The following is a 72,089-nucleotide window of genomic DNA, read 5'->3' as shown; positions in this document are numbered from 1 at the left end:
ACATGAATCATGGTTCATGACGAGAGATGTCAATTGAAATAAAGGAGAGGATTATCAAACTCTTAAAAGACGGTAAATCATCACGCAATGTTGCAAAAGATGTTGGTTGTTCACAGTCAGCTGTGTCTAAACTCTGGACCAAATACAAACAACGTGGGAAGGTTGTTAAAGGCAAACATACTGGTAGACCAAGGAAGACATCAAAGCGTCAAGACAGAAAACTTAAAGCAATATGTCTCAAAAATCGAAAATGCACAACAAAACAAATGAGGAACAAATGGGAGGAAACTGGAGTCAACGTCTGTGACCGAACTGTAAGAAACCGCCTAAAGGAAATGGGATTTATATACAGAAAAGCTAAATGAAAGGCATCATTAACACCTAAACAGAAAAAAACAAGGTTACAATGGGCTAAGGAAAAGCAATCGTGGACTGTGGATGACTGGATGAAAGTCATATTCAGTGATGAATCTCAAATCTGCATTGGGCAAGGTGATGATGCTGGAACTTTTGTTTGGTGCCTTTCCAATGAGATTTATAAAGATGACTGCCTGAAGAGAACATGTAAATTTCCACAGTCATTGATGATATGGGGCTGCATGTCAGGTAAAGGCACTGGGGAGATGGCTGTCATTACATCATCAATAAATGCACAAGTTTATATTTATGTTTGGGGATGATGAAATCATTTTTCAAGATGATAATGCATCTTGCCATAGAGCAAAAACTGCAAAAACATTCCTTACAAAAAGACACATAGGGTCAATGTCATGGCATAGGGTCAATGTCATGGCATAGGGTAAATGTCAATGAGCAGATCTGATTTGATGCAGGTGTTAATTTGGGGGATGAAAATTTACAGGGTGATTCCATAATTTTTCCTCAGATTTGAGTGATTCCATATTTTTTTTCCTCTGCTTGGTCTAAAAAAGTAACCATTACTGACTGCCACAATCTTTTTTCTTGATTTCTTACAGTGTTTCGTAAAGCCAGAAAGTTGCCATTTGAAATGACTTTTGTTTTGCGTCATGTCTGTGATCTGCTTTTTTTTCTACAAAATTAAACAACTGAATGAACATCCTCCGAGGCCGGTGATTCCATAATTTTTGCCAGGGGTTATATCAGTTTTGAGTTTGTATCGTCAACAGCAGATACTACTATTATTGTGAAGACCCCCTTTTCTACTTTTTTTTTACTAATAGCCCAATTTCATGGCCTTACGAGTGTGCATATCATGAATGCTTGGTCTTGTGAGAATCTACTGAATCTACTGGTACCTTGTTTCCCATGTAACAATAAGAAATATACTCAAAACCTGGATTAATCTTTTTAGTTACATAGCACTAGTATTATTCTGAACACTACTGTACATACCTTTGTAAAATATCAGCTGTTAAAGTTCAGAGTTCTCACCTGCATTTTGTGATCTGTGCCTCTGAACATCAGCTTCTCCACAGCAGCGTTTTATTTTTAACTCGTGTATGCATAATTTTTGCTCAGTTCATTTATATATTCTCATTTTTTAAGGATGTTTTAAGGATATTTGACCGTTTATTTCATCTCATGAGCTCATAAATTCAGTATATGACGCGCACATGGTGTGAACAGGACGGTGCCATCAGAACCGCGTGGATAGAGAAAGTGGAAAGAAAAGTAAAGGCAGCTCCACGGTTTGGTTTTGTTGTGTGTGTTTTTTTTTCTTTTTACATGTTCTCTCGGGTTAAATCCTCTCTCTCTGCTCTGCGCTCGCTGTCTCAAGTGCACTGATGGTTCCCTCGTTCGCAGTCCGCAGCCAGCTGACTCTGCGCGCGCACACACCCCCACCCACCCCAACAGCTCCGTCTGTAAACTGCGCATTTTAAACGGCTTTGAATAAGACGGCCACTGTTTTAATCAGCCGTCTTTCCCAAAATTTGAAATTACCTCAGACAAAAATACAGCAATTAATCCACAATTATTACTAGTTAAATAAACGTAATAATGGCACACATCAGAATTAAAACAACCGCACATATACATTTGATTGTTAATATACGCTAAACTTTGAAACAGTCTGTCATCCGAATTGAGGCAATGTGAGTGTGGGTAGCCACAGCGCAGCAGCCATGCTGCGCAGCCGAGTTTGGGGTGGGGGTGGTGCGCCCATGTGTGGAGGTGGGTTCATATCAGTCTCTGTCCTTATACGCGTTGAGTCCGAAGTGGCCTTGTCGACAACCACAGACTGTGGGGGAGGGCAGATGAGGGAGCTATGTGCGTCACCAGGGCGGTTTAAATCTTTCTGGAGGAAAACAGGCAGGGCATTTTGACCTTAGGTAGCTGATAAGGCTGCCGTATTTGTGTTTAGGCAGAGAAACACAGAACTCCAATGAAAGGCTCATTAAAAGTCTGCTAACGAGTCTTTCATTGGATTCAGGTGTGTTGGAGCAGGGAGACAACTAAGAGTGTCAGGAATGTGGCTCTCGAGGACCGAACTTGGCCCCCCCGTTCTAGGCAATCCAAACAGTTCAACTGTCAACCCCACTGAGGTCATTAGTCTGGGTCTCATTAACATAAGATCGGTATCCTCAAAGTCATTGTTGATTAATGATCTAATTATTGATCATCATTTAGATATGACTGGGTTATGTGAAACCTGGTTTAAACCTACAACTGTCCTCCCCTTAAATGAGGCCTGCCCACCAGCATATATATTTAGTCACGTCCCTCGTAATGTGAAGCAAGGCGGGGGTGTTGCTCTTATTTATAAATCTAGGTTTAACTTATTAGCTGTTGGGGACCACAAATATAACTCGTTTGAGCATCTGATTCTCCGCTCTGCTCAGGATATTACACATTGCCAAGGTCAGAAGAATAAAAATCAACCGTATTACTTTGTCACTGTATATAGGCACCCTCGCCCATATTCTGAATTCTTAGGTGAATTTGGTGCATTCATCTCTAACTTGTCAACTAGTGCAGATAACATTCTGATTATTGGTGACTTTAACGTTCATATAAATAAGTTCTGATCCCCTCTGCAAATATTTATGGAAATTGTGGATGCATTAGAATTTCGGCAATGCATTCGGGACTCGACGCACATTAGTGGAAATACCCTGGATTTGGTTCTCGCACGTGGTACTGCTGTCACGAATATTGACATCATGCCTCTTACATCAGTGGTCTCTGATCACTCACTTATTAAGTTTACAGTTTTGCTGCCGTGTTTAGTGGAACAACAACCTTATATATCACTATAGCGATAAATCAACTCCTCAACTAAGACTGAATTTGAATCTAAACTGCCTGATGTCTTAGCCTCACATATGGCAAATACCCAATCAGTAGACAATCTTGTGGATAGTTTAAACTCAGTGCTCAAAACTATACTCGACATGATTGTGCCACCTGTGTTAAAACCGCGCTCCCCCAAAACACAGTCACCTTGGTTCAATGATTACCTGCGTGACCTCAAGCATAAGGCAAGAGGTCTAGAACGGAAATGGCGTTGTTCAAAATTAGAAGTATTCCACCTTGCATGACATGATGCTATCTTAGACGATAAGCATGTATTACTGGCTACAAAGCGGACTTACTACTCTGATTTGATCAACAAAAACAAGCATAACTTGTTCGACACGGTGGCAACACTTATTCATGGACAACCACCTGTAGTTCGCTCTCCTTTTACAGCACAAGATTTCCTGGATTGCTTTGAGAAGAAAACTGAAGACATTAGGTTAAACATATCCCAGCACGCCCTAACCCAGCCACTACGCCCTGCTATTGAGGTGGGCGCCATTACTGACGTATTACCTAGATTTACAGAATTTGATAGTATCTCACTAGGCATGCTGACTAAACTCGTAATGTCAACAAAAAGCACAACCTGTTTATTTGATCCTATACCAACAAAACTGTTTAAGGACCTGTGGCCCACTCTTGGGCCAACTGTGCTGGAAATTATTAATCTTTCTTTAACTTCTGGATCTGTTCCTAAATGTTTCAAATCTAGTGATTAAACCATTACTTAAGAAACCTAATCTTGACCTTAGTGTATTGAAAAAACTATCGGCCGATATCAAATCTATCATTTTGCTCTAAAATTCTGGAAAAAGTGGTGTCACGGCAACTTGTGGACTATCTTACTGAGAATAATCTCTTTGAGCCACTGCAGTCTGCTTTGAGAAAATATCATTCCACAGAGATGGCTCTCACTAAAGTGGTGAATGATCTTCTGCTTGCAATGGATTCAGACACCACTACGGTTCTGGTGCTGTTAGAACTCAGTGCTGCATTTGATACCATCAATCATCATCTTCTACTTGATAGGCTGGAAAATCACTTTGGGATTACTGGGAGTGCCCTTGCATGGTTGACGTCATACTTGACCTGTCATTCTCACTGTGTTTTGTACAGTAACACTACCTCTAACCTTAGTGACATAAAATTTGGGGTTCCACAGGGGTCCGTCTTAGGCCCCCTGCTTTTCTCCCTTTATATAGCACCCCTTGAGCACATATTGCAGCGTTTTGGGATTACCTTTCACTACTATGCTGATGATACTCAGTTATACCAACAACTGCTGGTAATCTCATTCACATAAAATCCTTAGAAGATTGCCTTGCATCAGTGAGAAGTAGGATGTCTACAAACTTCCTACTTTTAAATTCTGATAAGAGTGAAATGATAGTTCTTGGTCCAATGAGACATCGGCATCAATTTGACCATTTAACGCTTAGCCTAGGCTCGTGTGCATACATCACACTGACAAAGTGAGGAAACTTGGGGTAATTTTTGATCCTACATTGTCCTTTGACCTCCACATTAGAACTATTATGAGGACTGCTTTCTTCCACCTGTGAAATATAGCGAAGATTCGTCTCATCCTGTCTGTGGCTGATGCTGAGACCCTGATCCATGCGTTTATCTCTCCTCGACTGGACTACTGCAATGTTCTCTTTTCTGGTTTACTGCAGTCCAGCATTAGGGCTCGCCAATTGGTTCAAAATGCTGCAGCCAGACTTTTAACACGAAGCAGAAAGTTCGACCACATTACACCCATTTTGGCATCCCTTCATTGGCTTCCTGTCCCAGTGAGATCAGATTTTAAGGTTCTGCTACTAGTCTCTGAAACTGTTCATGGACTGGCACTTCCCTACCTAGCTGACCTAATTAAACCTTAAGTACCAGTCCGGGCTTTACGTTCTCAGGGTGCAGGACTACTTTGTGCCCCTGGAGTGAATAAGAAGTCTGCTGGTCATAGAGCTTTCTCTTATCGGAAGGGGAGGTGATGGTCTAGTGGTTAAGGTGTTGGGCTTGAGACCAGAAGATCCTCTGTTCAAATCCCCGCCTGACTGGAAAATCACTAAGGGCCCTTGGGCAAGGCCTTTAATCCCCTATTGCTCCCGGTGTGTAGTGAGCGCCTTGTATGGCAGCACCCTGACATCAGGGTGAATGTGAGGCATAATTGTAAAGCGCTTTGAGCATCTGATGCAGATGGAAAAGCGCTATATAAATGCAGTCCATTTACCATTTATCGTGCCCCTGTTCTGTGGAATGATCTCCCCACGTCAATAAAACAGTCAGATTCTATGGACACTTTCAAGTCCAGACTTAAGACGCACTTATTTTCCCTTTCGTATGGCTAGCATACTGGTATAGTACAGTTCTGCGCTTTTTATTCTTTTAATTCATTTTATTAGGAAACTGAGCATGCCGCGGCCTGAACTTTACCTAAATTCTGGGTCTTTTAGTGAAGCTTAGGGCTACTGGCTGGCGATCACCTTAGTATCCTGTTTTTCTTGTTGTTTAATGCTGGCAAATTATACTGTATTTCTTGTCTTTCTGATGCCTGATTCTGTTTTTTGTCTCTGTTTAAGGTGCAGCTCCATCCAGAGATGGGTGTGGCGTTTGTGCTGAAAACCCTCCTGTCCTGTGCACCAACAGCATTTCTTGTATATTTGTTTTGTGAATTGTTCTGTAATTTGTGTCTGTAACATGGCCCAAGCAGAGGGTCACCCCTTTGAGTCTGGTCTGCTTGAGGTTTCTTCCTCAGAGGGAGTTTTTCCCTTACCGCTGTTGCTCTGGGGGTTAGTAAGGTTAGACCTTACTTGTGTGAAGCGCCTTGAGGCAACTCTGTTGTGATTTGGTGCTATATAAATGAAAATAAATTAAACTGAAATTGAATTGAAAAAAATTGACAAAATGGGTGTGTTTTGACCCAAGTGGTCTTCTTTTGTTTAATGTTGAGTGGAAAAACAAATAGTTTTGGGCTAACACAGCTGAGTATTGACAATATTTGGCTGTTTTGCTGCCTGCATACATTACATCTGTGGGTATCATATTTTGACTCATGATGTTTAAGTAAGGTTGGGATTAGGAGTGGTTGTTACCCTAGTGCCATAGCCATCATAAACAGTGCGCTATGATATGGATTGCATCATACCACTAACACTATGACAACATCACGATAATACAAAGCAAGAAGTACCAATTTTATTGGGATGTTTTTTTTCCATTTCAATTTTTTTTAAACACACCAAGGGAAACAATGAAAAATATCCAATAATTTTGAGATCAATAAAAATCGTAGCACAGCTCTGATCAGTGCTGCAGCCTTGCTGGGGCTGTGATAAGAGCCCCAAACAGAGGTGGTCTGTGCTGCCTTTCATCGTTCCCCCCACCCCAACCCACGATCTGGTGAGTCAAAAGTCCTGTTAAAATACTTTTCTTATTTATGAAGTCAATTGTACTGTGAGGGGAACATCACCTCTGATGTTGTGGCCATATGGCACGCTCTGGGCATGATCCAGCGCACAGGTACCTCAGTGCTGAGGACACAAGCAACTGGAAAAGACCAAGGGGATGCTCACGTCACCTGGCTGAGGCAAATATGGCTGCAGCTAACAATTATTTTCATAATCAATCTACCTGATTATTTTCACAATTAGTAGATTAGTTGTTAGGTTCATGTAATAAAAAAAAAACTAAGTGAAAAATGTTGATCAATGCTATCCAGAGCCCAAGATAATGCATTCAAATGTCTTGTTTCTCCACAGCCCAAAGGCATGAATTTCACTGCCAGATAGAAGTATAACAGTTAGTTAAAAATACAAAAGAAAATATTCATGCTTCAGAAGCTGAAATTAAAGAATTTTGATGAAAAAAGAAAACCCAAAACACAATAAAAACATTTAATTATGTAGTTGTTGATTAATCAACAATTAATCATTGCAGCTGCAGCAGATAGATGGTTAGTTTTGAGAGGTGGGGATGGACCATCCAGGACCCAAGGCAGTTCCACGGTGTGGTGAATGTGGTGGTGTCTGGCACCAGCATATGCTCCCATACCTGACCTGGTTTATTTAAACATTTTTAGTCCGTGGGCCAAATGCAGAAATGTACATTTTGCTTGCAACCACCCCCCCGCAACGTTTGTATGATGGTACTACATTGTTCCTGGATCGACTGGGATGACATTTCCCTTGTTGTCATTTGCACAACCTGTCAAGGCATTATGACAACAGCCACTCTATAATCAAGAGGTCGGTATGGCAGCAAGAAAAGGTGAAATGCGTAATAAACATGTAACCATTGGAAACAGTTGTCCAGGGAGGTCCAAGGTTATACACATAAACAAGACATATATTTAGCAAAGAAGCACCTTGGTTTTTATTATCCATTGCCTAAAACAACAAAGGTGCTGTCCATTCATCTTAAAAACAAGAATTATTTTTGCTTTTTTTTTTTTTCAAAATTTTCATTTTAAGTTGTGATTTTTAAGTACCCTCTGTATATACCTCAAAACAAACAAGACAGATCTATTCACTGGTTATTCCTACTATACCACATGGAATATGGACATTCTAGCATCAGTAGTACTGCTGTTATAAGCAATTCCTTACCCCACCCCCATATTAATGATAATCAGATAATTAGCAATTTTCTGGAAAACATGTCAATTTTATTGCTGAATGACTTTGACACTGCCATGCTGGCTGGACTATAATACTAACTGCATGAATATGATAAACTTTACCAGCTAAACATAGCTCTGTGAACAAAATTTGTTAACAAAAGCTGTAGATAAAAGGAAATGAACGGTTTTCCTTCAGCGGCAGTACAATGTTTCGAGCAGGCATTTTCATGCATATCAGATTGCATGTTACTCTAATTTCATGTCACTCTAATCATCATCACTGGATTCTGCTTGGTCTGTATTATGGATGTTTGTGCACTGCCTGCAACCGTATGCATGGGTACATGGTAGAGCATTCTTGCAGTCGACCACTCACGCACTGCCCAGTACTGCAATTGCAGGAAATCAACTGCAGGAGTGTGTTTGGTGCAGGTGGCTTATCCATCCAGTGGATGGATAGTGTGCCCTTGCTGAGGTCCCCAAGCATGACCATCAGGTCTTGGTGTCGTAGCATCAGCATCAAATGATGACCGCCAGATGCATGCCTAGTAATTGGCACACTCCACATGGTACTTGAGGGCATCTTTTGTTGGTGGAAGATGGCAGGTTTGCACATTCTTGCTGCAGAAAAGTTTGTAGCGGACAAGGTCTGTATCACTGCCACTGTGTCCATAGAGTGAACAAACAAATTGTGCACAGCCTTCCAGTCTTTCATCATCAGCATCAAATGATGATCCAACCATTTTCATGGCATTGCACATATCCGCATTGTAAACAACCATTTTGAACGCCTGCTTCTTGCCCTTGCCAATGAATGCATTCATACTATCAGAGCCAGTGAATGTGTGCATTCCCAGCAATGCAGCGTAGTCATTCCGTCAAGGATTCACACTGCTGTTGCAGGGACATCTTCTTACGGTTCTGCATACTCTTCCAATATGTACAGCAAAGAAGCCTTGGTTGCCTTTGCAGGAGTTGCAAGAGACCATGAAAGGGGCCCCAATGGATATTTGAGGACTTCCTTCATGTCCATTGTCTGTGCTGTGCAATGACCACCATATTTGCAAACAGGCCCGTCAGCCTTGATTACAACATCTGTGATGGCTACTTTCATCTTCTTCGCCTTCACCAGACTCCAGAATGTCTTCAGTGCAATCTCTGGTAATGGAGCATAGAAGTCTACTTGGCTGCTGCACAATCTGTCCTGCACAAAGGATGTGAAGGCATCAGCCCCTTTCTCCTCAGCAGAGAGCAAGTCATCTCTTATGTCATCAGTTGCCATCACCCCAGAGGCGATGTTGATGAGGGGCTCAGTTGTGTCTTTGGACTCATATGGGTTGGCCCAGCTCTCCACAGTTGCCATAACTTTCTTGACGTCCTCTTCGTCCTTCTTCAGTTGAGGGGAACCGGACTCCTTGTGGTGCTGGTTCTGGGCGTCATACATGCCAGCCATCTCCCGGCATATCTGTAGAACCCTGGCTCTGTCGTGGGCTGTCATAATCCATCGCTGGGTGGCACCTCAGTTTAGGCTGATGCCTATTATCCCACCACTTGTTTTGGAGTCCCGGTTGAGTGTTTCCTCAATGGTCTGATCAACAGGAACTTGGGCAAATGCACTCTTGCGTCAGCGTTGTACAGTAAACTGCCCATCGTAGAGCAGTAAATTACTGCCAGGGTGTGTCTGGTGCAGGGTTGTCATTTCGCACCAGTAGACAGATAGGGAGTGGGCATAGTTGGTTAGGTCGTATGCAAACACCCATGGCAGCATCTGAGATGGACATGCTACTACTCTACTCTACTCTTCTATTTTACTCTTCCTTTTTAGATATTCCTTAGTATACTAGCATAGTTCCACCTTAGAATTGGAATATAATATATAAGATATACCTTACTGAATTTTCATGCATTGAATTTATAATATTAATTCTAATAATAATAAATTAATTAAATGCAACTAATCTGGGTGTATTTTATACATCTAAAACCTGACACAGACACATTTGTAAATTATTATAGCTATCCAGGTCTGGCTGGAATCAGTACAACATTTTAAAATAGTTTCTTCAAAATATCGGAAAATCACCAATTTTGGGGGTAGGGGTATTTTTTATGACAGCGGTACTGCTGGTGCTAGAGAATTCATATTTCATATGGGATTGTAGGAATAACCAGTGAACAGACTTGTGTTGTTTGTTTTGAGTTATATACAGAGGGTACTTAAAAATCACAACTTAAAATGAAAATTTTGAAATAAAAATACAAAAATAATGGTTGTTTTTAGAATAAATGGACAGGATCTCAATGTTTTAGGCAATGGATAATGAAAACCAAGGTGTTTATTGACTAAATATATAAGTTTTGTTTATATGTATAACCTTTTGAACCTCCCTGGACACCTGTTTCCAATGGTTACATGTTTATTACGCATTTCAGCTTTTCTTGCTGCTGTACCGACCCCTTGTTTATAAAACGGCTGTTGTCATAATGCCTTACGAGTTTGCGCGAATGACAAGTGAAAATGTCATCCCAATAGACCGAGGAACAATGTAGTACCATCAAACTAAGGTTGCGGGGGGGGGGGGGGGGGGGGTGCAGCCAACTCAATAAATACAAAGTGGCTAAGGATACGTACATCTGTATCTTCTGCGGGACTGCTAAAGGTAAGGACCGAGAAGAATAAGCGAAGTGCGCAACGCATCTGCGCATGCGTGGGTCAAATGGGGGCAAAAATTCCAACTACCAAACTCACACCGCTCCCACTGAATTTCGTATACAGCAGCATTAGCAGACTGTGAAAGTTAAGGCTTACAGGGATTGTTTCAAAGGCTTTAAGCTACGCATACAATAATGATAGGTGCGCACGGGTATGGACATATTTGCGCATTCTGATTGGTCGGTAAGACATGACGTCACCGGGGAATACCCTCCGTATCTTTAGAACGGTCTCCGTTGATAGGGGTCCATACCCGTAGCCATGGCTCAATAAAATAAGGACTTTTTTTTTTTTATTTGGCCCACAGACTATTTCATCTACTTTAAATTTTTGTGCTGTGCTTGGTCTTGACATTTTATTGTAACAGCAAAAATAATTCCATGTCATAAATGAAATGCATGTTTATGAACCCATGATAACACCTACAGGTTATGAAAATGATTATCATCTTGGGGGGAATAGAAGGATAATTATCTGCACATGTAAGGTAGGTGTGGTCGTACATATTATATATACTGCATATAATCTTTTTTTTATTGTTTCACACACATTTCTGCGATGATTATCCAAAAAAACTGTCAGTTAAATATGACGACAACACTGACTATCAGGGACTCTAATGCTTGTGAAAAACAAATGAGTCCCTGAGAATGATTCGAAATTCAGTTCTAACAGTGACTCGACGCTGGTCGTTCCCTCATTTTAACATCTAAATTGGCCCGTAATCCTCACACCTGAATGTAGTAACAGAACATACGTTAAACAGGTCTGAACCAAATGATGCCAGGTGTGGCCTTGGTGGTGAAAACGCCAAGCAGGTGTGGCTAGTAGTTCCTCGGCATTAGCTAGCGTCCCAGTGATCTCTGCATAGCTTCAGTAATAAATACTGTGCGATTTGTTGAACGTGTACATACCTTCTCCATTATATTACTAGAGGTTTCCACCGCTGACTTTACGCTGACCGTGACGGCAGGTAGAATATGACGAGGTAATGGCTAGCCACGCTAGATTTACTCGGTAGCTAACCGAGACAACTCGATCCTGTCGTCTTCTTCTATAAACGAATGTCACGCCCTTCGCACGAAAGTTGTTCTTTCCATTCTAGAGTCGGTGGTCATGAAAGAAAAATAACGCCAAAAATCGTAAAAAAACAACGAAAATCGTCACTTCATAAGTTAGCAAAGCTAGTTTCATAGCACTCTTCTCCTAGCATGATGATAAACGCTACTTCCTTATCCACACCCCCAAAGGCGCTCATTGGATGAGTTATTACTCCAACTTGGTATATCTGGGTCACACGACCAATCATTAAGGAGAAGAGAAAATGTAACATTTTAGCCCCGCCCTATAACATTGACAAACCAGTCTTCGACTTCATAGTCAGGTCCATAAATATTTGGACACAAACCTACTTTCTGGCTCTGTACACAGAGCCGGAGTGGACTGGTCCCACGTTGTCAGCTACAGGTGGGCGATACCGGGAATTTTGGTATTGATCTGATACCAAGTAAATACAGGCCCAGTATCACCGATATCAATATCAATACTTTTTCATATTTAAGCTTCATAGATCCAAAGGATCCAAAAGACCTAGGATAGAATTTTGCCAAGCATTGTACGCGACAACAAAAGACTTTATTATCACAATCAACATTTTTGTTTAAAAAAAATCACTCAACACAACTTAAAACAAAATCTCCTGAGGTAGAAGGCTGACAAACCACAATACAAGGGTGCGCTCCTCCATGTTGTGTGACACAGCGCAGCGCTGTTCTTACAGACAGAGAGTAGACTTTGATGAATCTGCGTGTGCAGCAGTCAGTGCGTGCGGGAGAGAAAAAAAGCTTGAGTATCAATCTTTTTACACGGGGATCATTCAATATCAATACCAGCGTTGGTATCAACATTATCGATATTAGGATCAATCCGCCCACCTAGGAGAGTCTCCTGCTCTTCCTGGACCGGACTCTTTCCCTCTTAGTGAAGCAGATAAGTATGATTTCTGGCCAGAATTGTTCACTTGGTGATGCAAGCATCAAATTTGGCATGAATGTTCTTCATAAATCAGTGTTTGAGAAAAAAGTGCTGGCCACTTGAAAATCCAATATGGCAGCCAGGTAGGGGTCAATGAAGAATTACACAGGGGTCAAAATCTAAAAACGCTCCAATCATATTATATTGAAAAGTATAACACATTATCATATACCTCTAAATGATATGCCAATATGATTGGATAAAACACTAAAGAATAAATAGCAATACACCATTTTCGCGGACGGGTAATATTTTTCATACCACCCAAGTAATCAGCCAATCAGGTGTCACGTACAATTCTTTCCGCCTCGCTTAGAAAACATCGCTTGGAACTTGAGGTGGATGGATGATGAAAGAAGCAAAACGCCTTTGCAATTTACGCTGATATTTTGATGAATTTCTTCATTTACAGCAGCTTCATTAAACAAATGTACTCGAATGATTATCAGCACGACGACGAGCTTACAGGCTAACCTCCGCTAACACTAGAAGACAGTTCCCAGTTATGGCTTCTGAAACAAGGGAGAAAAAAAAGAAACAGCACAGTTCAGCTGAAGCATTAGTGGACGTAAAATCTAAATCTATATCTTAAATATTACATATCTATATTTCAGCAAAAAACTACCAATAAACCATTATATGATTGACATAACTTTTCAATATAAAAACAAATAAAACAAACTTTAGCATTCCATTCTGGAATGTTAGTTGGTTGATGTGAAACTCTTCAAGCAAATGCAACCAGATTATTTGTGATCATATTTTGTTGTCATTTACATCTTTGACCGCTAGATGTCCCCAGTGTTCACTTAAAGCTTTGCGCCATGAAGCGTTATGTGACACGTGTTTTGGTAAAAGGTTTAAATTCGAAACCCGGAAGCGACACAAAAATGCGTGGGCAGTGCCGTCATGGGACGCGAAATGGGCGGAACCCAGAGGCGAAAAGGGCGGAACCTTCCCCATACCATCCTACATTTTAGAGGTGGGCGATACCACGAATTTTGGTATTGATCCGATACCAAGTAAATACAGGCCCAGTATCGCCGATATCGATACTGATACCGATACTTTTTCATATTTAAGCTTCATAGATCCAAAGGATCCAAAAGACCTAGGATAGGATAGAAAAACATTGTACGTGACAACAAAATACTTTATCACAATCAACATTTTTGTTCAAAAAATATCACTAAACACAACTTAACTAGAGCCTATTTCACCAAAATCACATACCCATACATTCTGATTTATTTCTCAGCTTGTACAAGGTCAAAAATGCAAAAGTTTGATCAGCTAAAAGACAGGTCCTAGGGGATGTTGTGGATGCAAAAACACTGAAAGTAAATAATAATTGGTAGGAGTGAATGAGGTTTTTTTTTCCCATAGTAGAGAAGCTTGAATTCAAGCTTCTCTACTATGGAAACCACCTGGACAACTGAGAGACAACTTCACAGAAACGTTTTTTTTTTTCCTCAACAAATGAATTCTGATTTATGTCTCTATTTGCTTGGCGTTTCAGCTGTGGTTAGTTGATATGTGATTGAAGTGGATACTTTTGTAGAGGAGACTTCGCTTGACATTTTGATGTATAATAAGTGTATGTTGGTGTCAGCATTTGGTTAGTTATGAGTGTTCAAATGTTCCAAAACAGGGCAAGTCCCCAAATTTGGGGACTCTAGGGTTTAAGAGGTTAAAATAAAATCTCCTGAGGTAGAGGGCTGACAAACCACAATACAAGGGTGCACTGCTCTGTGTTGTGTGACACAGTGCAGCTCTTACAGACAGAGAGTAGACTTTGATGACTCTGCGTGCGGGAGAGAAAAAAGCTTGAGTATCGATCTTTTTACATGAGCATCGTTCAACTTCAATACCAGCGTTGGTATCGATATTATCGATATTAGGATCGATCCGCCCACATCTACTGTCAGCCTGGATACAGACGGCGTGCCAGCAATGATCGGAAGAAATGCAGGAGTAGTGACAAAGTACAAGCCACTATGGAGGAGATGGTTTCTGGACTTCACTGTATTTTACACCAGGAAGCATTGCGTTGAAAGTCTTTAAAATGGATCACGTCATGGACCACAACTATTAAGATGTGCTTATTGTGTAGACTTTCAGCTTTAATTCAAGGAGGTTAACAACAATATCACACAAACCGTTTAAGAAGGAATTACAGCCATTTTCTGCAAAGTCCCCCAAGTCAAGAGGATCACATTAAAAATAAGTGTATTTTATACTTTATGTGTTATCTTTGGTGTTATTAATATATTGTATTATACTTGTATAATTTTTACCAAAATAAATCCATCCACCTGTCCCTCCATTCTCAGAATCCATATATAATTGGACAAAATAAATATAAGGATGACTTATTTTTAAGGCATATCATCACTTTGCAGCTAGTTTACTTCAGACAAGAAAGGACTTCGGTAAATGAACATTTCAAAGTCACTGAATATGTATTAGACTTCATTTACATCAATCATTAAGAAATAAAGAGTATGGTCTGTCTATAGAAGTCATTTCTTAAACACTGAGTAATCCTACAAGAAAGAGACACGTGAGGGAAGCCACCAAGACACCCAGACAGGAGTTATCAGCTTCTATGACTGGAGAAACTGGGATTGGTGCAACTTGCACCTGTTGCATCACTAGTTACAACTTAATGTAGGGTGGAGGGAAGAATTTTAACACAAGAATTTAAATCAAATTAAAGGCTTAAATCTCCACCAGACCTTTGGCAAACATTGGGATAAAATCTCACTTCTTTTGAAGAAAATGAGCTCTGCAACAGACTGGCGTCCTGTACAGGGTGTCACTCCCTCACACCCTATGACAACTGGGATAGCAGCCCCCCCTCCCAGTGACCCTTAACTGGAGTAAACAGGTATAGAAAATGGAGGAATGGATGGATGGAGAAAATGATTCTTTATGCCAATCCACCATGCACACTTTCTCCAGTCACAGCCGCAGCAGTCTATAACTTTCAGACTTGTCATAGGGGTCTTTCCTCGCTAGTTTCCTTCTCGAGCGGTTGCTTAGTTTTTGAGTACTGCCTACTCCAGATAGAGAAACCACACAGTACAACATTGTGTGGAATGACAGGATGGAAATAAAGAACAAGACACATTCACTACCTTAGAACCTTTGAATTTGTGTTTTTAATGTTAAGCACTTTGGACACCAGTCGTGCTGTAAAGCACTTTATAAATAAATGTTGATTGATTGATTGACTTAGAAATGTGTTCTGTATCTATCCTCTGACTTAACTACTGTATAAGTGATGTCTTATTTGGAAATTAATCTTTACATGTAGTTTGTCCAGTTACTGAAGCCCTCTGAAGATGGAGGAGCTGCACATAAAAATGATTGTAATTATGTCCGCAGGACGTAATAAAATCATCGGCGTTTATTTGTCTGTCTGTCTGTTAGCAGGATTACATCAAAACGACTGTACGGATTTTGATGACATTTTCACCACAGATAGATATTGGGCCATAGAAGAACCCATTCAATTTTGGAAGTGATTTGGATCCAGGTCTGGATTCTGGATCAAGATTCACTTTATATAGGCTTTGAAGGATTACATCAAAATTACTTCACAGATTCTCACCACATTTTTACCACAGATACATATTAGGCCATGAAAGACTCCATTAGAGGTGATCTGGATCGGAATCCGGATTCTGGCTCAAGATTTCACGCTTTGAAGGATTATGTCAAAACTACTTCATGGATTCTCACCAAATTTGGATCAGAGATACATACTAGACCATGGAATACTCCATTCAATTTTTGAGGTGATCTGGATCCACGTCTGGATTCTGGATCAAGATTTCACTTTATATACGCTTTGAAGGATTACATCAAAACTGCTTCATGTATTCTCACCAAATTTGCACCACAGATAGATATTAGGCCATGGAAGACTCCATTAAATATTGGAGGTGACCCGGATACGGAACCGGATTCTGGATCAAGATTTCCCTTTATATAGGCTTTGAAGGATTTCTTCAAAACTACTTCATGGATTCTCATCAAATTTGCACCACAGATAAATATTAGGGCATGGAAGACTCCACTGAATTTTGGCGCTGATCGGGATCCGGATTGGTGGATGTCAGAAATCTCTGATTGCTCTTGTTCATAAATGGCTTATGTGGTGTTTTGTTAAACCCCTAAAATTAAAGCTAAACGTCAACACTGCAATCACATTGTGATTGTATCATTTCAAATTCCATTGTGGTGGTGTACAAAGGAAAAATGACCAAAATAAAGAAATTATGGCATTGTCCAAATACTTATGGACCTAACCATAAAAAGACACAAAAATTAGTCAATATGAGTATTGAGCAGACCATAAAATGATTATAAATAGACAGATGCCATTTGGCTCGACAGGCTTCCTGAGTTTTAATTTCTATATGTTGTGTCACCTTAGTGTGGCACCTTCCTCCATGGATGTCTTACAAACAGTTACCTAGCAACAACAGCCATGGTAACTGCAGCAGCAGCACTCTCCGGTTGGAGAATGGATCCTTGATAAGATGAAGTGATTTTGGGTTTTTAAAATGATTTATTTTATTTGCTGGGTTTCTTGAGGAGATCTGGATGAAACCAATAATCATGGCAATGGTTCAAGTCTTAAAATTTCAAATATCATTTGGAGAGGAGGTTTACTTAGAGAAAGTAAATTCTAAAAGATCAAAATTATCTCTCAATTTACTCTTGGAATACAGCTCTTCAAAACTTTGTAACAAAATTGCGATGATGACTGAATCGCTAATTTTATGATGCCATGAAAGAAAAAAATAAGATCAGTAATCTGTCTTTCAAAGTTGATCCATTATTTTGGTGTGCCAAATACTATAAATACCAAATTTGAGCTTTATGCTTCCAATCACAGCTGATATATTGCTTTCTGAATATGCAAATACAGGTTCAAAATTGGTTCGCGCCATGTTACAGTACCCTACTTTTTTTTCACTATGAAGGCATTTGAGCTACAACCCCAATTCCAGTGAAGTTGGGACGTTGTGTAACATATAAATAAAAACAGAATACAATGATTTGCAAATCCTCTTCAACCTATATTCAATTGAATACACCACAAAGACAAGATATTCAATGTTCAAACTGATAAACTTTATTGTTTTCATGCAAATATTTGCTCATTTTGAAATGGATGCCTGCAACAAGTTTCAAAAAAGTTGGGACAGTGGCAACAAAAGACTGGGAAAGTAGATGAATTCTCAAAGAACACCTGTTTGGAACATTGTTTGGAACATTCCACAGGTGAACAGGTTAATTTGAAACAGGTGAGAGTCATGACTGGGTATAAAAGGAGCATCCCCAAAAAGCTCAGCTGTTCACAAGCAAAGATGGGGCGAGGATCACCACTTTGTGAACAACTGCTGAAAAAAATAGTCCAACAGTTTAAAAACAATGTTTCTCAATATTCAATTGCAAGGAATTTAGGGATTCTATCATCTAAAGTCCATAATATAATCAGAAGATTAAGAGTATCTGGAGAACTTTCTACACGTAAGCGGCAAGGCCGAAAACCAACATTGAATGCCTGTGACCTTCGATCCCTCAGGTAGCACTGCATTAAAAACCAACATCATTGTGTAAAGGATCTTACTGCGTGAGCTCAGGAACACTTCAGAAAACCATTGTCAGTTAACACACTTCATCACTACATCTACAAGTGCAAGCTCAATTCTCTTTTGTACCCCTTCCCCTTGGCTCTACCCCTACCCCTTTAAAACAAGGGGTAAGGTGAAGGGGTATGCCTCTAGCGCTATGAATTGAGACACCCCTCCGCCTTAGGGGGAAAAAAACTGCCCGTCTCAAACTGCTGTCTTCACTGTTTGTCAACATGGCAACTGAAGTGAAACTTGTTGCAGTAGACTGTTTGCTCTTTTTATTTTCTCGCCTTTCTGCGTAAATGCAAAGAAATAGAAGAAGTCACAGATTTCTTTGACACATCGCAATCATGTCGGAGAATTTTGTGGTATTAATAATTAATTTAATTATTTTGTAATTTATAATAATAATTAATAGTATTAATAATTCATTAATTAGTAATTAATTAATGTTAATAATACTGATAATAATTAGTCATTAACAATAGTAATAATTAATATTGTTAATTTATTAATCATTAATTGATTGATGAGTAATTAATGAATGAATGAGTTAATTAGTAATTAGAATAAATAAACACTTGAAATATTTCAGTCTGTGTGGAATGAATGTATACATTACACAAGTTTCACTTTTTGAATGGAATTACTGAAATAAATCAACTTTTTCATGATATTCTAATTATTGCAGCACCTGTATGTATGTTGTGGTCTGCATCTAGTTCTGTTAACCTTATATTTCTTTTTCAAATTCTCCCACTTTTTTGCATCCAGCCCTATTTCCTTTAGAAATTTCCCTGACAAATAATAGCAGTTTATTAGGACATCAGGTTATGTGTTACGCACATACGTGTGTGTGTGTGTATATTTTCCAACTTATTCCCACTGGTGAAACTCTTCCTCATTTTCTGCCTGAAAGCTTATTAGGAGATGAGTGTGTTCAGGGCTCCCTGTTTGTTTACTAAATATACACACGTTACAGGCCTTGGAATCCAACAGCAGGAATCAATATTATCCAAAGATTTATGAACATACAAATTAACGTGTTTATCCTTTATCATGGTTTTCTCCATTGTGAGATATAAAAGTGTCTTATCGTAGCGTTCGTGTGTATATGTGCATTGTAACGCCTCAGTGCACAAGCGAAGTTACGATATTCTTCAGAACGACAGTATACGCAACATGCATCCAGCAGCATACACGTTGCTGTCATAGGGCTGTAAAGTTTTTTTTGGCAAGTTATAACTTTCTAAACAGCGTAATTTGTAATGCCATGTTTGTTTCTTTGGAGACAGCGGTAAGCTCCTCCACCTAACCCTCCGCCTCCTCCACCTAACCCTCCGCCTCGCTCCAAAAAGAGAACTGAGACACCCCTCTGCCTCTTGTGCCCGCGCAAAACAGAGGGGAAGGGGTAAGGGGAAGAACTGAGATTCAGCCTAAAACTCTGCCATGCAAAGTGAAACCCATACATAGAAAACATCCAGAAATGCCGCCGCCTTCTCTGAACCTCATTTGAAATGGACAGAGGCAAAGTGGAAAAGTGTGCTGTGGTCTGATGAGTCCACATTTCAAATTGTTTTTGGAAATCGTGGACGTCGTGTCCTCTGGACAAAAAAAGGAAAAAGACCATCCAGATTGTTACCAGCGCAAAGTTCAAAAGCCAGCATCTGTGATGGTATGGGGGTGTGTTAGTGCCCATGGACACTAACACACCCCCATACCATCAATGCTGAAAGGTACATCCAGGTTTTGGAGCAACACATGCTGCCATCCAAGCAACATCTTTTTCAGGGACGTCCCTGCTTATTTCAGCAAGACAATGTCAAGCCACATTCTGCACGTGTTACAACAGCGTGGCTTCGTAGTAAAAGAGTGCGAGTACTAGACTGGCCTGCCTGCAGTCCAGACCTGTCGCCCATTAAAAATGTGTGGCACATTATGAAGCACAAAATATGACAACAGAGACCCCGGACTGTTGAACAACTGAAGTCATACATCAAGCAAGAATGGGAAAGAATTCCACCTACAAAGCTTCAACAATTTGTGTCCTCAGTTCCCAAACGCTTATTGAGTGTTGTTAGAAGGAAAGGTGATGTAACACAGTGGTAAACATACCACTGTCCCAGCTTTTTGGAAACGTGCTGCAGGAATCCATTTCAAAATGAACAAATATTTGCACAAAAACAAGAAAGTTTATCAGTCTGAACATTAAATATCTTGTCTCTATTGTGGATTTGGGGTGGATAATAGAAATGAATTAATTAGCCTTTTGAGGTTGTATTCTGCTAAAAAGTGTTTATCTTGTATTGTCAGGTTGTTCCACACTTAGTTTACCTTTGAACTGTACTGTGACGTTTATGTGTAATTACCTTCACATTAATAACAGCTGCAGTCTCTAATGTGAAGTCAGCATTAATCACACAATGTAAGCAATGAAGGAATGTTATTCAAAATAAGAAGAAAGCCAACCAAAATACAGCTAATTGGCCTTTTGGTGTCCCTTCGTCTATGTCTCGGAAATATAATTAAAATATGTTGTAAAACGCTTATGTCCGTCTACAACAGTAGGGGGCAGTGTTTCACATCTACTGAGTAATCGGCGTTTTGAAACGCTGCACTAGTTTCTGTGTTCATTTGGAACTCCTTCTATAACAAAGAAATGAAATACACTTTTAAGTCAGTATGCGGCTGATGAACATGCAGATAATCTGACAGTACTGTTCGCCATGTGGAGGCTACCGACAGGACACCTGGATCCAGATAAATTAGATTATTGGATTGACTGATGCAGATTATAGCTCTCCTCCTTCCTCGATGCTTCACAAGAAAACCACACCGACCTAATCACATTTTTTTTTGGCCTTTTTGGAAACATCAAGGTAAGCGTTTTACTACATATTACCACATATTCCAATTTTCCTTTGGACTGTATTTGTTTTTTCACTAATTGGCCTTTTGGTAACACACAAATTGGTAATTCCAGGTAACTAGAATTGCAGTAAGAACAATTTATTGTTCTAAAATTAAACTGTGCTTGGGATTGGATCACAAAGGACAACATTCTGGAAGCATCAGTGAATGGCCTTCATCCTACAGCTTATTGTATTCCACATAATAATCAGAAACAAAGCCTGGATTTAAACACATACATGTAGCTATGACTGTAAAAAAAACTGACTGAAATCTGTTCTCTCATGTTCGGCTGATAAAGTTTCAAAGTCAATTATATTTGCCTAAAACCTCTCAAATGAAAATCCTAATTTGTAAAATTACCTTTTTACTGAAGACAGTTTATACTAGACAAATGGTACAAAGTATGGCTGCTAGAGTTTAAACGAAAACCAGGAGATTCACACCTGCTCTGGCTTCCCTCCACTGGCTCCCTGTGACTCTTAAATGTTGTGTGGGCCGCTGAAGAGGAGGTACTGCTGGCCCACCACCACCAGAGGGCGCCCTGCCTGGAGTGCGGGCTCCAGGCACCAGAGGGCGCCGCCGCCTCACGTGAGCAGCTACGGTGACAGCTGTCACCCATCACCTGAGACAGCTGACGGCAATCATCTGTGGGGTATATCAGCAGGACGGCACCTCCACCTCATTGCCGAGATATCGTTTCTACCTACGAGGTAACGTATCAAAGCTGACGGAGTGTATCCTTTTGGATTAGTGTATAGCTTGTGGAGTACTGTTCCAACGAGAGGTGGAGGTAACTTCCCTGCTGTTCGGAGTCTTGGGTGCAAACGCGCCCCCATCTAACTGTTCTTTGTTCCTCGCCAGCAGTACCAGGTCCGACACGCGGAGGCAGTGGCCACCTGGGAGTTCGGGACTTGGCGGCTCCAGTATTTCCGGGGTCCTGTGGCAGAGGAAGCCGTGTGGTTCGGGTCTTACCTTGGAGAGGCGTCTCCTATCTTCGAGCCTGCCCACACGACACTTTTGTGAATTGACTGTTGTCCATTTCGTGATTGGTTGTATTCGTTGTGCACGTTCACAACAGTAAAGCCTTGTTATTTGACTTTCTCCATTGTCCGTTCATTTGCGCCCCCTGTTGTGGGTCCGTGTACTGACACTTTCCCAACAGGATATCTCGGCCATTGTCATGGATCCCGAGGGGCGTCAACCGGCTGTTGAACGGCCAATGGAAGAACAGGACGCGCAGGCGTCCGCGGGAGGGGTAATCGGTGAGTTGCAGCGGATCCTCACCGCTTTCACGACTCGGTTGGATTTCATGACCGAGCAGAACGTCCTCCTGAACCGCAGGGTGGAGGCTCTCGGCAATGAGGTGGAGGTGCCGTCCTGCTGATATACCCCCCTCCGGGCGCCGCTGCTTCTCTCCCTCCCGTAGATCCTGTGCGTAACGTTGACGTTCCACTGGTTGTTCAACGACCTCTCCCTCCTTCCCCGGAAGCATACATAAGCCCTCCAGAGCCGTACGGAGGCTGTGTGGAGACGTGCGCGGATTTTCTGATGCAGTGTTCGCTCGTCTTCGCACAGCGTCCCGTTATGTACGCGACCGATGCTAGTAAAGTAGCTTATGTCATAAACCTGCTTCGCGGTGAGGCACGCGCTTGGGCTACAGCGCTCTGGGAGCAGAAATTCACGGCTCCTTCTGACATACGATGGGTTTGTGAGGGGGCTCAGAACCGTGTTCGATCACCCTAATAGGGGCGAGACCGCTTCAACCGTGCTGCTGTCAATGAGACAGGGGCGCCGGAGCGCAGCTGTTTATGCAGTCGACTTCCGCATCGCGGCTGCGAGATCCGGCTGGAATAACGCTGCCCTCCGCGCCGCCTTTGTAAACGGACTGTCTTTGGTTCTCAAGGAGCACCTGGTGGCTAAGGACGAACCGCGGGATTTAGACGGGCTTATCGATCTTGTCATACGGTTGGACAACCGGTTAGAAGAACGTCGGCGGGAACGAGACGAAGGGCGTGGCCGGGCACGCGCCGTCCCTCTCCCTTCCGGTTCCGACCGCGCTCCGCCTTCCCCACGCTCCACGGCCCCTGCGCTCCGTGGGGCCACAGCTCCCCCTACTGACGAAGCTATGGACACGAGTAGGGCAACATTTAGGGCACCAGCTGCACAGAGGAGACGGGCCCATGGAGCTTGTTTTGTTTGTGGTGCACTAGAGCACCATGTGAGAGACTGCCCCGAGCGGTTACAACACCAACGCCCGCCCCTAGAGACTGGGCTAGGGGTGGGCCGAGACATTCACGTGGGACACACCCACATTGCTACACGACTCCCAGTCACGATCCTGTATGAGGATTTAACCCTGAAGGCCCCAGCACTGGTGGACACGGGCTCTGAGGGGAATCTGTTGGACTGCAGATGGGCCAGGGAGATAGGGCTCCCTCTGGTGGCGCTTACCTCGCCTGTGCAGGTTCGAGCGCTAGATGGCTCCCTGCTCCCTCCGATCACACATAAGACACCACCTGTAACGCTGGTGGTGTCAGGAAACCACCGGGAGGTGATCGAGTTTTTTGTGACTCAGGCCACTTCCCGTGTGGTTTTAGGCTTTCCCTGGATGTTGAAGCACAATCCCCGGATTGATTGGCCGTCCGGGGTAGTGGTTCAGTGGAGCGAGACCTGCCATCGGGTGTGTCTAGGTTCCTCGGTTTCCTCCCGGCTCCCAAGCTAAGGGAGGAGGTCAGAGTCCCGCCCAATCTGGGGACGGTGCCGGTGGAGTACCACGACCTTGTCGACGTGTTCAGCAAGGATCTGGCGCTCACACTCCCCCCCACCGTCCGTACGATTGTGCCATCGATTTGGTTCCAGGCAGTGGGTTCCCGTCCAGTAGACTGTACAACCTCTCACGGCCTGAGCGCGAATCAATGGAGACCTACATCCGGGACTCGTTAGCTGCCGGGTTGATCCGAAATTCCACCTCCCCGATGGGCGCAGGTTTCTTTTTTGTGGGTAAAAAAGATGGCGGACTTCGTCCATGCATTGATTATAGGGGGCTGAACGAAATCACGGTTCGCAACCGATACCCGTTACCCCTGTTGGATTCGGTGTTCACGCCCCTGCATGGAGCCAAGATTTTTACCAAGCTTGATCTTAGAAACGCGTATCATCTGGTTCGGATCCGGAAGGGAGACGAGTGGAAGACGGCATTCAACACCCCCTTAGGTCACTTTGAGTACCTGGTCATGCCGTTCGGCCTCACAAACGCCCCCGCGACGTTCCAAGCCTTGGTTAACGACGTATTGCGGGACTTCCTGCACCGGTTCGTCTTCGTATATCTAGACGATATACTCATCTTTTCTCCGGATCCTGAGACTCATGTCCGGCATGTACGTCAGGTCCTGCAGCGGTTATTGGAGAACCGGCTGTTTGTTAAGGGCGAGAAGTGTGAGTTTCACCGCACCTCTTTGTCCTTCCTGGGGTTCATCATCTCCCCCAACTCCGTCGCACCTGATCCGGCCAAGGTTGCTGCGGTGAGAGACTGGCCCCAACACACAAGCCGTAGGAAGCTGCAACAGTTCCTCGGCTTTGCGAATTTCTACAGGAGGTTCATTAAAGGCTACAGTCAGGTTGTTAGCCCCCTGACAGCCCTGACCTCACCAAAAGTCCCCTTCACCTGGTCGGATCGTTGCGAGGGCCGCGTTCAAGGAGTTGAAACGGCGCTTCTCGTCTGCACCCGTTCTGGTGCAGCCCGATCCTAGTCGCCAGTTAGTGGTTGAAGTGGACGCCTCGGACTCAGGGATAGGAGCTGTGCTGTCCCAGAGTGGGAAGACCGATAAGGTCCTTCATCCGTGTGCCTATTTTTCCCGCAGGTTGACCCCGGCTGAACGGAACTATGACGTCGGCAACCGAGAACTCCTTGCGGTGAAAGAGGCTCTTGAAGAGTGGAGACACCTGTTGGAGGGGACGTCCGTGCCATTCACGGTTTTCACTGACCACCGGAACCTGGAATATATCAGGACCACCAAGCGGCTGAATCCCAGGCAAGCCCGCTGGTCACTGTTCTTCGGCCGTTTTGACTTCCGCATCACCTACCGGCCCGGGACCAAGAACCAGAAATCGGATGCCTTGTCCCGGGTACACGAAGACGAGGTCAAAGCGGAGTTGTCGGATCCACCAGAACCTATCATCCCGGAGTCCACTATCGTGGCCACCCTCACCTGGGACGTAGAGAGAATCGTCCGGGAGGCCCCTGGCACGAAGCCCGGACCCCGGGACTGGACCAAAGAACAGACTTTACGTCCCACCAGAGGCAAGAGCTGCAGTCCTGGACTTCTGTCACGGCTCTAAGCTCTCCTGTCATCCAGGGGTGCGAAGAACCGTGGCAGTTGTCCGGCAGCGCTTCTGGTGGGCGTCCCTGGAGGCCGACGTCCGGGACTATGTCCAGGCCTGTACTACCTGCGCCAGGGGCAAGGCCGACCATCGCAAGGCTCCGGGACTGCTACAGCCGCTGCCCGTGCCTCATCGCCCCTGGTCCCACATCGGCCTGGATTTGTCACGGGCCTCCCGCCGTCCCAGGGAAACACCGTGATCCTCACGATAGTGGACCGATTCTCCAAGGCGGCCCACTTCGTGGCCCTCCCGAAGCTCCCAACGGCCCAGGAGACAGCGGACCTCCTGGTCCACCATGTCGTCCGCCTGCATGGGATACCATCAGACATCGTCTCCGATCGCGGTCCCCAGTTCTCCTCGCATGTCTGGAGGAGCTTTTGCCGGGAACTGGGGGCCACGGTCAGTCTCTCGTCCGGGTATCACCCCCAGACCAACGGGCAAGCAGAGCGGGCCAATCAAGAAATGGAGCAAACACTGCGTTGTGTGACAGCCGCGCACCCGGCGGCCTGGAGTACTCATCTGGCCTGGATCGAGTACGCCCACAACAGTCAAGTGTCATCAGCCACCGGCCTCTCCCCCTTTGAGGTGTGTTTGGGGTATCAGCCCCCATTGTTCCCGGTGGTTGAGGGAGAGGTCGGTGTGCCCTCGGTCCAGGCCCACCTGCGGAAGTGCCGTCGGGTGTGGCGTGCCGCCCGTTCTGCTTTGTTGAAGGCCCGGATGAGGGCGAAGACCCATGCAGACCGGCGGCGGACCCCGGCCCCTACGTATTGCCCCGCGCAGGAAGTGTGGTTGTCCACGAAGGACATCCCGCTAAAGGTGGCCTCCCCAAAACTGCAGGACAGATACATAGGACCGTTTAAAATTCTCAAGGTCATCAATCCCGCCGCAGTGAGGCTTCGGCTTCCAGCCTCACTGCGGATCCATCCAGTATTTCATGTGTCAAAGCTTCAAGCCCCATCACACCTCGCCCCTCTGTACACCCGGTCTGGCACCACCTCCTGCCCGGATCATCGATGGCGAGCCGGCTTGGACAGTGCGCCGGTTGTTGGACGTCCGACGGATGGGCCGGGGCTTTCAATATCTGGTGGACTGGGAGGGGTACGGTCCCGAAGAACGCTCCTGGGTGAAGAAGAGCTTCATCCTGGACCCGGCCCTCCTGGCCGACTTCTACCGTCGCCACCCGGAGGAGGCGCCCGTTGAGGGGGGGGTCCTGTTGTGTGGGCCGCTGAAGAGGAGGTACTGCTGGCCCACCACCAGAGGGCGCCCTGCCTGGAGTGCGGGCTCCAGGCACCAGAGGGCGCCGCCGCCTCACGTGAGCAGCTACGGTGACAGCTGTCACCCATCACCTGAGACAGCTGACGGCAATCATCTGTGGGGTATATCAGCAGGACGGCACCTCCACCTCATTGCCGAGATATCGTTCTACCTACGAGGTAACGTATCAAAGCTGACGGAGGTGATCCTTTTGGATAGTGTATAGCTTGTGGAGTACTGTCCACACGAGAGGTGGAGGTAACTTCCCTGCTGTTCGGACGTCTTGGGTGCAAACGCGCCCCCATCTACTGTTCTTTGTTCCTCGCAGCAGTACCAGGTCCGACACGCGGAGGCAGTGGCCACCTGGGAGTTCGGGACTTGGCGGCTCCAGTATTTCCGGGGTCCTGTGGCGAGGAAGCCGTGTGGTTCGGGGCTTACCTTGGAGAGGCGTCTCCTATCTTCGAGCCTGCCCACACGACACCTTTTGTGAATTGACTGTTGTCCATTTCGTGATTGGTTGTATTCGTTGTGCACGAGTTCACAACAGTAAAAGCCTTGGTATTTGACTTTCTCCATTGTCCGTTCATTTGCGCCCCCCTTGTTGTGGTCCGTGTACTGACACTTTCCCAACATTAAAAGCAGATTTCAAGGTTTTGTTGCTGACATATAAGGCTCTAGATGGTCACTCTGTGTCCCAAGGGTCAAAAAGAAGTCAGCAGGCTTTAGTTCCTTTTCCTGCCATACTCCTACCTGCGGAATAGTCTGCCTTTTGAAAGGCAACTTCTGTCGACGTTTTTTAAAAACTAGCCGTAAAAACCTATTAGTTTCCTATTCTATGTCATTAGTTTTATGGTTTTAAGCTTTTTAAAATCATTTTGCTTGTACAAAATTGTTTTAATGGTCTTAATTGCTTTTACTCTGTGATATGGGGATCTTTGTTTAGGGCCCCTTCACACATAACACGATTGAAGCCAAGTAGTGCATGAAGGAGGACTTGCATGCCATTCGTAAAAAATCGAAGCTGCCTGCAACGCCTCGTACACCTGTCGCTACAGTTATTTGCGCACACCAGTGGTTCCAGGTGTCATGTACGAACATCCAACACCGCTGGCTTGGCACTTAGAAAATGTGTGGCCATTCGCACTGTCAGCACGAAAACAGTGAGCATGCAACCACTTTTGAGCTGGATGTGAAAGTACCCCCACGAGTGTGGCACAATGCGTGTGTATCCCACGTGTGCTCGTGTGTCCCCCCCCCCCCGAGACACGTGGCATATGTGTGTTTTGCGCTCCCCCGTGCTCCCCCTACACATGTGGCTTGCGGGGGAGTGGGGGGAACACTTGCATAACACGCTTATATGCATGTACAGACATGATCACATGGGGGCCAGACAGCCATGTCTGAGCGCACACAGCATGGGGAGGGGCCTGTCAGCTGATCGCAGCACACTGACAGCTGGATGACGGCTCAGTGCACACGACATGTCACATTAAAAACACAGAGACCACTGCCAGGACAGGTATATAAATAATTATGACAATACCTACACGCGCAATTACATAACAAACAACTAAAATGAGTGGCACATTGGTCTAGGCGGTGAACGGACAGGGGGAGCGTGGCTGCCAACAGCAGCTGCTCTTGAGATCTTTGCTCCCAGTCGTCCTAGCTGGGGAACACGTACTGTGTTTTGGAGGACATGAACTTGCAACTTTGCTCCATGAGGTGCGTGTCTCTGCCTGCTGTCCTCACGTAGAAATACATAAAACATCTTTCGACAGTGCACCTCGGCAGGCTGCAGGCCGGCCTGACACGTGTCCATACATTGCCTAATTTATTTTTTGAAAACATACGTTTATGTCCTTGTTGATTTTAAGCATTTCATGATGCCTGTTATAAGACAGTGATTGTAGCGCAGTGGTAAAGTTTCTGTCTGTTAATCACAGCTTTTGTAAATTGCAGGTTTGAATCCCGCAAGTGGCATTTATTTTTTATTTTAACCAGGGTTATCTAAATGCAAGGTTCTGTATTGGGTCCCCTTTTATTTATTTTTTATATCAACCCAGTGATTTTCACTAATTATACACCAATATCTCATCTATCAGTGCCTGGTAATTGTATTAATTATTTATATACCCGGCAGGACATAATAAGACATAATGAGAGCGCACTGCTTTATTCATGTCATTTCATGACTGTACGTCTGTGACCATGGGTCATATACAGTAGTGTTCAGAATAATAGTAGTGCTATGTGACTAAAAAGATTAATCCAGGTTTTGAGTATATTTCATACTGTGACATGGGAAACAAGGTACCAGTAGATTCAGTAGATTCTCACAAATCCAACAAGACCAAGCATTCATGATATGCACACTGTTAAGGCTATGAAATTGGGTTATTAGTAAAAAAAAAGGGGGTGTTCACAATAATAGTAGTGTGGAATTCAGTCAGTGAGTTCGTCAGTTTTGTGGAACAAACAGGTGTGAATCAGGTGTCCCCTATTTAAGGATGAAGCCAGCACCTGTTGAACATGCTTTTCTCTTTGAAAGCCTGAGGAAAATGGGACGTTCAAGACATTGTTCAGAAGAACAGCGTAGTTTGATTAAAAAGTTGATTGGAGAGGGAAAAACTTATACGCAGGTGCAAAAAATGATAGGCTGTTCATCTACAATGATCTCCAATGCTTTAAAATGGACAAAAAACCAGAGACGTGTGGAAGAAAATGGAAAACAACCATCAAAATGGATAGAAGAATAACCAGAATGGCAAAGGCTCACCCATTGATCAGCTCCAGGATGATCAAAGACAGTCTAGAGTTACCTGTAAGTGCTGTGACAGTTAGAAGACGCCTGTGTGAAGCAAATTTATTTGCAAGAATCCCCCCGCAAAGTCCCTCTGTTAAATAAAAGACGTGCAGAAGAGGTTACAATTTGCCAAAGAACACATCAACTGGCCTAAAGAGAAATTGAGGAATATTTTGTGGACTGATGAGAGTAAAATTGTTTTTTGTGGGTCCAAGGGCTGCAGACAGTTTGTGAGACGACCCCCAAACTCTGAATTCAAGCCACAGTTCACAGTGCAGACAGTGAAGCATGGTGGTGCGAGCATCATGATATGGGCATGTTTCTCCTACTATGGTGTTGGGCCTATATATCGCATACCAGGTATCATGGATCAGTTTGGATATGTCAAAATACTTGAAGAGGTCATGTTGCCTTATGCTGAAGAGGACATGCCCTTGAAATGGGTGTTTCAACAAGACAATGACCCCAAGCACACTAGTAGATGAGCAAAATCTTGGTTCCAAACCAACAAAATTAATGCCTCGCAGATGTGAAGAAGTCATGAAAAACTGTGGTTATACAACTAATACTAGTTTAGTGATTCACAGGATTGCTAAAAAAAGCAGTTTGAACATAATAGTTTTGAGTTTGTAGCATCAACAGCAGATGCTACTATTATTGTGAACACCCCCTTTTCTACTTTTTTTTTTTTACTAATAGCCCAATTTCATAGCCTTAAAAGTGTGCATATCATGAATGCTTGGTCTTGTTGGATTTGTGTGAATCTACTGAATCTACTGGTACCTTGTTTCCCATGTAACAATAAGAAATATACTCAAAACCTGGATTAATCTTTTTAGTCACATAGCACTACTATTATTCTGAACACTACTGTACAGAGGACCAGACAGCTCATACTTGTCTTGTCCGCTCAGTAAGAGGGATTCAATAAAATGTGGCGGTTTTTATGGTGTGTGGATTTTATTGGGATGTGGTGCAACACGTTCCAGCTGCACATGCACGAGCATGCACAAAACCGTCGCCAGTGTATCGTGTACGCCTGTCCCAACGTACATTCCTCACAACAGCAGGTAGAATGTTTCGTGGTTCCCCATTTCGTGTTTGGTTCGCGGATTGTCTTCCAGTTTCTGCATCTTTCGTGTTATGTGTAAAGGGGCACTTAATGTTTTTCTGGAGTTTGTTCAGCACTTTGTTGATTTTTTTTTCCTTAATTTAAAATTCTCTATAAAAATGTTATTATTATTATTATATTATTATGCACTTTGAATTAAATATATACATTTTTCCAAGTAGTATAAACTTTTCAGTACTTTCATTTAAAACTTTTTGGGTTTATGTAAAGTAATTGCAATGACATACAATATGATCTGAGGCATATGTACACAAAACTGTAAAAAATTAGGTTTTCCATATTATCAGAATATTCCATGGAGTTGTTCAATTCCATTCAATTGTTAAAATACAACAGGAGTCATCTCAAAGCACTCCATACAAAGAGTTGGGTCTGCAGACTTTACCAACCCAGCAAGGGCACCATTGACAATGGCAAAGAAAAACTTCCGCTTAACAGGAAGAAACCTCCAGTAGACCAGATCCAGTGGGGTGGCAGTCTGCTTTAATTATTCTATCAAGAAAGAACTGTTTTTAATTTTTTAATCAGAGCACGTATTGTTGATGAAGCACAAAACAACCACACCTAGTATTTTGCTGCATGGCACTGCTGTAGATCATGATGAATTACTGTATTTTTAAATCAAATCAAATCAATTAAATTTTATTTATATAGCGCCAAATCACAACAAACAGTTGCCCCAAGGCGCTTTATATTGTAAGGCAAAAGCCATACAGTAATTACTGAAAAACCCCAACGGTCAAAACAACCCCCTGTGAGCAAGCAATTGGTGACAGTGGGAAGGAAAAACTCCCTTTTAATAGGAAGAAACCTCCAGCAGAACCAGGCTCAGGGAGGGGCAGTCTTCTGCTGGGACTGGTTGGGGCTGAGGGGAGAGAATCAGGAAAAAGACATGCTGTGGAAGAGAGCAGAGATCAATCACTAATGATTAAATGCAGAGTGGTGCATACAGAGCAAAAAGAGAAAGAAACACTCAGCGCATCATGGGAACCCCCCAGCAGTCTAAGTCTATAGCAGCATAACTAAGGGATGGTTCAGGGTCACCTGATCCAGCCCTAACTATAAGCTTTAGCAAAAAGGAAAGTTTTAAGCCTAATTCTACTCTTAAAAACCCTAGGAACTACAAGTAAGCCTGCAGTCTGAGAGCGAAGAGCTCTATTGGGGTGATATGGTACTATGAGGTCCCTAAGATAAGATGGGACCTGATTATTCAAAACCTTATAAGTAAGAAGAAGAATTTTAAATTCTATTCTAGAATTAACAGGAAGCCAATGAAGAGAAGCCAATATGGGTGAAATATGCTCTCTCCTTCTAGTCCCCGTCAGTACTCTAGCTGCAGCATTTTGAATTAACTGAAGGCTTTTCAGGGAACTTTTAGGACAACCTGATAATAATGAATTACAATAGTCCAGCCTAGAGGAAATAAATGCATGAATTAGTTTTTCAGTATCACTCTGAGACAAGACCTTGCTAATTTTAGAGATATTGTGCAAATGCAAAAAAGCAGTCCTACATATTTGCTTAATATGCACATTGAAGGACATATCCTGATCAAAAATGACTCCAGGATTTCTCACAGTACTACTAGAGGTCAGGGTAATGCCAGCCAGAGTAAGGATCTAGACACCATGTTTCTAAGATTTGTGGGACCAAATACAATAACTTCAGTTTTATCTGAATTTAAAAGCAGGAAATTAGAGGTCATCCATGTCTTGCCTAAGGGAAGCATGTATAAAGTGAATAAAATTGGTCCTAGCACAGAACCTTGTGGAACTCCATAATTAACCTTAGTCTGTGAAGAAGATTCTCCATTTACATGAACAAATTGTAATCTATTAGATAAATATGATTCAAACCACCGCAGCTCAGTGCCTTTAATACCTATGGCATGCTCTAATCTCTGTAATAAAATTTTATGGTCAACAGTATCAAAAGCAGCACTGAGGTCTAACAGAACAAGCACAGAGATGAGTCCACTGTCTGAGGCTATAAGAAGATCATTTGTAACCTTCACTAATGCTGTTTCTGTACTATGATGAATTCTAAACCCTGACTGAAACTCTTCAAATAGACCATTCCTCTGCAGATGATCAGTTAGCTGTTTATAACTACCCTTTCAAGAATTTTTGAGAGAAAAGGAAGGTTGGAGATTGGCCTATAATTAGCTAAGATAGCTGGGTCAAGTGATGGCTTTTTAAGTAATGGTTTAATTACTGCCACCTTAAAAGCCTGTGGTACATAGCCAACTAATAAAGACAGATTGATCATATTTAAGATCGAAGCATTAATTAATGGTAGGGCTTCCTTGAGCAGCCTGGTAGGAATGGGGTCTAATAGACATGTTGATGGTTTGGAGGAAGTAACTAATGAAAATAACTCAGACAGATCAATCGGAGAGAAAGAGTCTAACCAAATACCGGCATCACTGAAAGCAGCCAAAGAGAACGACATGTCTTTGGGATGGTTATGAGTAATTTTTCTCTAATAGTTAAAATTTTATTAGCAAAGAAAGTCATGAAGTCATTACTAGTTAAAGTTAAAGGAATACTCAGCTCAATAGAGCTCTGACTCTTTGTCAGCCTGGCTACAGTGCTGAAAAGAAACCTGGGGTTGTTCGTATTTTCTTCAATTAGTGATGAGTAGTAAGATGACCTAGCTTTACGGAGGGCTTTTTTATAGAGCAACAGACTCTTTTTCCAGGCTAAGTGAAGATCTTCTAAATTAGTGAGACGCCATTTCCTCTCCAACTTACGGGTTATCTGCTTTAAGCTGCGAGTTTGTGAGTTATACCAGAGTATAACTCACAACCAGTTAACCAGAGTTTGATCCTCGGTGGGTGTGTCGCCGAGTGGGGAAAAAACGGTTAGAAATGTGAACGGGTTGGCGGTGTACACGGGGCTTCTGTTTAGGGCTACGCTTCCTCCTCACAGTCACCCAGTCGGCCTGCTTTCCCGGCTGCTCGGGATCTGCCGGAGGGGAACTAACGGCGGCTAAGCTACCTTGGTCCACACCGACTACAGGGGCCTGGCTAGCTGTAGAATTTTCCAAGGTGCGGAGCTGAGTCTCCAATTCGCCCAGCCTGGCCTCCAAAGCTACGAATAAGCTACACTTATTACAAGTACCATTACTGCTAAAGGAGGCCGAGGAATAACTAAACATTTCACACCCAGAGCAGAAAAGTGCGGGAGAGACAGGAGAAGCCGCCATGCTAAACCGGCTAAGAGCTAGTAGCTGCGCTAAGCTAGCGGATTCCTAAAAACACCGAAGTGAATAATGTGTAAATAATTTAGAGGTGATTCAGCAGAGGGAGTGCTTTAGTTAAGGCACGTGAAGATTACACTGTGAAACAAATCGTTATCTAGTTAACTAGATCAATCTTACTGCGCAGATTAAACAGCTAACAGATACAGCAAAAACACCGCTGTGCTCCAGAACAGGAAGTGATACAATACCGCAGTGAGAGCCAACCACCAGTAGAGGCAAGCAAGAGATCAGACAGGAGTCCCCGTGGACTGTGATGTTTGCAGATGACATTGTGATCTGTAGTAAGAGTAAGAGAACAAGTTGAGTCTAGTCTGGAGAGGTGGAGATATGCTTTGGACAGAAGGGGAATGAAAGTCAGTAGAAGCAAGACTGAGTACATGTGTGTGAATAGGAGGGAGCCCAGTGGAATAGTGCAGTTACAAGGAGTAGAGCTGGTGAAAGTAGATGAGTTTAAATATTTGGGGCCAGCTGTTCAAAGTAATGGAGAGTGTGATAGAGAGGTGAAGAAGAGAGTGCAGGCAGGGTGGAGTGGGTGGAGAAAGGTGACAGGAGTGATTGTGACCAAAGAATATCAACAAGAGTGAAGGAGAAAGTCTGCATGACAGTAGTGAGACCAACTATGTTGTACGGTTTAGAGACGGTGGCACTAACAAAAAGACAGGAGGCAGAGCTGGAGGTGGCAGAGCTGAAGATGTTGAGATTCTCTTTGGGAGTGACAAGAATGGACAAGATTAGGAATGAACATATCAGAGGGGACAGCTCAGGTGGGACGGTTTGGAGACAAAGTCAGAGAGGTGAGATTGAGATGATTTGGACATGTGCAGAGGAGAGACCCAGGGTATATAGGGACAGGGATACTGAGGATGGAGCCACCAGGCAGGAGGAGAAGAGGGAGGCCAAAGAGGAGGTTTATGGATGTGCTGAGGGAGGACATGCAGGTGGTTGGTGTGACAGAGGAAGATACAGAGGACAGGGTGAGATGGAAACGATTGATCTGCTGTAGTGACCGCTAACGGGAACAGCCGAAAGACAAGAAGAAGAGACTCAGGTTACCTGTAAGGCGGCACTTTGATCATTCTGAGCACGGTGAATAGTATCCCCCGTGTTTCCCTCATAACAAATTAATTGTTTTGAGCCACTTTGAGTGATAACTACACTCAACAAAAATATAAACGCAACACTTTTGGTTTTGCTCCCATTTTGTATGAGATTAACTCAAAAATCTAAAACTTTTTCCACATACACAATATCACCATTTCCCTCAAATATTGTTCACAAACCAGTCAATCTGTGATAGTGAGCACTTCTCCTTTGCTGAGATAATCCATCCCACCTCACAGGTGTGCCATATCAAGATGCTGATTAGACACCATGATGTGCACAGGTGTGCCTTAGACTGTCCACAATAAAAGGCCACTCTGAAAGGTGCAGTTTTGTTTATTGGGGGGGATACCAGTCAGTATCTGGTGTCCACCATTTGCCTCATGCAGTGCAACACATCTCCTTCGCATAGAGTTGATCAGGTTGTCAATTGTGGCCTGTGGAATGTTGGTCCACTCCTCTTCAATGGCTGTGCGAAGTTGCTGGATATTGGCAGGAACTGGTACACGCTGTCGTATACGCCGGTCCAGAGCATCCCAAACATGCTCAGTGGGTGACATGTCCGGTGAGTATGCCGGCCATGCAAGAACTGGGTCATTTTCAGCTTCCAAGAATTGTGTACAGATCCTTGCAACATGGGGCCTGCATTATCCTGCTGCAACATGAGGTGATGTTCTTGGATGTATGGCACAACAGTGGGCCTCAGGATCTCGTCACAGTATCTCTGGGCATTCAAAATGCCATAAATAAAATGCACTGTGTTCTTTGTCCATAACAGACGCCTGCCCATACCATAACCCCACCGCCACCATGGGCCACTCGATCCGCAACATTGACATCAGAAACCGCTCACCCACACGATGCCACACGCGCTGTCTGCCATCTGCCCTGGACAATGTGAACCGGGATTCATCCGTGAAGAGAACACCTCCCCCCCGTGCCAAACGCCAGCGTGAGCATTTGCCCACTCAGTCGGTTACGACGACGAACTAGAGTCAGGTCGAGACCCCGATGAGGATGACGAGCATGCAGATGAGCTTCCCTGAGACGGTTTCTGACAGTTTTGTGCAGAAATTCTTGGTTATGCAAACCGATTGTTTCAGCAACTGTCCGAGTGGCTGGTCTCAGACGATCTTGGAGGTTAACATGCTGGATGTGGAGTCCTGGGCTGGTGTGGTTACACATGGTCTGCGGTTGTGAGGCTGGTTGGATGTACTGCCAAATTCTCTGAAATGCCTTTATAGACGGCTTGTGGTAGAGAAATGAACATTCAGTACACGAGCAACAGCTCTGGTTGACATTCCTGCGTCAGCAGGCCAATTGCACGCTCCCTCAATCTTGCGACATCTGTGGCATTGTGCTGTGTGATAAAACTGCACCTTTCAGAGTGGCCTTTTATTGTGGGCAGTCTAAGGCCACACCTGTGCACTAATCAATGGTGGTCTAATCAGCATCTTGATATGGCCACCTGTGGAGGTGGGATGGATTATCTCAGCAAAGGAGAAGTGCTCACTATCACAGATTTAGACTGGTTTGGTGAACAATATTTGAGGGAAATGGTGATATTGTGTATGTGGAAAAAATTTAGATCTTTGAGTTCATCTCATACAAAATGGGAGCAAAACAAAAGTGTTGCGTTTATATTTTTGTTGAGTGTATTTGGCTCAGCCTCCATCAGATAGTACACTCAAACAGTTTGGGAATATAAAACACAAAGGTCTTAAGAATATCTAGTAAAGCATGCTTAAATTCATAATCCACAAATGAAAACTTCAGCTGAAAGGTGTCCAGGTAGGCTGTGTATAAAACATAATTTAAATTAACTGTATCACTGTTTTCACAGACACAGAACACAGAGGTACAGACTGCTGCGTCGTGTGGACGTAGACACAGAGAGTGCACAAAATCCTTTACACTAAACACGGTGGCAGCAGGATGGTCAGATAATACCGCCAGACCTACAGACCCCGTTTGGTTGCTGGAATGTTGCCATGGGTTAACCATTGCAGCTTTATAAGAAACTGTGCATGCAGCCTGAATTAAACATGCACTTTATGAGGAAATTTCTTTACTGATGTGTTATACAGTGACCCCCCCTTTAACCCCTTTAAACAACCTCCTGTAGTCCTGAAGCTCAATAAACTGCCATGTTGTGGGCAAAAGTTGTAACATCTTTGAAGATGACTGAAACTAAAACACCACACAGACTCAACAAACATAACTGGAACATTTTGAGCAAATTCCTGAGAACCAGTTTGATTTTGAAGTCTGGCCAGATTTAATGTTGGACACTGAGCAGACTGTAGTCTGCGGGACTTTCAACTGGATCCTCAGTGAAACACAACAAGTCTATACAAATATAAAAGCCAAAATGACGGGTTTGCATAAGTAATGGACCACTTTGGTATAATACTTTAAATAATCAATTTTATTGCCAGTTTTCTTCACACAAGTCAGGGGATAGATACATGATTTCCAACTCACTGAATATATCTTGGATTTTATTTACATCAATAGGGCACCGCCGTCTCCTTTGACCCTGCGTGATATCGCAGGATTTGACCACTTATGGAGACAGTCGCTCTGGTGTACCATTTTATTTTTGGCTGCGATCACCAAAGCAGCCACAAAAACTGCAGATTTTCAGTTCCCAGTGGAGAAGGGAAAACAAGGTGAATGGGAGACGTGTGTCGGTAGTTTAGCCTACACAGCTAACCAGAGTAGCTAAGTTTTCTTGCCTACAAAACCGCCTCCACATGTTTGAGCTCTCGTCATACACATGTCCACTTTCCACCGCATCATCACTTTTTCTTGGTATTTTCACTTTGTTTGCATGTAATTTACCCAAATCTCAGAGAAATGTGATGTTTCCGTCCCCGGAAGTAGAGAAATTCCATATACGTCATATTTTAACCCTTTAGCACCCGCCCTCAACACGACTGCAGTGCCCTATAAAGAAGAAATCAACAGTATGGTACTCTGTGGTAAATCTGCATGGGGTAGACAGTTCTCAAAAACTGAGTGACTGTGCAAGAAGGAGAAGTGAGAAAAGCAACCAAGACACCCAGACAACCCAGAAGAAGTTAAAGGCTTCGCTGGCTGTGATTGGAAAATTGTGCATAGTGCATGTTTTGCATTTTGTATCCCCAGTTATACAACTTCATGTTGAAGTGGTATAGACAAGGGTTTTCTAAAAAGAAGACCTGAAAGTCAGCTACAATTTTGCCAGAAGGTACATCTGAGATGCAGCCTGGATTCATGTTTGGTGACAGAAATGCTTTCATTTGAGTTTTAAGGAAGACAATTTTAGAAATTTTTATTTTTTGTATTTTTTGTATTTGTATTTATTTATTTATTTTTGTATTTGAAATGGCATAAACAAATTAAAATGTGTGAAATACCAAGTGTTACAGTACTTTGGAACATACTTTTATAGTCTATAATTAGGGATGACACAATACCAGTTTTTTCATGTTTGATAATTTACCAAAAATGGAACTTTGAGTATACAGATACTGATTCCCTTTCCCCAGTCTTAAAAGCTAGGCTTTCAATAAATAAATTTGTCTGGATGTACCTTGCCAACTTAGTCCATCTAAAACATCAGCTCAAACTATAAAACAAATATATCCTCTAAAGGAAAAAAATCATTTACAACATGAATCAATGTGCATCCAGCCCCTCTCCAGGTTGGGTACCAGAGCCCAAGCTGTGCGTGGAGGTGAGCCCGACTATCTCTAGTCGGTATCTCTCAACCTCCTGCACACTCAGGCTCCTTCCCCCCTAGCGAGGTGACATTCCACGTCCCAACAGCGAGGCTTCGACCACCATCCAATCCTCTCTGCACCCGACCCCCATGGCCCCCTCTGCAGGTGGTGAACCCACAGGAGGCGGGCCCACGTCACTCTTTCGGGCTGAGCCCGGCCGGGCCCCATGGGCTAAGGCCTGTCCACAGGCACTCGCGCGCAGCCCCAACCCCAGGCCTGGCTCAGGGTGGGACCCCAGCCCCCCATGCCGGCGACGTCTCGGTTCTTGATCTTTTACTGGTCATGGATGTTCTGAACTGCCCTTAGTCTGACCCTCACCTAGGACCTGTTTGCCTTGGGAGACCCTACAGGGAGCACAAAGCCCCCGACAACATAGCTCCTAGGATCATCCGGTACGCAAACTCCCCCACCACGATAAGGTGGCACCTAGAGGGGGAGCCTCTAAGAGATCGGTCGTCCTCAAGAGATTCTGGCAAACCGTCCGATGCCTCAGGAGGCAGAAGCAGCTCCCACCAGCACTGTTTACGGTGCAGGTGGGAGCTGTTGACCCTGACTGGGGATGTTGTTTGGGCGGTGGAAGGAGTACTTCGAGATCTCCTCAATCCCTCATCACTCTTCCGAAGAGGAAGCAGAGACTGGGGACTCAGAGGCGACTCATCCATTACCCAGGCGACGTCACCGCCTGGGTAATGGTTAGAAAGCTCCTGGTTGGCAAGGCTCCTGGGGTGGATGAAATCCATCCTGAGTACCTTAGTCTCTGGATGTTTGTGGCTGTCTTGGCTGACACACCTCTGCAACATCCGTGGCGATCGGGGACAGTGCCTCTGGCTTGGCAGACCGGGGTGTGGTCCCTCTGTTTAAGAAGGGGGACCGGAGGGTGGTTCCAACTATAGGGGATCACACTCCTCAGCCTCCCCAGTAAGGTCTATTCCAGAGTACTGGAGAGGAGAATTCGCCGATGGTTTAACCTCGGATTCAGGAGGAAGCAGTGTGGTTTTCGTCCTGGTCACGGCACACTGGACCAGCTCTACACGCTCCATCGGGTGCTCGATGGTTCATGGGAGTTTGCCCACCAGTCCACATGTGTTTTGTGGATCTGGAAAGGCGTTCGACCGTGTCCCTCGGGGCACCCTGTGGGGAGGCTCCGGGAGTACAGGGTCCGGGGTCCTTTGCTAAGGGCTATCCGGTCCCTGTACGACCGCAGCAGGAGTTGGTTCGCATTGCCGGTAGTAAGTCAAACCTGTTTCCAGTGCTATTGGCCTCCCCAGGGCTGCCCTTTGTCACCGGTTCTGTTCATTATTTTTATGGACAGAATTTCTAGGCGCAGCCAGGGTTAGGGGGTCTGGTTTGGAACCACAGAATCTTGTCTCTGCTGTTTGCGGACAATGTGGTTCTGTTGGCTTCGTCAAATCAGGACCTTCAGCGTGCACTGGGGCGGTTTGCAGCCAAGTGTGAAACGTCGGGATGAAATCAGCACCTCCAAATCCGGGGCCATGGTTCGCGACCGGAAAAAGGTGCTTTGCCCTCTTCAGGTCGGTGGAGTGTCCTTGCCTCAAGTGAAGGAGTTTAAGTATCTCGGGTCTTGTTCACGAGTGAGGGACGGATGGAGCGTGAGATCGATAGACGGATCGGTGCAGCATCTGCAGTGATGCGGTCACTGTATCGGACCGTCGTGGTGAAGAGAGAGCTGGGTAGGGGGGCAAAGCTCTCAATTTACCGATCGATCTATGTTCCGATCATCACCTATGGTCATGAGATTGGCTCATGACGAAAGAATGAGATCGCGAGTACAAGCGGCCAAGATGCTTTCTCTCCGCAGGGTGGCTGGCGCTCCTTAGATAGGGTGAGGAGCTCGGTCACTCGGGAGGAGCTCGGAGTCGAGCCACTGCTCCTCCACGTCGAAAGGAGTCAGTTGAGGTGCTCAGGCATCTTTTCCGGATGCCCCCTGGACGCCTCGCTGGAGAGGTGTTTCTGGCACGTCCCACTGGGAGGAGCCCCGGGGAAGACCCATGACACGCTGAGGGACTAACATCTCTTGGCTGCCTTGGGAACGCCTTGGGGATCCCCCGAGGAGCTGGGGAGGTGTGTGTGGATCGGAGGTCTGGGCAGCCTTGCTTGAGCTGCTGCCCCGCGACCCGACTCCGGATAAAGCGGAAGAAAATGGATGGATGGATGATGGCAAATGTGCAATAAAACACTCAAATTGCTAGATTTTTTTGTTATTATTATTAGGGCTCGAGTAGGACAAAGTCCTATGAGGACCGTATTAATTATTATTATTATTTCTGATATCTGGTCTAGTAATTTGGCCAATATTGGCCAATACCTATCCAAAATTGGATCAACCAACCCTTGTCTAAATAGCATTATTTCTGAATGTGTTATACAGATGAAAAATAGGATGCCAAAATGCAGACAACCACACTGAATAAGTGAAGAAGTGATTTTATTTACCAAAACGAGAGATAACAGTCCAAAAACTAGGGATCTGTCCAAAAAGTCCAAAGTGTACCACAGGTGGGGCAGAACAGGGGTGAGGCTGAGCCTGGCTGACAAAGGAGGTGCATCAATGAACTAGCAAGTCTTTGAAAGCCTGAGGAAAATGGGACGTTCAAGACATTGTTCAGAAGAACAGCGTAGTTTGATTAAAAAGTTGATTGGAGGGGAAAAAACGTATACGCAGGTGCAAAAAATGATAGGCTGTTCATCTACAATGATCTCCAATGCTTTAAAATGGACAAAAAACCAGAGACGTGTGGAAGAAAATGGAAAACAACCATCAAAATGGATAGAAGATAACCAGAATGGCAAAGGCTCACCCATTGATCAGCTCCAGGATGATCAAAGACAGTCTAGAGTTACCTGTAAGTGCTGTGACAGTTAGAAGACGCCTGTGTGAAGCAAATTTATTTGCAAGAATCCCCCGCAAAGTCCCTCTGTTAAATAAAAGACGTGCAGAAGAGGTTACAATTTGCCAAAGAACACATCAACTGGCCTAAAGAGAAATTGAGGAATATTTTGTGGACTGATGAGAGTAAAATTGTTTTTTGTGGGTCCAAGGGCTGCAGACAGTTTGTGAGACGACCCCCAAACTCTGAATTCAAGCCACAGTTCACAGTGCAGACAGTGAGCATGGTGGTGCGAGCATCATGATATGGGCATGTTTCTCCTACTATGGTGTTGGGCCTATATATCGCATACCAGGTATCATGGATCAGTTTGGATATGTCAAAATACTTGAAGAGGTCATGTTGCCTTATGCTGAAGAGGACATGCCCTTGAAATGGGTGTTTCAACAAGACAATGACCCCAAGCACACTAGTAGATGAGCAAAATCTTGGTTCCAAACCAACAAAATTAATGCCTCGCAGATGTGAAGAAGTCATGAAAAACTGTGGTTATACAACTAAATACTAGTTTAGTGATTCACAGGATTGCTAAAAAAAGCAGTTTGAACATAATAGTTTTGAGTTTGTAGCATCAACAGCAGATGCTACTATTATTGTGAACACCCCCTTTTCTACTTTTTTTTTTACTAATAGCCCAATTTCATAGCCTTAAAAGTGTGCATATCATGAATGCTTGGTCTTGTTGGATTTGTGTGAATCTACTGAATCTACTGGTACCTTGTTTCCCATGTAACAATAAGAAATATACTCAAAACCTGGATTAATCTTTTAGTCACATAGCACTACTATATTCTGAACACTACTGTACAGAGGACCAGACAGCTCATACTTGTCTTGTCCGCTCAGTAAGAGGGATTCAATAAAATGTGGCGGTTTTTATGGTGTGTGGATTTTATTGGGATGTGGTGCAACACGTTCCAGCTGCACATGCACGAGCATGCACAAAACCGTCGCCAGTGTATCGTGTACGCCTGTCCCAACGTACATTCCTCACAACAGCAGGTAGAATGTTTCGTGGTTCCCCATTTCGTGTTTGGTTCGCGGATTGTCTTCCAGTTTCTGCATCTTTCGTGTTATGTGTAAAGGGGCACTTAATGTTTTTCTGGAGTTTGTTCAGCACTTTGTTGATTTTTTTTTCCTTAATTTAAAATTCTCTATAAAAATGTTATTATTATTATATTATTATGCACTTTGAATTAAATATATACATTTTTCCAAGTAGTATAAACTTTTCAGTACTTTCATTTAAAACTTTTTGGGTTTATGTAAAGTAAATTGCAATGACATACAATATGATCTGAGGCATATTTACACAAAACTGTAAAAAATTAGGTTTTCCATATTATCAGAATATTCCATGGAGTTGTTCAATTCCATTCAATTGTTAAAATACAACAGGAGTCATCTCAAAGCACTCCATACAAAGAGTTGGGTCTGCAGACTTTACCAACCCAGCAAGGGCACCATTGACAATGGCAAAGAAAAACTTCCGCTTAACAGGAAGAAACCTCCAGTAGACCAGATCCAGTGGGGTGGCAGTCTGCTTTAATTATTCTATCAAGAAAGAACTGTTTTTAATTTTTTAATCAGAGCACGTATTGTTGATGAAGCACAAAACAACCACACCTAGTATTTTGCTGCATGGCACTGCTGTAGATCATGATGAATTACTGTATTTTTAAATCAAATCAAATCAATTAAATTTTATTTATATAGCGCCAAATCACACAAACAGTTGCCCCAAGGCGCTTTATATTGTAAGGCAAAGCCATACAGTAATTACTGAAAAACCCCAACGGTCAAAACAACCCCTGTGAGCAAGCAATTGGTGACAGTGGGAAGGAAAAACTCCCTTTTAATAGGAAGAAACCTCCAGCAGAACCAGGCTCAGGGAGGGGCAGTCTTCTGCTGGGACTGGTTGGGGCTGAGGGGAGAGAATCAGGAAAAAGACATGCTGTGGAAGAGAGCAGAGATCAATCACTAATGATTAAATGCAGAGTGGTGCATACAGAGCAAAAAGAGAAAGAAACACTCAGCGCATCATGGAACCCCCCAGCAGTCTAAGTCTATAGCAGCATAACTAAGGGATGGTTCAGGGTCACCTGATCCAGCCCTAACTATAAGCTTAGCAAAAAGGAAAGTTTTAAGCCTAATTCTACTCTTAAAAAACCCTAGGAACTACAAGTAAGCCTGCAGTCTGAGAGCGAAGAGCTCTATTGGGGTGATATGGTACTATGAGGTCCCTAAGATAAGATGGGACCTGATTATTCAAAACCTTATAAGTAAGAAGAAGAATTTAAATTCTATTCTAGAATTAACAGGAAGCCAATGAAGAGAAGCCAATATGGGTGAAATATGCTCTCTCCTTCTAGTCCCGTCAGTACTCTAGCTGCAGCATTTTGAATTAACTGAAGGCTTTTCAGGGAACTTTAGGACAACCTGATAATAATGAATTACAATAGTCCAGCCTAGAGGAAATAAATGCATGAATTAGTTTTTCAGTATCACTCTGAGACAAGACCTTGCTAATTTTAGAGATATTGTGCAAATGCAAAAAAGCAGTCCTACATATTTGCTTAATATGCACATTGAAGGACATATCCTGATCAAAATGACTCCAGGATTTCTCACAGTACTACTAGAGGTCAGGGTAATGCCAGCCAGAGTAAGGATCTAGACACCATGTTTCTAAGATTTGTGGGACAAATACAATAACTTCAGTTTTATCTGAATTTAAAAGCAGGAAATTAGAGGTCATCCATGTCTTGCCTAAGGGAAGCATGTATAAAGTGAATAAAATTGGTCCTAGCACAGAACCTTGTGGAACTCCATAATTAACCTTAGTCTGTGAAGAAGATTCTCCATTTACATGAACAAATTGTAATCTATTAGATAAATATGATTCAAACCACCGCAGCTCAGTGCCTTTAATACCTATGGCATGCTCTAATCTCTGTAATAAAATTTTATGGTCAACAGTATCAAAAGCAGCACTGAGGTCTAACAGAACAAGCACAGAGATGAGTCCACTGTCTGAGGCTATAAGAAGATCATTTGTAACCTTCACTAATGCTGTTTCTGTACTATGATGAATTCTAAACCCTGACTGAAACTCTTCAAATAGACCATTCCTCTGCAGATGATCAGTTAGCTGTTTTATAACTACCCTTTCAAGAATTTTTGAGAGAAAAGGAAGGTTGGAGATTGGCCTATAATTAGCTAAGATAGCTGGGTCAAGTGATGGCTTTTTAAGTAATGGTTTAATTACTGCCACCTTAAAAGCCTGTGGTACATAGCCAACTAATAAAGACAGATTGATCATATTTAAGATCGAAGCATTAATTAATGGTAGGGCTTCCTTGAGCAGCCTGGTAGGAATGGGGTCTAATAGACATGTTGATGGTTTGGAGGAAGTAACTAATGAAAATAACTCAGACAGATCAATCGGAGAGAAAGAGTCTAACCAAATACCGGCATCACTGAAAGCAGCCAAAGAGAACGACATGTCTTTGGGATGGTTATGAGTAATTTTTCTCTAATAGTTAAAATTTTATTAGCAAAGAAAGTCATGAAGTCATTACTAGTTAAAGTTAAAGGAATACTCGGCTCAATAGAGCTCTGACTCTTTGTCAGCCTGGCTACAGTGCTGAAAAGAAACCTGGGGTTGTTCGTATTTTCTTCAATTAGTGATGAGTAGTAGATGACCTAGCTTTACGGAGGGCTTTTTTATAGAGCAACAGACTCTTTTTTCCAGGCTAAGTGAAGATCTTCTAAATTAGTGAGACGCCATTTCCTCTCCAACTTACGGGTTATCTGCTTTAAGCTGCGAGTTTGTGAGTTATACCAGAGTATAACTCACAACCAGTTAACCAGAGTTTGATCCTCGGTGGGTGTGTCGCCGAGTGGGGAAAAAACGGTTAGAATGTGAACGGGTTGGCGGTGTACACGGGGCTTCTGTTTAGGGCTACGCTTCCTCCTCACAGTCACCCAGTCGGCCTGCTTTCCCGGCTGCTCGGGATCTGCCGGAGGGGAACTAACGGCGGCTAAGCTACCTTGGTCCACACCGACTACAGGGGCCTGGCTAGCTGTAGAATTTTCCAAGGTGCGGAGCTGAGTCTCCAATTCGCCCAGCCTGGCCTCCAAAGCTACGAATAAGCTACACTTATTACAAGTACCATTACTGCTAAAGGAGGCCGAGGAATAACTAAACATTTCACACCCAGAGCAGAAAAGTGCGGGAGAGACAGGAGAAGCCGCCATGCTAAACCGGCTAAGAGCTAGTAGCTGCGCTAAGCTAGCGGATTCCTAAAAACACACGAAGTGAATAATGTGTAAATAATTTAGAGGTGATTCAGCAGAGGGAGTGCTTTAGTTAAGGCACGTGAAGATTACACTGTGAAACAAATCGTTATCTAGTTAACTAGATCAATCTTACTGCGCAGATTAAACAGCTAACAGATACAGCAAAACACCGCTGTGCTCCAGAACAGGAAGTGATACAATACCGCAGTGAGAGCCAACCACCAGTAGAGGCAAGCAAGAGATCAGACAGGAGTCCCCGTGGACTGTGATGTTTGCAGATGACATTGTGATCTGTAGTAAGAGTAGAGAACAAGTTGAGTCTAGTCTGGAGAGGTGGAGATATGCTTTGGACAGAAGGGGAATGAAAGTCAGTAGAAGCAAGACTGAGTACATGTGTGTGAATAGGAGGGAGCCCAGTGGAATAGTGCAGTTACAAGGAGTAGAGCTGGTGAAAGTAGATGAGTTTAAATATTTGGGGCCAGCTGTTCAAAGTAATGGAGAGTGTGATAGAGAGGTGAAGAAGAGAGTGCAGGCAGGGTGGAGTGGGTGGAGAAAGGTGACAGGAGTGATTTGTGACCAAAGAATATCAACAAGAGTGAAGGAGAAAGTCTGCATGACAGTAGTGAGACCAACTATGTTGTACGGTTTAGAGACGGTGGCACTAACAAAAAGACAGGAGGCAGAGCTGGAGGTGGCAGAGCTGAAGATGTTGAGATTCTCTTTGGGAGTGACAAGAATGGACAAGATTAGGAATGAACATATCAGAGGGACAGCTCAGGTGGGACGGTTTGGAGACAAAGTCAGAGAGGTGAGATTGAGATGATTTGGACATGTGCAGAGGAGAGACCCAGGGTATATAGGGACAGGGATACTGAGGATGGAGCCACCAGGCAGGAGGAGAAGAGGGAGGCCAAAGAGGAGGTTTATGGATGTGCTGAGGGAGGACATGCAGGTGGTTGGTGTGACAGAGGAAGATACAGAGGACAGGGTGAGATGGAAACGATTGATCTGCTGTAGTGACCGCTAACGGGAACAGCCGAAAGACAAGAAGAAGAGACTCAGGTTACCTGTAAGGCGGCACTTTGATCATTCTGAGCACGGTGAATAGTATCCCCCGTGTTTCCCTCATAACAAATTAATTGTTTTGAGCCACTTTGAGTGATAACTACACTCAACAAAAATATAAACGCAACACTTTTGGTTTTGCTCCCATTTTGTATGAGATTAACTCAAAAATCTAAAACTTTTTCCACATACACAATATCACCATTTCCCTCAAATATTGTTCACAAACCAGTCAATCTGTGATAGTGAGCACTTCTCCTTTGCTGAGATAATCCATCCCACCTCACAGGTGTGCCATATCAAGATGCTGATTAGACACCATGATTAGTGCACAGGTGTGCCTTAGACTGTCCACAATAAAAGGCCACTCTGAAAGGTGCAGTTTTGTTTTATTGGGGGGGATACCAGTCAGTATCTGGTGTGACCACCATTTGCCTCATGCAGTGCAACACATCTCCTTCGCATAGAGTTGATCAGGTTGTCAATTGTGGCCTGTGGAATGTTGGTCCACTCCTCTTCAATGGCTGTGCGAAGTTGCTGGATATTGGCAGGAACTGGTACACGCTGTCGTATACGCCGGTCCAGAGCATCCCAAACATGCTCAGTGGGTGACATGTCCGGTGAGTATGCCGGCCATGCAAGAACTGGGTCATTTTCAGCTTCCAAGAATTGTGTACAGATCCTTGCAACATGGGGCCGTGCATTATCCTGCTGCAACATGAGGTGATGTTCTTGGATGTATGGCACAACAGTGGGCCTCAGGATCTCGTCACAGTATCTCTGGGCATTCAAAATGCCATAAATAAAATGCACTGTGTTCTTCGTCCATAACAGACGCCTGCCCATACCATAACCCCACCGCCACCATGGGCCACTCGATCCACAACATTGACATCAGAAAACCGCTCACCCACACGACGCCACACACGCTGTCTGCCATCTGCCCTGGACAATGTGAACCGGGATTCATCCGTGAAGAGAACACCTCTCCAACGTGCCAAACGCCAGCGAATGTGAGCATTTGCCCACTCAAGTCGGTTACGACGACGAACTAGAGTCAGGTCGAGACCCCGATGAGGATGACGAGCATGCAGATGAGCTTCCCTGAGACGGTTTCTGACAGTTTGTGCAGAAATTCTTTGGTTATGCAAACCGATTGTTTCAGCAACTGTCCGAGTGGCTGGTCTCAGACGATCTTGGAGGTGAACATGCTGGATGTGGAGGTCCTGGGCTGGTGTGGTTACACATGGTCTGCGGTTGTGAGGCTGGTTGGATGTACTGCCAAATTCTCTGAAATGCCTTTATAGACGGCTTGTGGTAGAGAAATGAACATTCAGTACACGAGCAACAGCTCTGGTTGACATTCCTGCTGTCAGCATGCCAATTGCACGCTCCCTCAAATCTTGCGACATCTGTGGCATTGTGCTGTGTGATAAAACTGCACCTTTCAGAGTGGCCTTTTATTGTGGGCAGTCTAAGGCACACCTGTGCACTAATCATGGTGTCTAATCAGCATCTTGATATGGCACACCTGTGAGGTGGGATGGATTATCTCAGCAAAGGAGAAGTGCTCACTATCACAGATTTAGACTGGTTTGTGAACAATATTTGAGGGAAATGGTGATATTGTGTATGTGGAAAAAATTTTAGATCTTTGAGTTCATCTCATACAAAATGGGAGCAAAACCAAAAGTGTTGCGTTTATATTTTTGTTGAGTGTATTTGGCTCAGCCTCCATCAGATAGTACACTCAAACAGTTTGGGAATATAAACACAAAGGTCTTAAGAATATCTAGTAAAGCATGCTTAAATTCATAATCCACAAATGAAAACTTCAGCTGAAAGGTGTCAGGTAGGCTGTGTATAAAACATAATTTAAATTAACTGTATCACTGTTTTCACAGACACAGAACACAGAGGTACAGACTGCTGCTTCGTGTGGACGTAGACACAGAGAGTGCACAAAATCCTTTACACTAAACACGGTGGCAGCAGGATGGTCAGATAATACCGCCAGACCTACAGACCCCGTTTGGTTGCTGGAATGTTGCCATGGGTAACCATTGGCAGCTTTATAAGAAACTGTGCATGCAGCCTGAATTAAAACATGCACTTTATGAGGAAATTTTCTTTACTGATGGTGTTATACATGACCCCCTTTAACCCCTTTAAACAACCTCCTGTAGGTCCTGAGGCTCAATAAACTGCCATGTTGTGGGCAAAAGTTGTACATCTTTGAAGATGACTGAAACTAAAACACCACACAGACTCAACAAACATAACTGGAACATTTTGAGCAAATTCCTGAGAACCAGTTTGATTTTGAAGTCTGGCCAGATTTAATGTTGGACACTGAGCAGACTGTAGTCTGCGGGACTTCAACTGGATCCTCAGTGAAACCACAACAAGTCTATACAAATATAAAAGCCAAAATGACGGGTTGCATAAGTAATGGACCACTTTGGTATAATACTTTTAAATAATCAATTTTATTGCCAGTTTTCTTCACACAAGTCAGGGGATAGATACATGATTTCCAACTCACTGAATATATCTTGGATTTTATTTACATCAATAGGGCACCGCAGTCTCCTTTGAACCCTGCGTGATATCGCAGGATTTGACCACTTATGGAGACAGTCGCTCTGGTGTACCATTTTATTTTTGGCTGCGATCACCAAAGCAGCCACAAAAACTGCAGATTTTCAGTTCCCAGTGGAGAAGGGAAAACAAGGTGAATGGGAGACGTCGTGTCGGTAAGTGTTAGCCTACACAGCTAACCAGAGTAGCTAAGTTTTCTTGCCTACAAAACCGCCTCCACATGTTTGAGCTCTCGGTCATACACATGTCCACTTTCCACCGCATCATCACTTTTTCTTGGTATTTTCACTTTGTTTGCATGTAATTTACCCAAATCTCAGAGAAAATGTGATGTTTCCGTCCCCGGAAGTAGAGAAATTCCATATACGTCATATTTTAACCCTTTAGCACCCGCCCTCAAACAAGACTGCAGTGCCCTATAAAGAAGAAATACAAACAGTATGGTACTCTGTGGTAAATCTGCATGGGGTAGACAGTTCTCAAAAACTGAGTGACTGTGCAAGAAGGAGAAGAGTGAGAAAAGCAACCAAGACACCCAGACAACCCAGAAGAAGTTAAAGGCTTCGCTGGCTGTGATTGGAGAAATTGTGCATAGTGCATGTTTTGCATTTTGTATCCCCAGTTATACAACTTCATGTTGAAGTGGTATAGACAAGGGTTTTCTTAAAAAGAAGACCTGAAAGTTCAGCTACAATTTGCCAGAAGGTACATCTGAGATGCAAGCCTGGATTCAATGTTTGGTGACAGAAATGCTTTCAGTTTGAGTTTAAGGAAGACAATTTTAGAAATTTTTATTTTTTGTATTTTTTGTATTTGTATTTATTTATTTATTTTTGTATTTGAAATGGCATAAACAAATTAAAATGTGTGAAATACCAAGTGTTACAGTACTTTTGGAACATACTTTTATAGTCTATAATTAGGGATGACACAATACCAGTTTTTTCATGTTTGATAATTTACCAAAAATGGAACTTTGAGTATCTACAGATAACTGATTCCCTTTCCCCAGTCTTAAAACAGCTAGGCTTTCAATAAATAAAATTTGTCTGGATGTACCTTGCCAACTTAGTCATCTAAAAAACATCAGCTCAAACTATAAAACAAATATATCCTCTAAAGGAAAAAAAATCATTTACAACATGAATCAAATGTGCATCCAGCCCCTCTCCAGGAGTTGGGTACCAGAGCCCAAGCTGTGCGTGGAGGTGAGCCCGACTATCTCTAGTCGGTATCTCTCAACCTCCTGCACAAGCTCAGGCTCCTTCCCCCCTAGCGAGGTGACATTCCACGTCCCAACAGCGAGGGGCTTCGACCACCATCCAATCCTCTCTGCACCCGACCCCCATGGCCCCCTCTGCAGGTGGTGAACCCACAGGAGGGCGGGCCCACGTCACTCTTTCGGGCTGAGCCCGGCCGGGCCCCATGGGCTAAGGCCTGTCCACCAGGCACTCGCGCGCAAGCCCCAACCCCAGGCCTGGCTCCAGGGTGGGACCCCAGCCCCGCCATGCCGGGCGACGTCTCGGTTCTTGATCTTTTACTGGTCATGGATGTTCTGAACTGCCCTTAGTCTGACCCGTCACCTAGGACCTGTTTGCCTTGGGAGACCCTACAGGGAGCACAAAGCCCCCGACAACATAGCTCCTAGGATCATCCGGGTACGCAAACTCCCCCACCACGATAAGGTGGCACCTAGAGGGGGAGCCTCTAAGAGATCGGTCGGCCTCAAAGAGATTCTGGCAAACCGTCCGATGCCTCAGGAGGCAGAAGCAGCTCTCCACCAGCACTGTTTACGGTGCAGGTGGGGAGCTGTTGACCCTGACTGGGGATGTTGTTGGGCGGTGGAAGGAGTACTTCGAGGATCTCCTCAATCCCATCATCACATCTTCCGAAGAGGAAGCAGAGACTGGGGACTCAGAGGCGGACTCATCCATTACCCAGGCGGACGTCACCGCCTGGGTAATGGTTAGAAAGCTCCTTGGTGGCAAGGCTCCTGGGGTGGATGAAATCCATCCTGAGTACCTTAAGTCTCTGGATGTTGTGGGGCTGTCTTGGCTGACACACCTCTGCAACATCGCGTGGCGATCGGGGACAGTGCCTCTGGATTGGCAGACCGGGGTGGTGGTCCCTCTGTTTAAGAAGGGGGACCGGAGGGTGTGTTCCAACTATAGGGGGATCACACTCCTCAGCCTCCCCAGTAAGGTCTATTCCAGAGTACTGGAGAGGAGAATTCGACCGATGGTTGAACCTCGGATTCAGGAGGAGCAGTGTGGTTTTCGTCCTGGTCACGGCACACTGGACCAGCTCTACACGCTCCATCGGGTGCTCGATGGTTCATGGGAGTTTGCCCAACCAGTCCACATGTGTTTTGTGGATCTGGAGAAGGCGTTCGACCGTGTCCCTCGGGGCACCCTGTGGGGAGTGCTCCGGGAGTACAGGGTCCGGGGTCCTTTGCTAAGGGCTATCCGGTCCCTGTACGACCGCAGCAGGAGGTTGGTTCGCATTGCCGGTAGTAAGTCAAACCTGTTTCCAGTGCATATTGGCCTCCGCCAGGGCTGCCCTTTGTCACCGGTTCTGTTCATTATTTTTATGGACAGAATTTCTAGGCGCAGCCAGGGTTAGAGGGGGTCTGGTTTGGGAACCACAGAATCTTGTCTCTGCTGTTTGCGGACAATGTGGTTCTGTTGGCTTCGTCAAATCAGGACCTTCAGCGTGCACTGGGGCGGTTTGCAGCCAAGTGTGAAACGTCTGGGATGAAAATCAGCACCTCCAAATCCGAGGCCATGGTTCTCGACCGGAAAAAGGTGCTTTGCCCTCTTCAGGTCGGTGGAGTGTCCTTGCCTCAAGTGAAGGAGTTTAAGTATCTCGGGGTCTTGTTCACGAGTGAGGGACGGATGGAGCGTGAGATCGATAGACGGATCGGTGCAGCATCTGCAGTGATGCGGTCACTGTATCGGACCGTCGTGGTGAAGAGAGAGCTGGGTAGGGGGGCAAAGCTCTCAATTTACCGATCGATCTATGTTCCGATCATCACCTATGGTCATGAGATTTGGCTCATGACCGAAAGAATGAGATCGCGAGTACAAGCGGCCAAGATGAGCTTTCTCCGCAGGGTGGCTGGGCGCTCCCTTAGAGATAGGGTGAGGAGCTCGGTCACTCGGGAGGAGCTCGGAGTCGAGCCACTGCTCCTCCACGTCGAAAGGAGTCAGTTGAGGTGGCTCAGGCATCTTTTCCGGATGCCCCCTGGACGCCTCGCTGGAGAGGTGTTCTGGGCACGTCCCACTGGGAGGAGGCCCCGGGGAAGACCCATGACACGCTGGAGGGACTACATCTCTTGGCTGCCTTGGGAACGCCTTGGGGATCCCCCGGAGGAGCTGGGGGAGGTGTGTGTGGATCGGGAGGTCTGGGCAGCCTTGCTTGAGCTGCTGCCCCCGCGACCCGACTCCGGATAAAGCGGAAGAAAATGGATGGATGGATTGATGGATCAAATGTGCAATAAAACACTCAAAATTGCTAGATTTTTTTTGTTATTATTATTAGGGCTCGAGTAGGACAAAGTCCTATGAGGACCGTATTGTAATTATTATTATTATTTCTGATATCTGGTCTAGTAATTTTGGCCAATATTGGACCAATACCTATCCAAAATATTGGATCAACGCAACCCTTGTCTAAATAGCATTATTTCTGAATGTGTTATACAGATGAATAAATAGGATGCCAAAATGCAGACAACCACACACTGAATAAGTGAAAGAAGTGATTTTATTTACCAAAACGAGAAGAATAACAGTCCAAAAAACTAGGGATCTGTCCAAAAAGTCCAAAGTGTACCACAGGTGTGGGCAGAACAGGGGGTGAGGCTGAGCCTGGCTGACAAAGGAGGTGCATCAATGAACTAGCAAGGGGTGGATGAATGAGCGGGTCTTTAAAACCGCACTGCAGTGTTGTGAAAGTGTTGGAACACGGACCCACAACAGGGGGCGCAATGAACGGACAATGGAGAAAGTAAATAACAAGATTTACTACTGAACAAGCAAGAGTAATACAACAAACACAATTTAGGGTCGAATCCGCTGGTGTCGTGTGGGCAGGCTCGAAGGTAGGAGACGTCCGTCTCAGTCGAACCGGAACCACCCAGATCTCCTCTGCCACCGAACCCTGGAAATACTGGAACCGCCAAGTCCCGACTTCCCAGGTGGCCACTGCCTCCGCTCGTCGGATCCGGTACTGCTGGCAGGAGAGAGCAACAACACACAGGAGTGGATGAACGCACCCAGTTACAGAGAGGGGAGAAGCCGCCTCCACCTCTTGACAAAGTTCAGCAGGAAGGTGAGTACTTATCCAAGGAATAAGGTTCTTAGTAGTCACCAGTCCGGAAAAACGGTTTTGACAGTCTTAGTTAATAATGCAAAGTATACCTGCAGAGAATACTACCTTGGTCTTAGGTGATATCTCGGCACTGAGGTGGAGACGCCGTCCTCCTGATATACCTCGGTGCTGAGTGGAAACAGCTGTGTTTGGTGATGGGTGACAGCTGTCACCCAGATTACTCCCATGATGCGGCAGCGCCCTCTGGTGCCTGGAGCCCGCACTCCAGGCAGGGCGCCCTCTGGTGGTGGTGGGCCAGCAGTACCTCCTCTTCAGCGGCCCACACAACACTGCAGTAGTTGATTGATCGCAGGTGTGACAGGCAAGCCGGTCAGCCATGCCCAACTTAAGACTCACAAAACAATCACAAAAATGACTAATCCTCACACATTGTAGCTACAGTTCCCAACTCTTATTGAAGGGAATATTTTTTGTGACTTGTTTGTGTTTGGGTGTTGACTCACATGTACTTGTATGTGATTATATTCCCCACAGAGTGGCAGCCATGCTGACCAGTTTTATAGAAGGTCTTCTCTGCTGCCTTACATTAAAGTCAACCAATATAGTTGTTCCAATAGAAACCTCAGAACCTGCTGATGGCTACGAGTTTGTTGAGGTGAAGCCAGGCCGGGTTATGCGAGTTCGACGTATCATCCCTGACCGACCACTGGTAGAAGAACCAACTGGACAGGGTGGCACTGTCAGCTGCAGACGAAAGATCACAGTATATCGTAATGGACAACTATTTATTGAGAACTTAAGCGACACAGCAAGCACAGAAATAAACAATGGCCAGAATGGAGATACGGAGCCGAACACCACTTTGGAAGTTGAACTGGCCGATTGTGGCCACTCCTCGCCCCCTGTCAGTATTCCTGATGCAAAATCTGACACTGGAACAGCAGAAAAATATGGGACATCAGAAAGTGGAGCAGGAGGAGAAACACCTGCTGCTGAACAGACTGACATGTCGCAGCAACCCAGGAAGCACAGGCGGAAGCCCAAACGCACTGTGGTGATCGACTGCAAGAGGAACATATCAGCCTGTAAAGGGACACACACAGATGTGGCGCTCTTCTTCATTCACGGGGTGGGAGGCTCACTGGACATCTGGGAAAGCCAATTCGATTTCTTTTCCCGGTTGGGCTATGAGGTGATTGCCACAGACTTGGTTGGACACGGAGCCAGTTCCACACCACAAATACCTGCGGCATACACTTTCTACGCCCTTGCTGAGGATATGCGACTTATCTTCAAGCGATATGCACGCAAGAGGAACATTCTCATAGGACATTCTTATGGGTAACTAAACACTGTCCCTTGTTATAATTTTTAATCTATTAAGCAGTCTGTTTGTGATTTTACTGTCGCCAACCAAACAGTCCCCTCTAAAACTTGCCCCCCCTCTGTCTTCAATGCACATGTGTCATTTCAGAGCGTCAGCAGCAATTCACAGATTATCGCCTCATTTCTCCTTAGAACTGACTTTAGAATGATTTAAGAGGTTTTACTTTGTCATCTAGGTTAATAATCATTATTCCCTTTGATTGCTGTGACCGCTTTCCCTTCTTTTATTAATAATTCTGAATTTATGTGGAAATGATTGTTGCACAAAAGCTTCATATATCTGTCAATCAATCAATCAATCAATCAATTTTTTTATATAGCGCCAAATCACAACAAACAGTTGCCCCAAGGCGCTTTATATTGTAAGGCAAGGCCATACAATAGTTATGTAAAACCCCAACGGTCAAAACGACCCCCTGTGAGCAAGCACTTGGCTACAGTGGGAAGGAAAAACTCCCTTTTAACAGGAAGAAACCTCCAGCAGAACCAGGCTCAGGGAGGGGCAGTCTTCTGCTGGGACTGGTTGGGGCTGAGGGAGAGAACCAGGAAAAAGACATGCTGTGGAGGGGAGCAGAGATCGATCACTAATGATTAAATGCAGAGTGGTGCATACAGAGCAAAAAGAGAAAGAAACAGTGCATCATGGGAACCCCCCAGCAGTTTACGTCTATAGCAGCATAACTAAGGGATGGTTCAGGGTCACCTGATCCAGCCCTAACTATAAGCTTTAGCAAAAAGGAAAGTTTTAAGCCTAATCTTAAAAGTAGAGAGGGTGTCTGTCTCCCTGATCTGAATTGGGAGCTGGTTCCACAGGAGAGGAGCCTGAAAGCTGAAGGCTCTGCCTCCCATTCTACTCTTACAAACCCTAGGAACTACAAGTAAGCCTGCAGTCTGAGAGCGAAGCGCTCTATTGGGGTGATATGGTACTACGAGGTCCCTAAGATAAGATGGGACCTGATTATTCAAAACCTTATAAGTAAGAAGAAGAATTTTAAATTCTATTCTAGAATTAACAGGAAGCCAATGAAGAGAGGCCAATATGGGTGAGATATGCTCTCTCCTTCTAGTCCCCGTCAGTACTCTAGCTGCAGCATTTTGAATTAACTGAAGGCTTTTTAGGGAACTTTTAGGACAACCTGATAATAATGAATTACAATAGTCCAGCCTAGAGGAAATAAATGCATGAATTAGTTTTTCAGCATCACTCTGAGACAAGACCTTTCTGATTTTAGAGATATTGCGTAAATGCAAAAAAGCAGTCCTACATATTTGTTTAATATGCGCTTTGAATGACATATCCTGATCAAAAATGACTCCAAGATTTCTCACAGTATTACTAGAGGTCAGGGTAATGCCATCCAGAGTAAGGATCTGGTTAGACACCATGTTTCTAAGATGTGTGGGGCCAAGTACAATAACTTCAGTTTTATCTGAGATTAAAAGCAGGAAATTAGAGGTCATCCATGTCTTTATGTCTGTAAGACAATCCTGCAGTTTAGCTAATTGGTGTGTGTCCTCTGGCTTCATGGATAGATAAAGCTGGGTATCATCTGCGTAACAATGAAAATTTAAGCAATACCGTCTAATAATACTGCCTAAGGGAAGCATGTATAAAGTGAATAAAATTGGTCCTAGCACAGAACCTTGTGGAACTCCATAATTAACTTTAGTCTGTGAAGAAGATTCCCCATTTACATGAACAAATTGTAATCTATTAGACAAATATGATTCAAACCACCGCAGCGCAGTGCCTTTAATACCTATGGCATGCTCTAATCTCTGTAATAAAATTTTATGGTCAACAGTATCAAAAGCAGCACTGAGGTCCAACAGAACAAGGACAGAGACGAGTCCACTGTCCGAGGCCATAAGAAGATCATTTGTAACCTTCACTAATGCTGTTTCTGTACTATGATGAATTCTAAAACCTGACTGAAACTCTCAAATAGACCATTCCTCTGCAGATGATCAGTTAGCTGTTTTACAACTACCCTTTCAAGAATTTTTGAGAGAAAAGGAAGGTTGGAGATTGGCCTATAATTAGCTAAGATAGCTGGGTCAAGTGATGGCTTTTTAAGTAATGGTTTAATTACTGCCACCTTAAAAGCCTGTGGTACATAGCCAACTAACAAAGATAGATTGATCATATTTAAGATCGAAGCATTAAATAATGGTAGGGCTTCCTTGAGCAGCCTGGTAGGAATGGGGTCTAATAAACATGTTGATGGTTTGGATGAAGTAACTAATGAAAATAACTCAGACAGAACAATCGGAGAGAAAGAGTCTAACCAAATACCGGCATCACTGAAAGCAGCCAAAGATAACGATACGTCTTTGGGATGGTTATGAGTAATTTTTTCTCTAATAGTTAAAATTTTGTTAGCAAAGAAAGTCATGAAGTCATTACTAGTTAAAGTTAATGGAATACTCAGCTCAATAGAGCTCTGACTCTTGTCAGCCTGGCTACAGTGCTGAAAAGAAACCTGGGGTTGTTCTTATTTTCTTCAATTAGTGATGAGTAGAAAGATGTCCTAGCTTTACGGAGGGCTTTTTTATAGAGCAACAGACTCTTTTTCCAGGCTAACTGAAGATCTTCTAAATTAGTGAGACGCCATTTCCTCTCCAACTTACGGGTTATCTGCTTTAAGCTGCGAGTTTGTGAGTTATACCACGGAGTCAGGCACTTCTGATTTAAAGCTCTCTTTTTCAGAGGAGCTACAGCATCCAAAGTTGTCTTCAATGAGGATGTAAAAACTATTGACGAGATACTCTATCTCCCTTACAGAGTTTAGGTAGCTACTCTGCACTGTGTTGGTATATGGCATTAGAGAACATAAAGAAGGAATCATATCCTTAAACCTAGTTACAGCGCTTTCTGAAAGACTTCTAGTGTAATGAAACTTATTCCCCACTGCTGGGTAGTCCATCAGAGTAAATGTAAATGTTATTAAGAAATGATCAGACAGAAGGGAGTTTTCAGGGAATACTGTTAAGTCTTCTATTTCCATACCATAAGTCAGAACAAGATCTAAGATATGATTAAAGTGGTGGGTGGACTCATTTACTTTTGAGCAAAGCCAATAGAGTCTAATAATAGATTAAATGCAGTGTTGAGGCTGTCATTCTCAGCATCTGTGTGGATGTTAAAATCGCCCACTATAATTATCTTATCTGAGCTAAGCACTAAGTCAGACAAAAGGTCTGAAAATTCACAGAGAAACTCACAGTAACGACCAGGTGGACGATAGATAATAACAAATAAAACTGGTTTTTGGGACTTCCAATTTGGATGGACAAGACTAAGAGACAAGCTTTCAAATGAATTAAAGCTCTGTCTGGGTTTTTGATTAATTAATAAGCTGGAATGGAAGATTGCTGCTAATCCTCCTCCTCGGCCCGTGCTACGAGCATTCTGACAGTTAGTGTGACTCGGGGGTGTTGACTCATTTAAACTAACATATTCATCCTGCTGTAACCAGGTTTCTGTTAGGCAGAATAAATCAATATGTTGATCAATTATTATATCATTTACCAACAGGGACTTAGAAGAGAGAGACCTAATGTTTAATAGACCACATTTAACTGTTTTAGTCTGTGGTGCAGTTGAAGGTGCTATATTATTTTTTCTTTTTGAATTTTTATGCTTAATAGATTTTTGCTGGTTGTTGGTGGTCTGGGAGCAGGCACCGTCTTTACGGGGATGGGGTAATGAGGGAATGGCAGGGGGAGAGAAACTGCAGAGAGGTGTGTAAGACTACAACTCTGCTTCCTGGTCCCAACCCTGGATAGTCACGGTTTGGAGGATTTAAGAAAATTGGCCAGATTTCTAGAAATGAGAGCTGCTCCATCCAAAGTGGGATGGATGCCGTCTCTCCTAACAAGACCAGGTTTTCCCCAGAAGCTTTGCCAATTATCTATGAAGCCCACCTAATTTTTGGACACCACTCAGACAGCCACCAATTCAAGGAGAACAGGCGGCTAAACATGTCACTCCCGGTCCGATTGGGGAGGGGCCCAGAGAAAAATACAGAGTCCGACATTGTTTTTGCAAAGTTACACACCGATTTAATGTTAATTTTAGTGACCTCCGATTGGCGTAACCGGGTGTCATTACTGCCGACGTGAATTACAATCTTACCAAATTTACGCTTAGCCTTAGCCAGCAGTTTCAAATTTCCTTCAATGTCGCCTGCTCTGGCCCCCGGAAGACAATTGACTATGGTTGCTGGTGTCGCTAACTTCACATTTCTCAAAATAGAGTCGCCAATAACCAGAGTTTGATCCTCGGCGGGTGTGTCGTCGAGTGGGGAAAAACGGTTAGAAATGTGAATGGGTTGGCGGTGTACACGGGGCTTCTGTTTAGAACTACGCTTCCTCCTCACAGTCACCCAGTCAGCCTGCTTGGGATCTGCCAGGGGGAAACTAACGGCGGCTAAGCTACCTTGGTCCACACCGACTACAGGGGCCTGGCTAGCTGTAGAATTTTCCACGGTGCGGAGCCGAGTCTCCAATTCGCCCAGCCTGGCCTCCAAAGCTACGAATAAGCTACACTTATTACAAGTACCATTACTGCTAAAGGAGGCCGAGGAATAACTAAACATTTCACACCCAGAGCAGAAAAGTGTGGGAGAGACAGGAGAAGCCGCCATGCTAAATCGGCTAAGAGCTAGTAGCTACGCTAACCTAGCGGATTCCTAAAAACACGCAAAGTGAATAATTTAGAGGTGATTCAGCAGAAGGAGTGCTTTAGTTAAGGCACGTAAAGATTACACTGGGAAACAAATCGTAATCTAGATAACTAGATCAATCTAACTGCGCAGATTAAACAGCTAACAGATACAGAAAAACACCGCTGTGCTCCGGAACAGGAAGTGATACAATACCGCAGTGAGAGCCAACCACCAGTAGAGGCAAGCCAAGTCACTGAGATAGATGATGACCGGAGTGCAGTTTTAAGCAGAAACGAGGTGATAATCGGTGAATCGCTTCTGACGCTCCAAAATGATGCATGCACAGTGAAGTCAGGGGGGACCAAGTTTTAGGGGGGACCATTTGGTTGCCAACACTAGTACTAATTTTTTATTGCTAATTTTTTTGAAGAACTGCCATATGATTAAATAAATTTAATCATACAGGGCCAGATTATAATATATTACCTCAAAGTATGATACACGAGAAAGGTCTACCCACAACATGAGCAAGCACATTGGTGAGGAAACACTTCCTCAGTGTTTTGTGATTACAGGGAGAAACCTCCAGCAAACCAGACTCAGTGGAGTGACCATCTGCTATAGCCATAACAAGACAAAATGTACAAGAGATTGCTAGAACATACAGTGACAGAAATGTTATAGCTAAAACAAACATATATTACAGGGTAGTTTGGACAATGATGGGATAGTTGAATGGACAACAACAAGATGCATACAGTATCAGAATCCCAAAGAGTCATTCTGTTACTGAGATCAGTCATTGAGGTAGGAGAGCCCATACCTCACCCCAAGTCAGATGTACCTCCAACCTCTTTACAGCGTTCTACATTGCTGGTGTCTAAATCAGTAATATTAGTACCCATGCAGTCATTAAATTAATAATTACAGGTCAGTCATTTTTTTGTGTATATTTTATTATGAATTTTCATTAAAAATATAAATTTAATTTAATTAGGTTATAATGCACCAAATCACAGCAAAAGCCATCTCAAGGTGCCTTACATAAAACAAGTCAACATAAAATTTAATAAATAATTAAAAATGAATAATTAAAAAAAAATACATAAATAAAAACAGAAGTAAAAGAATAAAACAAATAAACATAAAAACTATTCATAAGAAAGAGAATAAAAATAGGTTTTGAGTCTTGACTTAAAAATGTCCACGGACTCAGACTGCCTTGTTGCTTCTCCTGGTCATTCTGGTACTTACTACAGAAATGTTGTATTTAATTTAGAAGTTGAGATGATTAAAGACTGTGTCATTCTCTGTAATCATTGTTTTTCTTACCCCCCAAAATGTTGATTTAGCCAGTGGACTAATGGATCCTCAACTATATAGGGCAGGGGTGAGCAACTTGTTCCAGAAAGGGCCAAGAGGGTGCAGGTTTTCTTTGCAGCCACTGACTCCACCAGGTGATTTCAGTGATTAACTGATTCCATCTGCTCAAAGTGATATTAATCAGTATCAGTAAATCATTCGTGAAAATTGTAAATAATAATGGACTGAGGCAACTCCCTTGTGGTACTCCGCATAATACCCTTTTGGTGTTAGAAAAACTGCCATTAAAAACGATAGCGCAAAACCATAACAAGCAAGTTTTTTCAATAACAAATTATGGTCAATGATATCAAAAGCAGCAGAAAAATCGAGAAACACAGTACCAACTATGTTCTTCTTTTCAACTTCTCTGAGCCAATCATCCGACATATGAGTCAACGCCATGGCAGTGGAGTGACTCTTGCTGGAATGGTACAATATTCATACCATTGAACTCATAAACATTCCTTATTTGTTTTATATAACGGTGAAAATAGATCCTTGTTATTTGATGTTTTATTAATTTATAAACATATTATTAATATTTTATATTAATAATATATTAATATATTAATTTTATATTTGTATTTTATTAATTTCTATACAACAGAAAAGGGACTCCAACACAAACTTTAAAGAGGAGTCCAAAATTGTTCTCAGTAGTCCGTGATGCCATGCACTGAATTTGTGTGCAGACCGCCGTCTGCTTTTCTCACTCCAGCGAAAAAATGCGTCAGAAATTTTTCCAACTTTTCATCATAACTTCATCCTCTTCATCCTCACAACTCTTTATGCCTCCAGATGGTTGACCCACATGACAGTGTGGGTCACCAAAAGCAGCTGAGACAAATTTGATTGGTCCTTATTTTGAATATGAATAAGCATCCTCTGTCTCAGTGTTGCCAGTTTTGCAACTTTTTGATCTTCCCAAGTAAATCCCATCTAGCAACTAGAGACAAATCTGGCAACTTTTATCCTGGATACCAGGAAATCTCAATTCAAGTTATACTGAAGAACATTTAATTAATGTTTGACAGTAGTCATTGTTGTGAGGTTTACACTGCCATTTTTCAGCTTTGCTGTCCAGTTTAAACCAGTGGTTATAAACATAATCTAAAAAGTAATCACAAGTAATGTTATGTTACTCTGATGAAGTTATTAAAATAGTGACATTACTTATTGCACTTTTTAACAGAGTAACTAGTAATCAATTTCAAAAGTTACTTTCCTAATCTTCCCTTCATAGGTTTCATTATCTGAATGAAATTATGAAAGGAACCTAAATATTGTAACAAGACACAGTTACATTACTGCTGTTTTACAGAAGAAAATGACAGAGAGAAGGAAATGAAAGACAGAGCAGCACAGAGGTGTGAATGAGGAAGAATGTGCATGTGAATGAGTGGATTCAACAAGTTGGAGAATTTCTCCACAACCTGTACTGAAAACATTTAAATGTGACAGTTGTGGACGGCGGCAGCACAGTGACTTAGGGGTTAGCACCATTGCCTCACAGCAAGAAGGTCAAGAAGGTGTGGCTTTTCTGTGTGGAGTTTGCATGTTCTCCCCGTGTTTGCGTGGGTTCCTTCTCGGAGCTCCGGCTTCCTCCCATATCCAAAGACATGCAGGTTAGGTGAATTGTAAACTTTAAGTTATGGTGTGCATCTGTTTGTTTGTCTATATGTGGCTCTGCGACAGATTGGCGTCCTGTCCAGGGTGTACCCCGCCTCACGCCCTGTGACTGCTGGGATAGGCTACCGGCCTCCTGTGACCCTCAGTTGGCATAAATGGTTGAAGATGAGTGAGTGACCTGTGGATGGCAGTTCATTAATACTTTATATTGATAATGAGGAATAAGAGTAATGAGGATACCTGCCTGCCCTCAGTGCATCAAACTGAGTCAAATGAACTGTATTAAATATGCTATCCAACCAAAAATGACTTTCACCACCTTTGGGATGACCTTGTCTTGTAACCAGCCTTTTGTTCTGTCTGCACAGTGTGTCATTTTGTACGTTCCTGGCCCACGAGTATCCAGAACAGATCCACAAGATGGTTATGATCAATGGAGGTGGCCCCACAGCTCTGGAGCCCAGTCTGTGTTCCATCTTCAACCTGCCCACATGTGTGTTGTACTGCCTCTCCCCGCTGCTCGCCTGGAGCTTTCTCCAGTAAGACAGAAAGCAACCTAAGAGTGACAGCAGATAACTGCTGAGATAAGTGACAGAACTCATAAGTCAATAATAATTAGCCAATCTGTTGTCAGATCAATTTATCTCTTAGGACCCTATCTTGGGAATCTATGGTACATTATTTATGGAAAAAGTGCATTTGGGGCATGTTCATCCCCACTTTGCTATTTGGAGGGTTTTATAATCTGAGTGCAAAATGAGGTGCAGAGTGCAAAGGTGGTTGTATTTAGTCACTTAATGAGTCATGGGTGTATTTTGGGCAGAACATGAAATAAACTAATCCGACTGGCATTTGTCATCACCTTTGACAGTCGCAATGCTTTAGAAACACTGCTCTAGTGACTTGGTTGCGACCACGCCACTGCCAGTTTACTTCCGCGTCAGCTCCGTTGCTGGAGTGAAAATGCACAGCTGTCGACATGTTTTATCAAAGAGATACATTGTGTATTTGGGAGTGGTATTTGCTCTTGAATTCCAGATTTAAGTAATTATTTGTTTGAATTTAATTATATTTCTGTTGTTGGGGCCTTAGTGTGGCTTTCAACTATTCAGAGCGTTTGCATAATGGCATCCGGGGGGGCGATATAAAACCAAATTAACAGCACAAGGACTGACATTTTGTCTGTACCAACTTGAAGCTGGACGATGGAAAAATGATCCTACACAATGGCTGGATGTTCAATATCCTGATATTTATTCCTACCTAATAGACAGACCAGGTATTTTTGTATTTTATATAACAGCTGAGTGGATCCTTGTCATTTGATTGGTGCTTTGTCTGTCACGTGACATGGATTATTCATCCAATTTGTGTTGCATTGCATTTAGAGTGCAGTTTGGTTCCATATGTTTGGTACCATTGCACTCTGCACACACACACACACACACACACACACACACACACACACACACACACACACACACACACACACACACACACACACACACACACACACACACACACACACACACACACACACACACGCACCAACAAACACATACACACACCCAAAATCCACTCCGCTGTAAGCCATCTGGATGCATGAAGAGCTGTTCAGATGAAAAGCTGAAAAGCTGACGTGATTGTTGGCTGGACTGAGGAACTACACAAAGTCTTTTTTATATGGAAGTACGAAGTCAGTGCACAGCATCACCGGACTACACATTACAATTTGGACTCCTATTTAAAGTTTGTTTTGGACTTTAGCAGCAGTGGAACACCAAAATGTAAGTCCCTTTTCTGTTGTTTATAAATTAATAAAATATCAAATCACAAGGATCTGTTTTAGCCGTAATATAAAACAAATAATGTTTTTACATTCTTTCAATGGAACAAATATTTCATTCAGTGAAAGCTGGAACATACCATTCAACTCGGCTTCGCCTCTTTGAATGGTATGTTCCAGCTTTCACTGAATGAAATATTTGTACCTTTAAACTCATAAACATTCATTATTTGTATATTATATATATCATTTACATCATGTATGAATTGTGAATTGCTGGTCTGCCCCAGGAGGGGCTGTGCTGCTGATTATTTTCCCCCAAAGTAATGCATGGATCAATGTGATGCATAATCCTCTTGGTCTGTCTTGATGGATTTCAATTGTCTTTCTCGCTTTGTTGGTACAACCCACTGCCTCGCATTGCCCAGGCATGTAAAAAAAAAACCAAACAAACAAAAACTGGTGAAAATGAAAAAACTTGCATCAACTTACACTGTCTGCTACTGATTGTTTACACTCCAGCCGGCGTTGCTAAGCACGTTGCTAAGAACTCACAGACGGATGTGCGACCGAGTCAATAGAAAGTGGATTCACGTGACAGGTTTTCTGCACCAGAATGTATCAATGGAGAGCAGCCACCAAAGCACTCCAAGGTGAAGCAGTAAAGTGAAATTGTGCATTTCTCCATTAGCGTTTACTTTTATTTTGCTTGATGGTTGTTTTCAGTTCAGTTTCACTGTGCTTACAGACAGAGTGTTCGTAAGTTACATAAGGTGCATCTGAATATTGTGCCATATAAATACCAGAAAAACTCAGAGATTAACGTTACACCAGGATTTTGTTTGTCTATGGTTCGATTGCTTTCTGCTGTCATGATAACAATCCATCAGAACTGTGCCTGATGCAAGACCACATCTCACTTTAGGGCCCCTTCACAAATAGTGTGAATAAGTACAGCTCAGGGCGACTCATGGCGAAACAGCTCGTATGAGCGAACCACAGAACATTGCTCTGACGGGCAGGCATGCACAATCCCGGTGCGACAATACGTGCATGAGACGGTGTCTTTCGAGCAGGAACACAGTGTTCCATGGGATGAGGTGCACCACATCGCGCCGCTGATGTGGAGGAAAATAAAATAAAACCAGCTGTATAATGGGTTGATATAAATAATACATAAAAGGGGACACAATACAGAACCCCATGGTTAAATAACCCTGGTTAAATAAAAAAAAAAAAATGCCTCATGAAATCCAAACCCACACAATCTGATTACCAGATGGAAACTTTACCACTGCGCTACAATCACTGTCTTGTAACAGGAGTGTGAAATGGCTAAAATCAACAAGCAGATAAACGTATTTTCTAAAAAAGAAGAAAAAAAAAGCTCTGTGATAACTGACCAAACAGCATTTGGTATAGCGTATTTCTGCTGATATGTGACTGAAAGTGGTGTATTTGTCACACTGTTGGGTTGTCCTGGTCCTGCGGCGCTGCTCACAGCCCTCATGGCCCGACAAGCATGTCCTGTCAGACATGACATTCAGATCGCCTGCTGCGTGTCCTCATGAACTGATGGTCTGTTTCTCCAGCCCGTCTCAAAAGTGATACATGTTTTTATGTATTTCCACACAAACACACACATGCGTGTGCTCGTCAAAACACGGGACGTGTGCTGCAGCTATGACATCCAGGACCAAAGATGGTTCAACTGCTGTGGGCAGCCAGCCCAGCCATGCCCCCTTGTCCTGTCAGCACACAGACCAAGATGTCCCTCTGTGATTGGATGAGAGGTGCCTCTATCCACATGTACACGTGTTGTGGGGGGAGCCAACACTCTGGCACGCCACATGTACACTCGGCAACTTCATAGTCGTGTGGCACTTAGATAAGCTTCACATCCACCTCGACAGTGAATGTCTGGTGACTGTTTTCATGATTTCATGACACATTTTCTAAGTGCCACTCGAGTGGTGTTGGATGTTTGTGCGTGTCAGCTGGAATTTTGCTGACACCTGCCGTGAGAGGGTTTGATGGGCTCTTATAGCGCACACTGTCTTTCAGCCACTGGTGTGGGCAAATAGTTGTAGCAACAGCTGTACGAGGCAGCTACAATTTTACACGTTTTGCATATGATTCCTGCTTCATGCGCACTTTATGCGCAAATCGACTAAATTCATTAGATGGGGTCGCACAGCGCACATTCTGTCTTTCAGCCACTGGTTTGTGCAAATAGTTGTAGCAACAGGTGTACAAGGCGTTCGAGGCAGCTACTAATTTACACATTTTGCATGCAATTCCTGCTTCATGCACACTTCGAACAAATTTGCACTATGTGTGAAGGGGCCCTTAAGAACGACACACCCATGGCTGTACTCATGAGCACATCTTTACTCCCTTGTTAGGTGACATGGGCACTGGATGTGAAAATTACAACAGCATCAATTTTATAGTATGAAATACATTTGCACAACACTGCTTTGCAGTGGGTACAAGATAGGGCCCTTTCTGTGTGAAATTAGAGAGGATTTATGGAATTGATCCCTCTGTGATTTTTCCATCTTGCTTGCCAGTGCAGTAGGAGCATTTTACAAGCTGCCTATATGTTTATTTCAGCCACTGTCTGATTATGTATTTAATAATTCAGCCACTCTATTTATGTCCCCTTCAGGGCTGGTTTTGCTCAACATGGCACCAAAGAGAAGCAGCTGCTAAAAGAGAATAATGCCTTCAACGTGTCGTCTTTTGTCCTGCGCTCCATGATGAGCGGTCAGTACTGGCCCGAGGGAGATGAGGTCTACCACGCTGAGCTCACAGTGCCCGTCCTGCTGGTTCATGGCATGCATGACAAGTTTGTCCCCATTGAGGAGGATCAACGCATGGCAGAGGTAACAAGACCGGAACAAGCTAACGAAAGCATCTTTAATTGTGTTATATTCTCAGGATCCAAACAGGAACTGAATATGTTTAATAATGGCATACTTTAAACTGATCATTTCCTCATTTCCCTCCGTGAGCCACTTGAAAATTTAACAGCTTCTTTTCTAGCAGTGATGGTAATTGGGCAGCGCAGTGTCATTTGAGGGGTAAAATATGATGCATATGATGTAGTTTCTCTATTTCAGAAACACGGCACTTTCTCTGAGTTTTTGGGCAGATTACACGCAAAGTGAGATAACAAAGAAAAAGTGACGATGCGGTGGGAAAGTGGACGTGTTGCGGTTTGTTTATGACCCGGCGTTCAAATGTGTTGAAGCGCTTTTGCAGGGGAGAGAACGGAGCTACTGTGGTTAGCTGTGTAGGCTAACACTTACCGACACAACGTCTCCCATTTGCCTCGTCTTCCCTTCTGCACTTGGAGCCGAAAAAACTACACTTTTCGCGACTGCTTTGGTATACACAGGATACACCATTTTCCCGTTAGAATTGGCGCTGTTTGTGCAAAGAGACTAAGTGTTGGGAAAGTGTAGTGCCACGGACCCACAACAGGGGGCATAAATGAACGGACAATTGATAAGCCAAAATATAACAATTTAATGTTGCAAACTGTGCACAACGGAATACAGACAAATGCAGTTTGAGAATAATAGTCAATTATATGAAAAGTGACATGTGGGCAGGCTCAAGGATAGAGGATGTCCGTCCAGAGAAGAGCCGGGTCCCACACGGCTTCCACCGCCAACGGATCTGAAGAACACCGGAGCCGACAAGTCCCGAATCTCCAGGTGGCCACCGTCTCCAGCTGTCAGACCTGGTACTGCTGGCAGGAAGCAGAGACAGTTAATGGTGGGTGTGTGGATACACACCCAGTAAATCCTCATACACAGAAAACTTCCTCTGGGAGGGAGCACCTCCACCTCCGAAATAGGAACACGATAGCAGCTCCTGTTACCACTTATCTGGTTGGAGTGAGAGGCAAAGACGTCGGCACTCTCACTGACCGCCAACCCAGCTGACAGGGCACCACAGGACAACGGCTGCAAACAGATCACGCGTAAGTCAACGTTCAGACACAGCAGAGAATATTACCTAGTTAGTAGATGATATCTCGGCAGCGAGGTGGAGTTGCTGCCCGGCTTTTATGGTGATGCGGTGATGATGAGTGACAGCTGGTGCTGTTGATGAGTGACAGCTGTGCCTGAAGCCCGCACTTCAGGCAGGGCGCCCTCTGGTGGTGGGCCAGCAATACCTCCTCTTCAGCGGCCCACACAACACTAAGCCCTGGGCGGAGTGTGGAAGTGTCAGCACAAACCATTCGGAGGATGGGGGTTCCAGCGGAAACCATTTTAAACCGGCACGTCTTAAACAGGCAGGCCCGCGAGGTGACAGCGAGTATGCTTTAAGTTTACCGAGCCGGGCTGAATGGTTTGTGCTGAAACTCCCACACTCTGCCCAGGGATTCTTTGCCGTGTATGTGCCGGCTGTCCTCAGATGTGGTCAAATCCCATGATATCATGTAGGGGTTCAAACGAGACTGGCATTACGCTTCAACCTCAGTCCAATTTAGTCCATACTACAAATTTTAGATGTGTGTATGTGTGCTTGTGTTTAAACCAATTAAATTACAATAAATACATGATGTGCTTTGGACAGCAATTATCAACAGTAATGTAATATGGTTTTAGTTGGGTTAAAAAAATACAGACCTGCTTTTGGGGGGCTTTATTTTGGAAAACTTTGGCATTGTTGTTGTAGCATCTAAACTTGTGTAGAATGTGCAGAAATAAAGCTGGTGTTTTGGGTTTTTAAGATTTGTCATGAAAAGAATTTTCTTTGCACCACTATAATTTTATTCCTTAGCATTAAAATAAGGGATTCATAATATAATGCCAATATGATCAAAATTCACAGTGTCTGGAAAAAAAATTTGAATTTTGACCCCTGAAGAGGAGAAATTCAAGCGATCAGATGCCATTGACCTACATTTGGTGACATCATAGACCATGTGAGGGCTTTCCTCAATCTGCGCAAGGGATGCTGGGAAGGATATGGTGACTGCCAATCAGAGTAAGGAAAGGGAGTGCAACATCAGCTGGTTGTTTTCTTGAACAAAATGAACAAAGATGGCAGAAAACACTCAGAAACAGCTTATTTCTGTTACTATGCATGTCCCAGGAGCACGCGTCATGCAAGTGGGTCAGGTCACAAATAACCTCAATCCTCACACATGCACACATGCGCTTCCTCCTGCAGTCCATCTGCACGGCAGTTATGAAAGAAAAGGCAATATTTGGTATGGAATTCTCCCCAGATAAATGTTCTCTTCATTAAAATGAGCTACAAAAATAAACCTACAATATAATCCTTGGATTTTGATAGAAACTAAATTTTGTCAGTTTTGTGAAATTTGGAAGGCTGTGGAGCTTTAATCTCGGACAGAAGGCAAGAAATCCTTCTTTATTGTTAATGAACTCAGTAACACAGTTCTCCACCTCCCACTAAAGAGGTACCAACTCTTTACAAACAGACAGATAACCCCCCCCCCCCCACTTCCTATTTTTCTGCAACTGTAGCACTTTACACTTTAATATTTCAATTATAGTTGGAATCGATGCAACATTATGCATCAAAATTTTGATGTTAAAGGTTAGGAAAAGTGCAATATTATGCTTTGAGTGCAAAATTATTGTTTTAGTGGTCAGCGTGTATTGTCACATTTTCCCATATAATGTTGTAGTGCGACATTATCCGTTGGTATGATATTATCGTTTGTAACGGGGGGGGGGGGTTCTATGTAGCAGTAGTAGCAGTTCTTCATAGTTATTGACTCCAAAATGCGGCTTTTCATTTTTTTTTTCCATCCTTTCTGTCAGATCCTCTTTATGGGCTTCCTGAAGGTCCTGAACGACGGCAGTCACATGGTTATGATGGAATGTCCTGACACTGTCAACACACTTTTGCAAGAATTCTTCCTCTGGGAGCCCGCTACCCCTCTTCTTTCAAAGAAAGAGCCAAGAATACGTCCAGAGACTGCCAAAGCACAAAGTGATGTGAAGGTGACATCTGAACCTGCCAAAGTCCAAGCTGAAACTGGCAAGCAAAGCTCGTCAAATGGTTCTACCCAGGAAAATTCAGACAGCAGAACTCGAAAGTGACTACGCTCACTGCACTTTGGCTCAACTTAAAACTGAGCATCCTGTGGCTGAAGACAGTGTCACATGTCACGTTATGTTCTGTGTGTCCTCGTGAAGTCAGCTGGTTTGAGTGGCTGAACAAATTCCCACTTTGTCCAAATGGCTCAAGCTGAAGTTGGGACATTACAGAAAACTGGAGCTGAGTTTCCTTCAGTTGTGTGGCTGCAAGGACACACAACCTGCAGCTTCGCAGAATGTGTCAAGAACAGAAGGCTGAAGGTAGAATGCCAGAGCTGAAGATGAACAAGATGATGATGACAAGAATGATGTAGGTGCCTTATCTGTGTGAGACCAGCAAGACTGACAATCAGCAGCTGTTACCAAAGTGTGGATCAATGAAAAGGTTTCACCTGTCACAGCAGAGGGTGAAAAGGTAGTGATGTCCTTCTGGAATGTGACTATGTGCGTTTTTGTTTTCTTTACATAGTCCCCTTCAAGGTCAACACATTTCTGACAATGGTGCTACAGTGCTGAGATCACTTCAGAATAGAAGTTCTCATTCTGATGGTTAAAAAGCCCCAAGTTGCTCCCGATGCGAGCACTTTGACAACAGTGTATGTTTGTGTGAATGTGAGGCATCACTGTAAAGCGTTTTGAGCATGAAAGCGAGATATGAATGTAGTCTATTTACCATAATCACACACTCGAACTTTATTTATTTATTTTATTTCCTTTATATAGCGCCAAGTCACAACAGAGTTGCCTCAAGGCGCTTCACACAGGTAAGGTCTAACCTTACCAACCCCCAGAGCAACAGTGGCAAGGAAAAACTCCCTCTGAGGAAGAAACCTCAAGCAGACCAGACTCAAAGGGGTGACCCTCTGCTTGGGCCATGTTACAAACATAAATTACAGAAATAATTCACAGAACAATTTATGGACGAATATACAAGAATTGCTGTTGGTGCACAGGACAGGAGGATCACCAACACAAACACAACTCCCATCTCTGGATGGAGCTGCACCTTAAACAGAGAAAAAACAGAATCAGGCATC

General features: G+C 43.7%; 2 protein-coding genes across 2 annotated transcripts in view; one reads left to right on the top strand and one right to left on the bottom strand.

The window, feature by feature from the left end:
- dda1 (DET1 and DDB1 associated 1) overlaps window positions 1–11,869 on the bottom strand; it is a 36,567-nt gene extending 24,698 nt beyond the window's left edge. Inside the window, exon 1 of the mRNA XM_034180123.1 lies at window positions 11,528–11,869. Coding sequence (XP_034036014.1) covers window positions 11,528–11,536 — 9 coding nt within the window. The 5' untranslated portion in view covers window positions 11,537–11,869. The remainder of the gene's footprint in view (window positions 1–11,527) is intronic.
- Window positions 11,870–54,662: 42,793 nt separating this feature from the next.
- abhd8b (abhydrolase domain containing 8b) lies at window positions 54,663–71,731 on the top strand. Its single transcript, XM_034180838.1, has 4 exons — window positions 54,663–55,465; window positions 63,543–63,713; window positions 67,632–67,848; window positions 70,774–71,731. The coding sequence occupies exons 1-4, from the start codon at window positions 54,669–54,671 to the stop codon at window positions 71,053–71,055; spliced, it is 1,467 nt and encodes a 488-aa protein (XP_034036729.1). The 5' UTR covers window positions 54,663–54,668; the 3' UTR covers window positions 71,056–71,731.
- The last annotated feature ends 358 nt before the right edge of the window (window positions 71,732–72,089 follow it).

The sequence above is a fragment of the Thalassophryne amazonica genome, chromosome 10 (genome assembly GCF_902500255.1).
Source record: "Thalassophryne amazonica chromosome 10, fThaAma1.1, whole genome shotgun sequence".
Classification (NCBI taxonomy): Eukaryota; Metazoa; Chordata; class Actinopteri; order Batrachoidiformes; family Batrachoididae; genus Thalassophryne; species Thalassophryne amazonica.
This window is presented reverse-complemented; position numbering and strand designations above follow the sequence as displayed.

Excerpts from the sequence above, each read along its gene's own strand:
- abhd8b (XM_034180838.1), top strand. The coding sequence starts at position 54,669 with ATGCTGACCAGTTTTATAGAAGGTCTTCTCTGCTGCCTTACATTAAAG. Across the intron at positions 55,466-63,542 it reads CTCATAGGACATTCTTATGG|TGTGTCATTTTGTACGTTCC; the intron begins GTAACTAAACAC and ends CTGTCTGCACAG. Across the intron at positions 67,849-70,773 it reads AGGATCAACGCATGGCAGAG|ATCCTCTTTATGGGCTTCCT; the intron begins GTAACAAGACCG and ends CCTTTCTGTCAG.